General features: G+C 38.4%; 1 protein-coding gene across 1 annotated transcript; it reads right to left on the bottom strand.

Annotated features, from left to right (window-relative positions):
- Positions 1–687: 687 nt before the first annotated feature.
- On the bottom strand, positions 688–27339 carry LOC107829617 (uncharacterized). The gene is made up of 9 exons (XM_075239105.1): positions 27217–27339; positions 26853–27009; positions 25412–25528; positions 24948–25201; positions 2718–2775; positions 1559–1645; positions 1313–1438; positions 1031–1166; positions 688–916 (listed from the first exon to the last, which is right to left on the bottom strand). Exons 1-9 carry the CDS (start codon positions 27337–27339, stop codon positions 688–690), a joined length of 1287 nt encoding a protein of 428 aa, XP_075095206.1.
- Positions 27340–60948: the final 33609 nt, after the last annotated feature.

The raw sequence follows: 60948 nt of genomic DNA, 5'->3' as shown, positions 1-60948 counted from the left end.
CCTTCTGTCTTCATCTTGTGGTTGTAAAATAAGCTTTGAGGTGAGATGGTTCCTTCTGATCAGGAGTAGTAGGCCGTTGTGAGTAAATGCCAGAACAAGTTGGTCTCACTGAAATGTAGAACATGGTCTGGTCTTCTTCGACGCAATGGCCATTATAATTGTTTCACCAAGACACCAACACAAGCTCGAATTCCCTCTTCCAAGTTTAATTCAACGTATTAGGACAATCCAAATCGAGAGCTCTTCAATATCATTGGTGAGGCGACAAAAGCAGCAGAAGAATGAAAAAAGAAGATTACCAAGTACTCATTTTGATATGCTGACAGTGTAGGAAGGTTGGAGAGTGCGAGTCCATCCAAATGTTGGGTGATATATTGTTAAGGCATGATATTTCCTAAGTATTTTTTTTGTCTGACAAAGGAAATTGAGGTAGTAGAATTCAACAATTATTTCAAGCGTACTTTGGTCCTCAAGGTCAACAACAAAGAAATTACAGCCGTTCTATTTTTTTTTTTTTTGGGTGCCTAAAACCGGAACAAAATGTCAAAGGATACGACCTCAAAAACATATCTACTCGAAAATTGTTGATATCCAGAATACATTATCAAATTGTGAATTAGACCTACAGGTTTGAGAATGCTAAATATCTAAGGGATACAAATGCAGTGTATAGCAGCACGTTATCACTCAGCTTTTCTGCCGACCGACCAACAAACGGTTTTCTGGAGAGATATTTGACTGAACATACTTGACAAGCTCACATTCAAGTCCATGTTCCTTGAGCCACATAAACCTCCCAACATCTATAATATCCTTACACATCAACCCTACGACGGCTCTATCCACAGCCTTCATATCTTTCACCATGTCTCTGACTTCATATGTATTTAGATCAGATTCTACATGCTCATTTTCCCTGTGAACCACTTGTAGAGGAAATAACTTATAACAGAGTCATTTTAGGAGCAAGAGAAGAGAAAATGTGGTAAGTAAAGAAACCTCTGAGGTCTGAATAATAGAAAGACCATACCTGATCTGTAGATCAAAAGACCAATCAGTGCCACTAAGGTCTGAACCATGATCTGCATCGACGGCCCAGCTGGTAAACCATGTCATGGCATTGAAATCATCCTTGCTGATTCCCGAATTCAACATATATTGCTTATCTGCGGTAGGTATCATTCATGAATTTCGGTAAGTCACAAAGTTATGCTAATGAAAGAACATTTTCTAGGAGAAACTAGAACGGAGTCAAAACTGATATGTGCAACAGAAAGTAGCATGAGATGAGAGCGGGCAGAAGGCAGATTACTTATGTAATGCTTCCACTGACAAAGATGATGACAGCATGTAGCTATAGCTAGGCCGATCATGTGGCAAGTCGATTCAGAAGGAGAATCATCACATTGTTCCCCGATGCAACATCTTAAAGTCATATCTGCATCAAATTGCTTATTGTATTAGTTCATAAAGTAAAACTGGCCTGAAGAAGAATCAAATCCACTGTGTAAAGGCATGGTCTATGTTCTTTTTCTTATAGCAGAAAGAAAAGAAGTACCTGTAGCAGGCCCACAAAGATGTTTACCAATTGCCAGATAAGGAACTCCTTGTAAACTTTCAACATCATCCAATTTTAGGTCCTCAACTGCAAAAAGTTAAAACCCGTTAATTCAAAGTAATAGAGGAAGGTGTTCATCCAGTGAGTCAGGGCGACATGATTAATTTAAGTCTTTTTCATCCTTGTATGATGATAGCTATTTTACTTTCTTGTCAGATCCATGGCTTTCATGTGGGGTTCTGAAATCTATCACTACATATTCCATTGCATAGACATATGGGAATGACCTAGTGAAGCTGGCAAGATGAGTAAATGGGTGATAGACGAGTAGTTATCTATCTGCTGACCTTAATGCCCCCCCCCCCCAAACCCCCCACCCCCCCCACACACACACAAAGAAATATCGCAGCAGTCAATAATTTGACAGGAAGTTACATAAATTTATCCTATTAGAACACGAATTATCCAGTTAACTAGCATATGAAACTGCAACAAAAATGGTTTTCTAAAGAGAAATAATTCTGTGCATGTCATATATTTATCCTACGAAACCACCCCAACTCTAAACACAAGAACCGAAATCCTTGCAGAGGATCAAATGCACCAACAACTTGAAGCAAAAATGGCATAAATACTGCAAATATAAGCTACAATTTAGTGAACCAATGATACTACATACACATCACAGCTTGATGACAGCTGGACTCTTTGCTCAAGCCTAAGAACACCTCAGTGTTGCAAGTAAATCATACACATTAGTGACATTACATCATCTTGTATACCAAAGAACACCCACAATCATATGTATTTGTCTGTGAATCATCCAGCATAATGCAACATAACTTTTTTTTTTTATAAGGTAAATTGCAGTATAACAACACTCTTTCTAGTCTAATACCTAGTAATAATAATATACCAAATCTAAGAGCTAATGATAGATGCAATCATTGCAAAAGTGGAAAGGAAAAAAAAAAAACTCACGGCAACTTGACATCTAATCATATAGCATGGCCAGTGAATCAGAAGAAAACTAACATGACATCAAAATAGAGAATCCGGAGCCAAAAAAAAAAAAAAAAAAAAAAAAAAAAAACAGTTCAGAACGAAGAAAGGGTTAATTTTTTTATCAGATAAAGTAAAAGGTTAATAAGGCCCTTACAGTCAATTCTCAACCGCTCTAGTGTAACACTCTCTTTCTGTCGCAGACTCCGATCAGCCTATACATAATCTATATGTATTTAAGATTATCCAAGTTGCGGCTAAGTCGTTGAAGCTAGAACTTGTGAAATATATATCGAAAGGTTTGGTAGTAATGTTGTTGGTTAGTGGACTGTTTTGGGAGGCTCAATATGATTATTGTTGATGTTGTTTGGGATGTTTGGTGATTGTATTAACTTGTGGGAAGTCATATAAATAGGGTAGGTTCTGTCCGTTTCATCATAAAATAGGTTGCGGTCGATACATAATAGTTACGACGCTTAAACGCTAACGATAGTGTCATTTCTCTTATTATAGACTAAGGAGTCGTGACATTTTCATAGCTTGAGGTTGGGAAGTATATACAAGGTATGTGAGTCTATCCCCTTCATTCTTTTGCACGACTCCGATTGTACATAATGTAATGCACGAGCTTCCAAAGATACTCTACTCTTAGAAGCTAGAAGTAATTACATTGTTGCCCTTCTTATGGAACGATTGATGTTGATGTGACTTCTCTTATTCATATGTTATCAATATTGTTGGTCCATCCTGATACTTATAATATTCTTGATGAAGAGTTAATCCTAATGACATCTACGGAGGATACCGACCTTACGTCACTCCGAAAGGTTCAAAATGTGATTCCAATGAGTCCAGCACGCATCATATATATGTATCTATTTTACTCTACCAAGCCGCGCTATAGTCGGCCGGGTATGGTAACTATTGTGCAACCATTTATTAGTTGGGTTTTACCGAGCTCCACGTGGTCGAGTACGATTCTACTGAGCCTTATGATGGCCGGGTACATTTTACCGAACCTATTACGACCGGGTACGATATGATGATGATGATTCCCACATAGGCGTATGTTTTAAAAGTTTATGTATATATATGTATGTATCATGCATTTTATGTCAGTAGCCCTCAGAGGTACCCAGATGTCACAGGTTGTATATTCTTTATCCCTGTTTACATTACTGTTCTTACTTATGGTTTCTTGCCTTACATACTCAGTACTTTATTCGTACTGACGTCCTTTTTATTTGTGGACGCTGCATGTCATGCTGCAAGTCCTGATAAACGCGTAGACGCAGCTCCCCCACTACAGTAGGCTGCCCAGTTCAGCGGTTATTGGCGAGATGCCTTCTCCGGACTTGCTGTGGTCTTGGTATGCATTTTTGTTATAGACATTATGGGTATGTCGGGGCCCTGTTACGGCAATGTTGCATCACTTATATTCCTTTAGAGGCTCATAGATAGGTGTCGACTCATGTATGGTTTGGAATGCCTTGTCGGATCATTTTTGTTATATATTCTTTTATGGCAGTATGGTAGCTCGTACCTTATTTATAGTTTCTTGACTGTCTTGTCGTCCCATGTTATATATGTTCATGCCATTATCTTTCATTGTTGGATGTTCATGATCCATGTCTACCATTTATATTGATCTCGTTGGCCCTTAAAGATAATAAGGAAGTTTAGATAAAATGTACATTGGTGCTCGACAAGTATGGCCCGGGTGCTAGTCATAACCCTCCAGTTGGGTCATGACATATTTGACATGTAGGCATAGAGATGTATTATTTCTCATGCTAGCTGATAAATGAAATGTTCTTATCAGTGTTGGGCTTTAATTGTTATACTTGAAAGCATGTCTAAAATCCTGTAATGTGAACGACCTGATTATGATAATTCCTTTGAGTTACTTATTGTTACTGTCATTATTATATATGTGCTGTCATTAATATTGGTTTCTAATTGTCTTCTTCTGAGCCCGTCACTTCTTTAAGCCCAAGGTTAGTTCCGTTACTTATTGAGTACATGGGGTCGGGTGTACTCATACTACACTCTGCACTTCGTGTGCAGATCCATGTATATCTGGACGTGGTGATTGCTAGAGCCGCATTGGTACCAGTATTCGAGAGATTTCGAGGTAGATGTTATGTCGTCCACAGACCTTGATGGTATTAAGTTGCTTTGACTAGATTAGAGTCACTCAGAGGCCGATTCGCGAGGCAAGGATTTTTTGGAGTATTGACCTGCACGTTTTGAGGTAAGTAACATTTCTAAACTTGGAGTTGAGGGTACTTATCCCTGGGAACCATGTTGTTTTTGATGTGTTGGGGTGATACACATGCTATGTGTGGACGTGCACAAGTGTAATCATGATCCGGGTTGACTTTTGGAATATGTTACTATCATACCTTGTTTTATGTGTGTTTTCCATACTTGTTAGATTTATTGAGCTATGATTCATGCTAGAAATCATATTTAGGATATGTGATTATTTGTTTGAGACTTAATGAGGCTATTTCTGTTGTTTTGGATTATTTAACTTTACTAATTATACACTCAGTCATAATTATTCATTTGCATATCATGTCTCGGTCTGTGTTCATCATTCATTATTACATCGTATGTTATTATTGGTTTTCCATATGTGGTGTTGTTGGGATGCGTGATATGAGATTGTGAACTCTTGAGACTTGAGAGGTTGATAACTGAGGTGGGTCTTAAAGCCGTGTTAAGAGTGTTATATGGATCAGGTTGCATACCGCAGCATGCCATATTGGCTTTATTATTATTTGGATCGGGTTGCATGCCGCAACATGCCATATTAACTTTTGATTCGCGCTTGGGCAGGATCTGCCCCTTCAGAGTCTGACATACCAGCAGTGAGCGCAGACATAGTGGTATATGCACGTGCTTTGGTAAGGGGCATTGATGCTAGGCACCCGTACAGTGCTGAGTGATTGTGTATGTGTGATGGAGTGGGCATTTGAGACAGATAACTTAAGTATGTTGAGAGTAAGAGCACATGGGGATACCACCATGAAATCATTCATTTGACATGAATACTTGACATGTAGGCATAGAGATGTATCATTCCTCATGCTAGCTGGTAAGTGAAATGTTCTTATTAGTGTTGGGCTTTAATTGTTATACTTGAAAGCATGTCTAAATTCCTGTAATGTGAACGACCTGATTATGATAATTCATTTGAGTTACATATTGTTATTGTCATTATTATATCTGTGGTGTCATTAATATTGGTTTCTAATTGTCTTTTTCTGAGCTCGTCACTGCTTTCAGCCCAAGGTTAGTTCCATTACTTATTGAGTGCATGAGGTCGGTTGTACTCATACTATACTCTGCAATTCGTGTGCAGATCCATGTATATCTGGACGTGGTGATTGCTAGAGCCGTGTTGGTACCAGTATTCGGGAGACTTCGAGGTAGCTGCTATGTCCTCCGCAGACCTTGACTCCCTCTCCTTTATTTCCTATATTACTGTTCTATTGTCCAGACACTTGTATTGAGGATTTGGTTTGTATTTGGCAGTTAGTAGTACTCATGTACTCATTGATACCAGATTTTGGAATGGATGTAGCAATATTGTTATTATTTTCACTAGATAATTATGATATTTTCCGATGCTAAGTTTATTAAACTATGTTTAATCAAATGCATAGTTATTATATGGTTGTTGGCTTGCCTGGAAAGTAGTGTTAGGCACCACTGCGGTTTCGATAGGAGTTGGGTCGTGACACAGACACAATCACCACCTTAAGCATTTGGATACGATTATGGCTTTATATTTCTGGGAAGAGTAAATATCTTCCCATTTTAGCATATCTCTGATGATTTCTTTGTGATTGGGGTTTATGTGCGATTTGCCCTAAATTCGTCTCTGATTAGGTTTGCATGATTTTATTCTTTCCTTATTTGTTCATCTCCTATTGGTACTATATAAACCCCCTCCCTTTCTCCCTAGAGGCAGATCTAAGTCACTAATACTCTCATACACATAATTCACACATATTATTCTATGTTCTTTTGATTCTATTTGGTTCTACTGTTTGGTTGCTTTGTGGCTGGCTGAAAGCCAAGGCCACTAGATATTGTTTCTTTATACCTTTCCCAGCATAAGCACTGCTTGGGGATCCTAAGAGGTCCTTGTGAACTCTGACTTGCGGATTCGAGGTTCTGGAGATACTATTGGGGTTCTTTGTAATTTCTGTTACCTATGTTACCGTCTTGACAAGTTAGTCTCTTAGCTATTTAATTATACTGTTGCCTGTTTAATTATGAAATCTGCTGTTATTGGCTTTCCAATTGCGTTCTTGTCTTAGTATGCTTATAGGAAATCTTTGCCACTATCTCACACCATGGAGTTCAATTGTTGATGTTTCTGTTAGAATCCTGACAATGCTCAATATCTATTTACGCAATTAGGCCTAGCTAGTCGATTTGGTGAACATTATTTGAATTTGGTGTTTAGGTTGCCATTCTTTGTTGACTGTCCTTCTATAGTTTGTCAGTTTGCTATTAAAGGATGATTCAAATCGGTTGGAACTGATTGACTATCCTTCTTTGTTGACTGTCCTTCTCACTTACTGCTCATTGAGACTTGTTTCTTTCCTTGTTGATAGTGAAATTGTTTGTAAACCTTTGTAACTCGTGATTCATTATGGCCTGGATATCATGTTAAAAATAAATAACAAGCATAATAAGGTATAGTATACATGGCTTAACTTATCACTAGCGTTATCAGTATAAAATCCTTCTTCTTTTCACTATGTTGGCAGTTATCTTCTATGATAGAGACTAAGCACTAGCACTTAGAGAGTCTGCTTCTAGGGGTGTATATTCTGCCTCTCCTAGTTCCTTAACTTGGTAAGCACATGGTTTCGTAAGCCCTGCCATCGAGATCAGTCGAATAATACCTTCAATTGGGCTTCCTTTCGCTGCCACTAAGTTGTGGTGCAATTTATGGTCATTCGTGTTCGTGGAAGCTTTGAAGGCCCAGATGTACTTGGGCTCACAATAGTTAAAAGCGGGTTTGGGATAGTTTAATTCTTGCATAATTATAGACAACATGTCTATAGGTCCAAATAACCTTGCCTGCCACTTGTCAACCATGCTTTTTTGCATATTACTTATTACTAGCTATCATGCCCATAGGACCTCCATCTTTGTCTGTCTCGCTTAGAAATCATGAGCTTATGATCTCAAGAAAATAGTAATAAAACACTGCCTATGTGATTTGCAACGTTATTTGGAAACCATGTCTATAGGATCTACTCTATGCTAATTTGTTCAACTATCTGCGCTACTACACTTAGAAGCCATGCATATAGGACATTTATGTTAAATAACCTAACAATTTGTGTTACCATGTTATAAGATCTATGTTCCTAATGCCTTATACCTAGAAATCATGTTTATAAGATTGCAATCAGTGGCTTATATCACTTGACCATTGCATAATCTAATACTCAAACACTTAAATCACATAGAGATCCTGCCTATAAGATATAACAATGGAGTCTGCTTGCTATGATATCCAATTAGAAACTATGTTTATAGGCTTAACATCTAATTGGTTCATATTCCTTCACTATTATGAGTGGCCACTTACAGCTTCACCTAGAAATCATGTTCTAGGACCAAATCTATTAATTTGATGATACGGGCTAACTAGCAAACTGTCGGAAATGCCTCCATAATTAGAAATAATGTTCATAGGGAAATTCATTGATCTAACCTTTAATTCTACAACTTTCTTATAAACCATTGGATCAGTGGTAATTTGTCACTTATATGAATCAATCTGTGAAGGTAAATGTGAGTCCTTTATGATAATTGTGCTTTTGTGGAGTCCTATTTGTTTTTAACTATCTGGTGCCTAGTCTTTTAATTTTGAGCAGCCTTGGATGAGTCTAGAACCACCCTTATAGTTTTTCAATATCTCCTGGACAATAGACATGGGACGGATAGGCACATATAGGGTGCGACTTGGAATCAAGTCAGCGCACTTTAGGTAAGCAATTTAAATATAGCAATCAGATAGCTGGAGATGATAGTCGGTTCTCGCTGGATAATATGAGAAATCATTGCACTTAAGGTTGCAAGGTATTATTTTTGTTGCACAGGGTGATCTTTTAGGCTTAAAAATTTAGGGCCTCCCCCACTATGTCTAATCACTCATGTCTTAGCAATTAGTATTATTTGAGGAAATCTGGGATTTGTTTAAGTAGCTCTAAGGTTAAAAAAATATTTATAATCACAAGCTTTGTTAATTAAAATTAGTCAATGAATAAAGTACTATCTTCCAAATTATTCTCTTTACATTATTTCTGTACTACTTCTTCCCAATTGGTTAATTATCTTTCTCCACATAGAGTGGTTAATAACCAGCTCTAACCACTTACTCACTTAGTTTAACAATGAATTAGTTTTATACTCACTTAGGATAACTAAGTAATTTAATATCTCCACATAGCTTAAAATTCGGTCGAGAGCTACAGTTGTTGACCTTAAAGAGTGCCTAACACATTCTTTTCGAGGTAATTTGAGGCCATACCCGATCTTTGTTGACATAAACCTGTTAAAATAGAGTTATTTATAAATAGGTGCCCTAAAGAACTATCACGACCCAAAACTAATCCCTGTCGTGATGGCGCCTATCGCAGAACTAGGCAAGCCGACTCATTTCCAAAACAAACCGATATTTTTATTTTAAAGATAATTTCAAGGTTATTTAACATAAAAACCATGGTAAAGGAGTTCCAATCAAAATAAAAGTGCGGAAGGAAAAGCCCGACATCGGGGTGTCACTAGTCATGAGCATCTACTATAATCTATCTAATAATATCAAGGCTAACTCATCCTGGAAAATAGCTAAATACAACTAGAGGAAGATAAGAGAGAGAAGAGCAGGGGCTGCGATCGCCAAACAGCTACCTTGCTATCTCCAAGAAAATCTGCAACCAGAACACTCAATAACCGCTACCGTGACCAGCTACACCTGAATCTGCACACAAGGTGCAGGGAGTAACGTGAGTACGCCAACTCAGTAAGTAACAACAATAAATAAAGACTGAGCAGTAGTGACGAGCAATAAAGCATATAACATTCATATCGCAAAATCTCAGTAAAATACCACATGATTTTAAAAATCAGGATTTGAATCAAAACATCTCGTTTAACCTAGTTCCAGTAAAAAGCATTTAAAGATATTTTTCAACAGTTTTCAGACAGAGGAAAAATACAAAGGTGAGCAAAAATGATGAAATCATAAACAACCCCTCAGGCAAAACATCACTCATAAATATCCCCTCGGGCAAACCTCACAGTCACTCGTGCCACTCGGGCATACCTCACAATCACTCTTGCCACTCGGGCATACCTCACAATCACTCATTTCTCCCAGTCACTCAACACTCGGCACTCGCACTCAGTAGGTACCTGCGCTCATTGGGGGTGTGTACAGACTCCAGAGGGGCTCTTTCAGCCCAAGCGCTATAATCTGCACAGACAACTCACGTGCTGCACGGACAACTCATGTGCCATAATAATAAATTATGCTACAGGCGGGCAGCCCGATCCACACTCATCCTCACAAATTAGGCCCTCGGCCTCACTCAGTCATAAACCTCTCAAGCCACTCGGGCATTTCAGTAAAACAGGGCATTCAGCCCAAAACATTTATATGCATCAAAATAGAGTCATAAAACTGCGTTATGCGGTAAACAAGTATAAACATGACTGGGTATAGATTTTCAATCGAAAACAATGAGAGGATGGTAAGAAACAGCCCCTAAGGGTCCAAACAGCATTGGCGCAAGGCCCAAACATGGCATTCATCCCAATTTACAGAAATTCTTTCTAAAACATATAAGTATCATATGGTTTCAACAAAGTATGCAACTTTATAGTTGTTACGGGATAGACCAAGTCACAAATTCCCAACAGTGCACGCCCACACGCCCGTCACCTAACATGTGCATCACTAAAAATAGTAGAATGATACAAAATCCGGGGTTTCATACCCTCAGGACAAGATTTACAATCGTTACTTACCTCAAACCGGTCAAATCTCCACCCCGCAATGCTCTTGCCTCTGGACTCGGCCTCCAAATGCTCTAAATCTATTCACAATCAGTACAATACCATCAATATACGCTAATGGAATGAATTCCACAAGAAAAGTTTCAAAATTAGACCCAAACCCGAAATTGGCTCAAACCCGGCCCTCGTACCCACGTCTCGAAATCCGACAGAATTTACAAAACTAGAAAGCTCATTCACTCACGAGTCTAACCATACCAAATTCATCAAAATCGGACATCGTTTGGTCCTTCAAATCCTTAAATTACTTTCCAAAAATTCCAAGCCCTAATCCCTCATTTTCACTAATTACCATGATTAAATAACGGAAAATCACCATATATACATAGTATTAGGGCTCAATTAACTTACCTCAACGAAACCCCCTTGATTCCCTCTTCAAATCTCTCCCAAAAGCTCCAAAAACCGAATAGAAATGGTGAAGAATGCACCAAAATCGCGAAGGGTTCTATTTATGGTTTCTGCCCATGTTTTTCGCACCTGCGGCCATTTTCTCGCCCCCGCGCGACCGCACCTGCGGTCCAAGGAGCCGCACCTGTGCAACTCACTTAATACCCCAACTTCTGCACCTGCGGACACCTTTATCGCACCTACGGACTCGCATCTGCTGTCCCTGGTGCGCATCTACGAAACCAGCCCAAAATTCTCATCTCCGCATCTGCGCTCAAGGCCTCGCACTTGCGGGCTCGCAGATGCGGCCAATTCTTCGCACCTGCATTCCCAGCCTTGGCCCAGTGTTGCCCTCACCTGCGCACTCCCCACGCGCACCAGCAGCCTCACACCTGCGAGGTTTTCTTCCACAGGTGCGAAAATAGCAGTAGCAGCAGCTCCAGTTGCAAATTCCAACTTCGACAAATCCGTTAACCACCCGGAATCACCCTGAGGCCCTCGGGACCTTAACCAAAAATACCAACAAGTCATATATGAACATACAAACTTAGTTGAACCTTCTAATCACTCAAAACAACATCCAATCATCAAATTACCCTCGGATTCAAGCCTAAGAACTTCTAAATTTCCAAATTCATCAACCGATGCCGAAACAACCCAAACCACGTTAGAATGACCTCAAATTTTGCACACACATTACAAATGACACTATGAACCTACTCCAACTTCCGGAATTCCATTCCGACCCTGATATCAAAATTTTCACTGCCGACCGAAATTGCCAAATTTTCAATTTCGCCAATTCAAGCCTAATTCTACCACGGACCTCCAAATCACATTCCAGACGTACTCCTAAGTCCAAAATCACCTAACGGAGTTAACGGAACCATCAAAATTCAAATCCGAGATCGTTTACACATAGGTCAACATCCAGTTGACTTTTCCAACTTAAGTTTCTACTTAAGAGACTAAGTGTCTCAATTCACTCTGAAACCACTCTGGTCCCGAACCAACTAACCCGACATAGCATAATATAGCTGAATAATACAAAAAGAAGTAGAAATAGGGAAAACGAGGCTATAACTCTTGAAACGACTGGCCGGGTCGTTACAAAAACCTTAAAAATTATTAGGTGGTGACTTTTCTCTTTTAATACCCATTTTAAAGAGTTGTCACATGTCAAAACCCACATTTTCAAGAAAATGGGGCACGACAACTGTCATGACCCAAAATCCGTAATAGTTCACGATGGTGCCTAACGCCGCCGTTTGGCAAGCCCATAAGTGAACCTACAATTTAGTTATCCCCTTTTAACTTTTAAAACAGAAGTTTCCTTCTTAAAAGACCGAAATAAGTAAGATCCCGTGCAACCGTACATACTCTTTTCTCAAAAATATCAAGCGTGAGAAATACATAAACCATAGTGATAGTAATGATCAATACAACAGTACATAACTGCTAGAAGCCCCCGAAACCCGATGCCGCAAGTGCATGAGCAATCTAGAGAATATACAAAATTAATACAACTATTGTATGAAGGGTAATACATAGAAATAATAAACAATGTAGAGGGGGACTCCGGTGCTGTAGATCGAAGAAAAGCAAGCAGCTTACGAATAAGTCTCCATAGAAGTGCGACTACGCACCCTTGTGACAGTTGGTAGTACCTGTCTTAGTACATGCACATTCAGTGCAAAAGTGTAGCATGATTATGTAAAACAATACGTACCCAGTAAGTATTTAGTCTAACATCGAAGAAGTCATGACGAGAGGTCGACTTGATACTTACTAGTGGTCAAAAAGTAATAGAAGTACATAAAGTAAACATGCAGAATGTACAACAAGTAGCAACGAAACAGATAAAAACAATTACAGTAATTCCCCACATGAGTCTATATCAAATCACTAAACATGTTATAACCGGCCTTGAAGATGCTAACTCAACAGTTACCAAACCAAATTCAGTTTCCAGTATTAAGCACAAGGATGCCAAGGCGAACTGCCCGATCCCATAAGAACAATGGTACTCAATACTGCCGAGGCGAACGACCAAATCCCATAGGAATAGTGTTACCATACTGCCGAGGTGAACGACTCGATCCCATAAGAGTAATTTAATACACTGCCGATGCGAACTACCCGATTCCATAAGAGTAGAGAAATTTAACTCGCTCGCAAAAGTACATGCGAGTTGAGAAGACACTGATCCATATTTCATCAATATTTTCCCAATTTTTCCAAAGTAAGAGGATAAATCAGTATCTTTATTCTAGTCCTCAATCTCAGTCATAATCAAGGAAATCAGTACACAGGATAGATACAAATAGAACAATTAAGGCATGATGTGAATCTAAGTCTACCTAGACATAACATGAATATAGCTACGTACGGACTCTCATCATCTCATGTATACGTATCTCACCACAACAAGTAACATGTTACAACCCATGTTTTTGTACGTAAGAGTACGTCATAAGTCAATGATGTTAGCTCAGAAATGAGATCATCTTCGAAAAGTTTATAAAGTACGTTAATCATGTTACTATGGAGGTTACAACCCATCTCACCACAACAAGTAACATGTTACAACCCACGTTTTCGTACGTAAGAGTACGTCGTAAGTCAATTGATGTAAGCTCAAAAATGAGATCATCTTCGAAAAGTTTATAAAGTACATTAATCATATTACCATGGAGGTTAAAAATATTTAAGATCATGAATTCCAAGTACCAAGAGGTTTGGAAGGCTTAGAAGCTAAACGAATTGAAGAAAATAAGTTTTGTCGAAAGTCGACAACTTGGAAATATTATAAAATTTACTTTTGGGGTGAGACTAGGGTGCTTAAAATTATAAGAAGATTATGTTATGAGTTATTTTAGTCGTATAATAGTCGTGTGTTATGTTTTGAAGTCAAGCGAGCGTGGAACAAAAGTTGAAAAAGGTCATCACAAGTTACATTCATAAAAGTGCTGAAACTTAGGTCAAATATAGCTGAGCTTTTCTACCCATATATTTGGAATTATGGGGTGATATACCTAATAAACCGAAGATATACGAGTCTCGTTTCTAACATATTTAACCATTTGTCGATACGACAACGGAGTAGAGAGATATTCGCGTTTTCGCGAGACTGCACAAGTAGCTCCCAGGGGACCCACAAAGTCGGTGTAAAACTCCAGCTTGTATTAAATTCAATTTTAAATCATTTTCACACATTTTTCTCGTCCAAAACAGTTCTGAAACCCTCCTAAATACTCTCCAAGGGATCCTTCATGATTCTAGGGTGAAGAAATAAGATAAAAACATGAATCCAACGCTAGAAACCCCGTGGTGCTAGATCGTAGGTTTTCATCATGTGGCTATTTTGGATGGTTCTTCAAAGTGAAGTAACCTTAGTTTTCGTATTTTTCTTGTTCATTAAGATAATAATCAGTCCCTCCTTCATATATATTACATTTTCAAGGCTAACTACAAGTGTTTACACACCAACTTAAACACCAAATATTTATTCAAGAAGAGAATACAACACCTATAGAGTTGTGGTGTCATTGAGGATAATTGTGCATTGTGTTTGGATGAAATTTCAAGTTGATGCTACTGTCTAAGGTGAGTATAACAGCCTACTAATTGTTCTTAATTTTTCTTGTATGTTGGTTAAGTTGTTAGGATGATAAACTACACGATAATACTTGGATTAGCTTGAGATGTTGTTGTTCTACATGGATTGATTTGAAAGTTTCTCTTATGAACTTTACGTGGATGGAAATTATGGAAAATAAGTTGTCTATGATATTGTTAGTGTGATTATTTTGGTTTACTTGTCAATCTTGTTGAGAAAATTGGTAACTAGAAAAGGAAATGGCTATAAAACACGTGGAAGTTGTCGACAATGATATTATCTTGTGTTGGGCTATTTTGAGTAACTTTAAAATTGCGTACAAGGTTGTAAATCCTTTAAAAGGTATTTGTTATTATACTGAATATTACTAAGTTCAAGAATGGATGATAATGGGGTTGAAGGGTGCTAAAGGGATTCAATCCGAGCTAGCCGCTCGTCATGATATATTGATGACTTGTTAATGAAATATTTTGTACCCTATTGTTGATGTTGTTCTTATTGTATTGCTCTGTTTGTTTTTGTTGGTATATTGTATTGGAGGAGGCCCTTATTATAGAGGAGATGCTGCCTAAATTTTCATAAACAAGCTACTAGCTTAAGTTACGGGCTTAGTCTTTACTCATCATTGATTTTGAATCTACTTATGCTATGGTAGACTAAGTTGAGTTGTTTGAATAGTTGCTTGGAAGCTATTAAGGAATCAACGAGGTTAAGGTATGTTAAGGCTAAACCTTTCCTTCATTTTGGCATGATCTCGTAACTACATGTGTTTGATAAGGAAACATAGAGAGAAGTTCGTATTCCTGAATTTATTAACATTATCCTAGTCCCATAAGTTACATTATTCTCTCTTATTCGTAATTTCTATTCAGTTAAGTTTTGTCTTCTTTCAGTCAAGAGTGTAGAGGGTCTATATATATACAGTATTATAATATTTTCCCCACCACCGAGCTGTAATTGGTGGGCAGACCCCTATTGGACAACCTCCGATCAGATGGTAAGTTATATACCGAGCCTATTGTAGCAGAGCGCCTATGAGCGAGCCCAGAATGGCTGAGATACAGAGCCTAGTATGGACAAGTGCCTATGAGAGAGCCTACTATGGTAGAGCAGTTATACGTACTGAGCCTTATAGGGCCAGACAACTATTTAACTTACTATATTGAGAGAGTTGAGTCAGTATTAGCAGGTAAGTATATTTCCAGATCATCTTTGCCTCCTAGTTACTTTCAGTTATTATATTATCACTTCAGTTTCAACTTTCAGTTGTTCTGTTGCCTCTCATACTCGGTACATTATTTCGTACTGACGTCCCTTTTTTTGAGGACGCTTTATTTCATACCTGCAGGTCCTGATAGACAGCTGGATATACCCTCCCAGTAGACGAAGTCAAACATCAGATCGGTTGGTAAGCTCCACTTCCTCGGAATTACCAGGTCTAGACCTATATATATATATATATATATATATATATATATATATATATATATATATATATATATATATATATATATATATATATATATATATATATATATATATATATATATATATATATATATATATATATATATATAGAGTAGGTCGAGGCCTTGTCCCAACAATGATACAGTTCAGCTATCGCTAGAGGCTTGTAGACGAGTCTTGTATATTTTTTATATCAGTAGATGTTCATGGCGGCTTAATCGGCCTGCACAGTTATATATATATATATATATATATATATATATATATATATATATATATATATATATATATATATATATATATGTATATATGTATATGGGATATGCCTACACAGTTATATATATATATATATGAGCTTTTGGGTATGTTTACCCCTCAGATTAGAGAGACGATTTTTTCAGATGATTCAGAATATGGCCTCATCGTACTAAGTTGAGGGTTACTCCTCCAAAGTTCATAGTTAAAGAGTGGTACTCTCGGGCCAAATATTGCACTGGGTGTCGGCCACGCCTCCCCAGGTTTGGAGCGTGACAAACTTGGTATCAGAGAGCAGTTCTATCCTAGAGAGTCTATAAGTCGTGTCTAGTAGAGCCTTGTTTATAGACGTGTTGTGCATCATATTATATAAACAGGAAGCTACAAGGCATTTAGGAGTCTGTTACCCTTCTTTCAAATCCACATTGTGCTATAAAGATGAGTCATAAGAGTTCGAGCCAAGACTTATGGTTGCTAATGATATAGAGATGCTTTTAATTAGAAAAGTTACGGCTAGCTAAAGGGCTAATTCAACAACATGTAAGGGCACTAATAGAGAGAGAGAGAGAGAGAGAGAGAGAGAGAGAGAGAGAGAGAGAGAGAGAGAGAGAGAGAGTTCTTGACGGCGTGGCCTTATTTGAGGCCCTATCAGATTGTGCATACCAAATTTGCAAATTTCTAGATTAAGACCTTAAAATGGGAATATCAAACAAACCGTGAATATGAGGCCATGGGATTATTATAAGGTAGAAATATAAGTTTCAACAAGTAACAGAAGCAAGGTGAAGGAGGGTACGAGGTACCTAGTTAGTGGAGATTATCAGTATTTACAATTCAGGTAGAGAAATATAAGCATTCTGCGTTACCTTCAACATTAACATAGGTATTTACAATTTGCCACACCCATATCAGTTATGCCCTATGGGAGCTAGCAGATATAAATTACGAGAAGGATGGGATATCAAGATGCAGTTGGGGTTAGAGTAACCCAAAATGGTAGATGGATTGTTAGCGTTAGATGACATTTCCGAAGGATATTGTAAACGTGAAAATAGTTCTCCTTGTGAGACACTCAGGCGACGCACTCTGAATAGTACATAGAACGTTAAGAAATTTTAGAAGATAAGCACCGGAATCCTAGAAGGGATAAATATTTACCTTAGTATGGCTTCCGTTCCTAGTAAAAAGAGAATATTAGGTGACCGGAAGAGCCAGTGAGATGGAGCATGGGGAGATAAAAGTGAAAGAATATTTTGTTGATCTTTTCAGAATAAGGTAATAGACAGAGATATTATCAGGAGAATAGGAAGAGAGTAAATGAAGTATTACGAGTAAGATGTGATAAAAAGGTGATAACAGTAAATCATAATATGACATGATGACAAAGTCTATAGTCAAGTAAAGGAAAAGATAAGAGGTGACATGCTTTGAGACTATAAAAGAGTATAAGCCATAAAGTCATATCCGTATTTTGAGAAATGAGTTGGTGAATCCAACATGATTACTAGAAGGATAAGTTAGACCCCTTGAGTAATATAAATTATTATGGGCTAGTGAACAAAAAACAACAAACATGAATTAGGGACCAGCCGATTTGATAATAGTCGACATCATGAGAATTTCAGAGACCGTGTTTCAGCAAAATTAGAATGGACAATAGAAGAATAACATTTAAAGGTCATTCGAGAATATGCTTCCCTAAAGCAAGCATTCTGAGTAGAGTTAAGCTTAAAGGACTAAGTGTTCCAATTACACTAGGTGTCACCCTCGTGCGTAAGGAATTTAGTTATCCTTGGTACATAAGGGTTACCGCAAGGCGAGTAAGAGTCAGCGAAGATGTGAAAAGATGCCAAAGATGAAGAGGTACCTATGGAATAGTAAAGGAAGAATGTAGTAAAAAGAAGAAAGGGATGAGATTGCATTTATTCAGATCCTACAGATATGTATCTTCCTCTAGTACATTATGCAAGCACGATGGCGGGGAGATGCAGTAAGGGTTCCCTCCCAGGATATCATTGATAAATAAGTTCGAATGAACACTTGATACATAAGGAGCTAGTACGAGAGGTAAGTTAAGACAAAGAAAATAACCCAAGAGAGATTACGCGTAATATAGATATGAGAATGGACCAATGAGTAGTTAGTAGTTGATTCAGGAATAGTCTAGTTATGTCTAGACAAGCAGATACAGATAAATCAATAGATCGTGCAAGATAAACGCAGTGAAACCCAACATAGGGAATTCAGTCTCGCAGATATGATGATATCATGATCCTTGAGAAATATTTAGATAGGAGTTGGGGTAGTAAAAGGTACCGTATAAGTGTTATGGAAATAAAAGAGAGTGCCACGGGGGATACAATTAAAAAAAAATTGAATTTAGAAGTAACCCCATGAGAACAAGGTCACGAAGGTATGTAACTAGGGATGTTTATAGGTGAGTAAGAACATCAAACATTCTTTCGAGTATATGATGTAATAAGCTTGCAACTTTACAAGAGTCAAAGAGTCTTCCCTAAGTACTACAACAAAAGACTAGCTCAGGAAATAAGGAAGAAGGATTTAACATAAGCATAGTGACCTAAAGAAGAAATGATCTTGTAACAACACTCTTACTACAATATTGTTTGCACTGCATAAGAAAGTGGAACCTAACATGACTAATGAACGGGAAGTAAAATCCAAAGTAATATTTGAGATCATATGAGTTGTACAATATTCCAATATATGTGGGCACTAAGATAAGCCAATTATTCATGCAACAAGTGGCAGAATGACCAGAAAAAGTAATTGCTTACTTTTAACAAAAGTTGAGAAGGCACGAAAGGAATTATTTGATCTATGACCTAGAGTTAGATACGTTATGAACGCACTTAAGATTTCAGAGCGTTATCCATGTAGCATATATGTTGACATTGATACAGATATAGGAGACTCCAGTATAAGTTGAAAGAAAGAATTGAGTTCATGTCAGTGACAAAAGTTTGAATTGTTAAAAGGTTATATAATGGATGTTCCATAGCGTCCACGAAGGGCTAAAGTAATAACTAATACCCTGAGCCACAGATCTGAAGATAGCGTAAGCCTACTTAAAGGCTGAGATAGAAGAGGAAACTAAAGAGTTACATCAGCTAAGTGAATCAGGAGTCTGATTATTTGACCCCGATTATTATAGAAATCTCGATTCAGAATATTACAGAATCACTCTTAATATAAGAGGTACATGCGAGATAGTAAAATGACCATATTCTATTACGGCTCCACGATAAAGCCAGTTAGAAGAGTATCAGCCTCATAAGAAGTTAGTATGAAGCTCACGACGTATTATGTATGCCTCATAGGTGCAAGTATTATAATAGAGCTTTAAGGTATGGATGTGAAATCCACCTATGTGGAAGGGAGGTTATGAAAGTGACAGAAGATACGATGCGATATTTAAAGATAAGAAAGGTAAAGGTAAAGAAGGTACGAGACACGTAAGTACAGAAGGTTGTGAATAGTCCAGATTTTAGATAGAGGGCTAGAAGCGCCGTGATTCAGTATCCAAAAATGATAGTGGTGTCATCAGTTACATATCTTCTATTCTATGGTTTCCAGGTACCGTGAGGTCTAGTGAAGAGAGTTAAGAAGAGTTAGAGACGACGTGATGTCTCACTTGAGATTCTAGAATAACATAAGGAAATCTATGGTGCTAGCAAGTTAAAAGGGAGGTTGTAAGTAGTATAAATAGATATATGTAGGTCGCAAGGTAAAGTATGGTAGAGAGACAAGGTTTTAGGTAGACAGGAGTAAGAATAAGAAAAGCTGAGTGAGAAGGTGATGAGAATAGGTAAGTCATCGGGATGAAACCCATCAAACAAGAGAGTGGATGGTTTCCGTAATTTATAAAAAGCTCAGTATAGCCTAAATGAACTCAGAGGAGTTTGAGACTAGGAGCATTTAGAAGAGATGGAATGTTTCCCTAGTGGTAGAATAAGGGTGTAATTGCGATAGATAAGAGGATGACGTTTAGGCCTTTGATTGGGTAATGATTCAAAGAAAAGGGATTTCATGAATTGTACAGGATTAAAATACCCTCATAAGGTGAATCACGTTGGGATGCTATGAAATACAGTTATTTAAGTGTAGTATTGTCCCTAAGTGTGTCTGGCAAATAACTCCAGATGTTCCCCGATGAGGCGTGAGCTCTAGTGACAATATATTACATAAGAGGTTTTAAGTTATGAGTGGTAGATTATAGATCAACATTAAGGTGAATCAACAATGGATGGTTAAAAGTTACAAAGTATGAGAGGAGATTAGGTTGTCATTCTTAAGATGAAAAATAATGAGGAAGTATTAAAGGACTTAGATTTATACAAATAGTATAAGCAGCGAGAGAGTAACATGGAGTTGTGTAGCAGACCCCGGTACTAATAAACTAAAGTAAGTATTATGGTTTAGAATGACCTAACTAGATGTAGTAAAGCCATAATCATAGCTAACCGAGGCTATGAAACAAGATATAGAAAAAGTTGTAAGTTTGACAAGTACCGAGCGAAGAACTTCAGTACACCTAGAGATGCTTACAGGGACATCTTGTCTTAGTTCTGTATATGTTCACAAAGTGCAGCCTAGAGATTGGCTAAAAGATGGAGGACAAAGGAGAGAAGAGTCACATAGGCGCACATATAAGGACATAGTCGTACAGGCTGCATGACATAAGGTAGCAATATTTACAAGATTAGAAGAATTCCGACCACAAGTCGTGGTTTGAGAGAAAGGCCAAAAGGGTGGAATGCCCTGGCCTTTAGATTTATTCACAGAATAGATGCCTAGATGGAAAGGACAATAGTAAAGTATTTGTAAGATCTATAGGTTATGATACTGATAAGCGCATCAGTCAACATTCAAGGACGAATGTTCCAAAGGGGGGAATGATGTTACACCCCATGTTTTCGTACATAAGAGTACGTCGTAAGTCAATTGATGTATGCTCAGAAATGAGATCATCTTTGAAAAGTTTATAAAGTATGTTAATCATGTTACCATGGAGGCTGCAAATTTTTAAGATCACGAATGCCAAGTACCAAGAGGGTTGGAAGGCTTAGAAGTTAAACGAATTGAAGAAAATAAGTTTCGCCGAAAGTCGACAAGTTGGGAATGTTATAACATCTACTTTTAGGGTGAGACTAGGGTACTTAAAATTATAAAGAGATTATGTTATGAGTTATTTAAGTCTTATAATAGTCGTGTGTTATGTTTTGAAGTCAAGCGAGTGTGGACCAAAAGTTGGAAAAGATCATCACAAGTTACATTCATAAAAGTGCTGAAACTTAGGTCAAATGTAGCTGAGCTTTTCTACCCATATACTTAGAATTATGGGGTGATATACCTAGAAAATCGAAGATATACGAGTCTAGTTTCTAACACATTTAACCATTTGTCGATACGACAACGGAGTAGAGAGATATTCATGTTTTTGTGGGACTGCACAAGCAGGTCCCATGGATCCACAAAGTCGGTGTAAAACTCCAGCTTGTATTAAAGTCAATTCTAAATCATTTTCACACATTTTTCTCGTCCAAAATAGTTCCTAAACCCTCCTAAATGCTTTCCAAGGGTTCCTCCATGATCATAGGGTGAAAACCTAAGATAAAAACATGAATTCAACGCTAGAAACCCTGTGGTGTTAGATAATAGTTCTTTATCTTGTGGTTGTTTTGGATGGTTCTTCAAAGTGAAGTAACCTCAAGTTTTATATTTTTCTTGTTGATTAAGATAATAATCAGTACCTCCTTCATATATATATATATATATATATATATATATATATATATATATATATATATATATTTTTTTTTTTTTTTTTTTCAAGGCGAACTACAGGTGTTTACACACCAACTTGAACACCAAAATTTGATTCAAGGAGAGAATACAACACCTATAGTGTTATGGTGTCATTGAGGATAATTGTGGGTTGTGTTTGGGTGAAATTTTAAGTTGTTGCTACTGTCTAGGGTGAGTATAACAGACTAATAATTGTGCATAAGCTTGCTTGTATGTTGGTTAAGTTGTTTGTATGATAAACTACAAGATAATACTTGGATTAGCTTGAGATGTTGTTCTTGATGGATTGATTTGAAAGTTTGTCTTATGAACTTTAAGTGGCTGGAAATTATAGAAAATAAGTTGGCTATGATATTGTTAGTATGATTATGTTGGTTTACTTGTCAATCTTTTTAAGGAAATTGGTAACTAGAAAAGGAAATGGCTATAAAGCACTTGGAAGTTGTCGACAATGATATTATCTTGTGTTAGGCTATTTCGGGTAACTTTAAAATTAAGTACAAGGTTGAAAATCCTTTAAAAGGTATTGGTTATTATACTGAATATATTACTAAGTTCAAGAATGAATGATAATGGGGTTGAAGGGTGCTAAAAGAATTCAATCTGAGCTTGCCGCTCGTCGGGATATGTTGATGACTTGTTAATGAAATATTTTGTACCCTATTATTGATGTTGTTCTTATTGTATTGCTTTGGTTGTTGTTGTTGGTGATAACAACAAGGTCGAAAATCCAAACTAGAGTAAGAATTTGAGAAGTAAATACGAAAGCAATAACAATAAGGAATTGAACAACTAGAATTAAGGTGCAGAAAATAAAGGATATATGAAAATCGAGGAAAGAATTCCAAGACCTTCCAAAAACGCAAGTTCTATAGCCTTCCCAAGAACCAAGCAACAACATTTTGATTTATTGACGAAATCAAACTCCTTTACTTAAAAACAAATCAAAACAATAGATTCGCATCATGACCGCTTTACGAGTTACTTGAGACAACAATTAATAACTCGTATTAATCGCCTTCTAAGAATACCACAAAGTAATCAATGATATCATAATAAAGAAATTATCTTACTATCTTGAACTATGAACTAGTAAAGGCTGAAAGATAAATCTCAAAGAATAAGTAACAAAGGTTCAAAAGAACTCTCAAAGTATAATATTCTTAATCAATCATGAAGTGCCTCAATGAATGAGAAGAACTCCCTATTTATAGGGGTAAAAGCCCTTAAAATTAGGTAGGGTGGCTGCTAAGGCATAAAAAGTCATTAAAATTGGGTAGTGTAGCTGCTAAGGAATTAGAAAAGGAAAGAGGAGATGGAGCTGACCTCGCTGCTGACCTGGGAGCAGGCTTGCTAACCTTCGGCCATAGTGACTAGTGACGAGAGAAGTTGCTTAGGGACCTACGGAGCTAGTGACCAAAGCGGAGTCAATTCATATTAAAACCAGAAGAGGGAATTCAATGTCAATCGCCATCTCCTTGACTTTGTTCACATTCAGTAGCAGCTTGCTGGTGTCCTTTCAGGTCAGGAACTCCTGCAATAGGCAGCTAGCCTATTGGAAAAAGACTACTCTCATCCCTCTCCCGAGGTAGCTACTTTTTTTTTCGTGCTTCTTAAGTCGATGTTGACCTGTATATAAGTCAGATGTTGGAAAGGGAAGCCCCCATAATATAAGCACTCTTTCAGTCAAGTAATGCCTTTAGAGCCTATAGTATAGCTGAGTAGCTAAGAGCTTCTGGTAATTTAAAAACGTAGGAATCGACTTCTTTTGCGTTAATGGGGCTTTGAGGGACGTCTTCTCTTTCCCTTATCAAGCAAGTCACACCTAATCGCCCTTGATGCCATCTTGATAACTGGACTGAATGTCTCATCATAGTCTATACCAGGAAGGTCCAACTTGTAAGCATTATCTCCAATCCTTTCAAGGACTTGAAATGGACCATCTCCTCTAGGATGCAACTTTGACTTCCTTTTGGAAGGAAATTTCTCCTTTCTAAAGTGAACCCAAACTAAATCTCCAGGTTTAAAAATAACTTGTTTTCGACCCTTATTCTTTCTCAAGGAAGTTTGCTCATTTCTCTTCTCAATTGCAAGCCTTGTTTGCTCATGAATTATTTTCTTCATCTCGGCCTTTGTCCTACCATTAATATTAGCAATATTATTTGTAGGTAATGGTAATCAATCAAGGGGAGTAAAGGGATTAAAATCATAAACAACCTCAAAAGGAGACATACCTGTATAAGAATGGATTGTTCTATTGTGAGCAAATTCAATCATAGGTAAGTGATCTTCCCAAGAAGTTAATTTACCTTTCAAAACAGCCCTCAACATGTTTCCCAAGGTTTTATTAACTACTTCAGTTTGTTCATCAGTTTGTGGGTGACAAGAAGTAGAAAACAACCATTTAGTGCCTAACTTCCCCCAAAATACATGCCAAAAGTGGCTCAAAAACTTAGCATCCCTATCACTAATAATAGTTCTAGGTATACCATGCAATTTAACTTCTTTTACAAAAATATCAGCAACATGTGAAGCATCATTAGTCTTTAAACAAGGAATAAAATGAGCCATTTTGGAGAACCTATCTACCACAAACAATATACTATCCTTACCATATCTTGTTCTAGGCAAAACTAACACAAAATCAATAGAAATATCAATTCAAGGTAAAGTAGGAACATGTAATGGCGTGTAAAGACAATGTGGTAACACTTTAGATTTATCTTGTTTACATTCCAAACATTGTGCACACTTTCTTTCAACATCTTTTCTCATTCCAGGCCAAAAGAAATTTTCAGCAAGTATGTCTAGTATCTGTGGGACTCCAAAGTGACCCATAAGTCCTCCACAATGTGCTTCCCTTACAAATACTTCACGTAAAGGGCAATTAGGGATACACAACTTATTTTCCTTAAAGAGATACCCATCTTGGAGATTAAACCTCTCAAAAGGACCCAACTTACGATCTACAAAAATCTTGCCAAAATTAACATTATTAGCATAAAGTCCCTTGATTTGATCAAAACCCATCAATTTAGAAGTCAGAGTAGAAACTAAAACATACCTTCTTGAAAGTGCATCAACAACAACATTCTCTTTTCCTTGTTTTTAATAAATTACATAAGGAAATGTTTCAATGAATTCAACCCACTTAGCATGCCTCCTATTAAGCTTACCTTGACTCAAAGCATATAGCTCTTTGTCATTAGTTGAATAGTTCAATGTGGCTCCACTCAAATTCTCACTAAAGTAGGCTATAGGTTTAGAATCTTGTATCAAAACAACACTTATTCCTTTGCAGAAGCATCACATTAATGATTTCAAAAGATTTAGAAAAATTAGGCAATTGTAACAATGGAGCAGACCATAACTTTTCTTTCAACAATTTAAAAGCATCATCTTATTTTTTTCTCAATGTAAAAATATTATCCTTTTTAATAACTTCAGTTAAAGGAGAAGCAATGGTACTAAAGTCTCTCACAAACCTCCTATAAAAACTAGCAAGTCCATGAAAACTCCTAACTTCAATTACACTCTTAGGTTTAGGCCATTCTTTTATTTCTTTGATTTTCTCTTCATCAATGTCAACTCCTTTAGAACTAACCACAAAACCCAAGAAAATCACACGATCCACATAAAAAGTACTTTTTAAGATTAGCAAATAAAAGTTGCTTTCTAAGAACTTCAAAAACTTGTTTTAGGTGTTCTATATGATATTCTAAAGTGTTAGAAAAGATCAAGATATCATCAAAGTACACCACATCAAATTTTTCATGAAAATCCTTAAAGATATGATTCATTAATCTCATGAAAGTGCAAGATGCACTAGTCAAGCCAAAAGGCATAACTAACCACTCATAAAACCTGTATTTGATCTTAAAAGCAGTTTCCATTCATCTCCAGGATTCATTCAAATCTGATGGTAACCACATTTTAGATCAATTTTAGAAAATATTTTGGATCCATGTAATTGATCCAACATGTCATCAAGACGAAGAATAGGATGGCGATAATTTACCGTTATCTTGTTGATTGCTCTACAATCCACGTACATCCTCCAAGTTCCATCCTTTTTGGGTACTAATAGGATGGTAATAGAGCAAGGGCTCATGCTCTCTCTCATAAAGCCTTTCTCAAGCAACTCCTCAACTTGCCTTTGAAGCTCTTTTGTCTATTCTGGATCACTCCTATAAGTAGGCCTATTTGGAATTTGTGATCCAAGCACAAAATCAATTTGATGCTCAATTCCACGCAAAGGTGGCAATCCATTAGGAATATCTTAAGGGAAGAAATCTTCAAAATCCTGCAAAAGAGAAGAAATACTACTTGACAAAGAAGAAGTTAGTAACTCAGAATCAATCAAAACTTCTTTGTAAGTAAGTAGTATTATGGGAAACCCCTCTTATCTTGCATTTAAACACTCTTTGGCTTTTATATAGAAACTCTATTTTTTTCCTTTCCTTAGACTCTTTCCTCTCACCAAGGCATTCTATTATTTCATTCAAACTCCTTTTTATCTCTTCTCTCAAATTTCTGCCCTTTATCTCTTTCTCTCGGTCATCTCTGTTTTTTTTTCTAACTCTTGGCCTCCTTTCTTTTCTTTTTCCTCGCGCACACTTTTTATCCTTCCCCTTGGTTTTCCTATTGTTTCCCTTAATCTCTTTTGATCTTCAAACACTTGAGAAGGAGATAAAGGTATAAGAGTAAATTTTCTTCCATTTAACTCAAGAGAATATCTATTCTTCCTTCCATCATGAAAAACATTCCTATCATACTGCCAAGGATGACCCAGTGAGATATGGAAAGCTTGCATAGGGATTATGTCACAAAGAATATCATCATCATATCTACCAACATTGAATGAAATCATGCATTGCTTGTTTACCTTTAGTTCACAACTATCATTTAACCATTGGAGTCTATAGGGAGTAGGGTGTTTCATCCATGCAAGTTCCAATTTTCCCACAAAGTATGAACTCACCACATTAGCACAACTACCAATATCCATGATCATAGAACAAGTTTTCCTTTGTTTCATGCATGCAAGTTCCAATTTTTCCACAAAGTACAAACTCACCACATTAGCATAACTACCAATATCCATGATCATAGAACAAGTTTTCCCCTTTATCCCACACCTAGTATGGAATATATTCTCCCTTTGTTCTTCACTATTGCTTCCCAAATTGATAGTCATAATCCTCCTAACTATCCCAATCATGCCATCATTAGGTAGTTCTATATCATCTTCATCACTCACATCTCCCTCTTCTTCTCCCTCACTCTTTTCACCCCCATATCCTCCATCTTCTCTAAGAATGATGTTTCTTCTACTTGAACATTCATGCATCATATGTCCCCTTCCTTTACATTTATGACATTGAATAGAACTAGAAGATGTAAAAGGTTTAGGGTTAAAGGTTTTACCTCCCTCTTTGTTCTCAAATTTACCTTTATCCTTGCCTTCTTGAGGTCTAGAAGAACTCTTCATCTCTTGATTCAGCCCTGGCTTCTTGGAGATGGTGTTTGACCTACCTTTCCACGAGCTAGTTTGCTTTCTTTTATTTTGATTTTCTACCTTTATATACAAATCAACTAACTCATCTATTGTTACATATTGTTGTAATTCTACTGTATAAGCTATTTCCTTATTTAAACCATTTAAAAACCTAGCCATTATAGTCTCTTATTCCTCCATACAATTAACTTGCATCATAGCCATATCCATAGACTTAAAGTACTCATCCACAGACATGGACCCTTGCTTCAATGTTTGAAGACGTTGTTGTAGCTCCCTTTGAAAGTGTGATGGTATGAATCTCTTCCTCATCACCCTCTTCATCTCAACCCAAGTAGCAATTGGTGCTTGTCCTTCTTGCAATCTTCCCCTAGTAAGATTTTTCCATCAAATAGCAGCATAGTCAGAACACTCAACAATAACAAGTTTAACCTTCTTACCCTCAGAGTAGTTGTGACAGTCAAAGATGGCTCCAACCTTTCTCTCCCAATCAAGGTACAAGTCTGGATCCCTTGTTTCCTTGAAAGATGGCATCTTCATATTTATACTACTTATATTATCATCTTCTACTCTACCTCTTTGTCCCCTTCTATCTCTTCCCACCCTATCAAAATCAATATCATTAAAATCATCTATAGGGTTTTCTTGATTTATAATGGGAGCAAGGGGTACATTTCTCCTAGCTTAGGGCCTAACATTATTTTCCCTTCTAAGTTCAGCTATTGTATTATTTTTCTTAGTAATGGTGTCCCTCATCTCTTAGAGTTGCAAATTCCACCTTTCAAATTGTTGATGCATAGCTTGCAAGGTAAAATCATTTCTTGCTTTGATTTCGGCTACTTGAAGAACCCTTCGTTCATTATCACTACTTGTACGTGACATCTTAAATAATTAAACTGTATCAAACAAATTGACTTTTCTCTCAATTGTTCTCACACACACTTTGCCTTTTTTCCTCTCGAAATAACCTTTGAAATAAATTCTTTATAGATTTATAGTTAAACCCAACTCATATAAAGTTATTAGTTGTAAAATATAGATTTTTGGGGAACAAGTGAAAGAAAAACCAAATCTTAGAACTATTGGGCTCGGTTGAAACAAGACACGAACAAAAAGAAAAGGATTATATATTTAGATTAGAAAGAGTATGAAAAATTGAATTTTTTTCTTATCTTTGAAATATGGGACCCCCTCTTCTTGTTTTCCTTTAATAGATTTTGGAAACAAATTAGATACAAAAGAAAGTTTCTGGAAGAACGCAAATCTTTTTTTTAAAATTGATTTTCTTATGCTTTTTTTTAACTCATTTTTTTTGCTCTTAGTATTTAACAAATCCCCAAAATTATCAAGAACGAAATCTTGATAGAACCACTCTAATACCACTTGATAATAACAAGGCCGGGAATCCAAACTAGAGTAAGAATTTCAGAAGTAAATGCGGAAGCAATAACAATAAGGAATTGAACAACTAGAATTAAAGTTCAGAAAATAAAGGATATGGGAAAATTCAAGGAAATAATTCCAAGACCTTCCAGGAACGCAAGTTCTATAGCCTTGATAAGATTCAAGCAACAACATTTTGATTTATTGACGAAATCAAATGCCTTTACTTAAAAACAAATCAAAATAAAAGATTCGGATCTTGACCGCTTTACGAGTAACTTGAGACAATAATTAATAACTCGTATTAATCGCCTTCTAAGAATACCACAAAGTAATTGACGAGCGCAAATCACACACTTAAATATGCTCGCTAGTCAAATATAATATAATATCGTATCCACATTGATTGAAGTTAAACAATATTATCGTAGTTTGTAGCTAGATTGCTATCCATGATGATCAACAATTAGATTTATGTGATTAATACAAAAATTAACTAAGAATCTAGAGCAAATTGACTAATGACAATCGAAGCAAGGACTAAGTAAAGGAAAATATCAATGGGAGAAAATAGGGGTTTGATAGGATAGGTGCAAGATAATTGTCTGGGATTTAACTATAGATAATTCACTTCTAATGTTCAAGTGACTCTTTTGAATTCACTTAATTATCAGTACAATTATTTTGTAGAAACTCCTCTCAATTAAGTCTCAACCTCACAATATGAACCAATTTAAGCTCTATGAATATATGCAAGAATGCGTAATAGATTGGTCTTTAGGAGAACCTCTCTCGATTATCCTCCTAACTAGGTTCAATCAATGATTCAACTAGCCGCTTTTGATTATTAAGAAGATTTAATGAACTCAACCAATAAGATAATGCAAAGATATCATAAGTTATGCCTCTCTCTATTACATGAACGGGTGAATATAGATGCAATAATTAGATCATCCAAAAACGCTTCAATACATAAAAATAGAGTTGTAATCCATAAACAAATATCAATACACCAAATCCATCAAACCCTAAAGAGAACTACTCCATATATATAGAGCAATTCATCACAAATATGTTTAAAGTAAAAGAAAACATAAAACAATCCAAACTCGGGTCTTGAGTGAGGATTGAATGATGAACTCCTTGTGCTTTTGCTCTCCCACCGCTCCTTAGCTTCCTTAGGTCTAATATGTGTCCAAAGTCTTGAAAATAATATTTTTCCATGTATTTATACCAAGTAGAGTCTGGCCCAAACAAAATCACTTTTTCCTACGTGAAATAGGACAATTACTCTGTAAATTTTTCACAGGCGTGCCGCATGGGGCGACGCGCCATGCGGGGAATTAGTGGGGAAATCCAGAGAGTTAAAATCTGTCAGGCAGCAGAGAAATGCACAAGCGCGGCGCCTTACGCACCGCAGCTGTGGGCTTTTCTCAAAGTACGGAATTTTGCTCACTTTTTGATATCCAAACATGGTTCTCGACCCCTGAAGGCGATCCCGACTTAATCCCTTGGGCTTTTACTTAGAATTCAAAGCTCCAAATCACTCGAATTCATTCCATACATCTACATAGCTCAGAATCACTCCTACAAGGCATAAAACACACAATAAGTACAAAACACTATCCATTAAAGCTCAAACCCAATAAAAGTGCGGTAAATTAGAATGCCATAAGCGACTAAAATACGAGATTATAGCCTACCATCAATCATAAATTATATCATAATAAAGAAGTTATCTTACTACCTTGAACTATGAACTAGTAAAGGTTGAAAGATAAATCTCAAAGCATAAGTAACAAAGGTTCAAAAGAACTCCAAACCATAATATTCTTAACCAATAATGAAGTACCTCAATGAATGAGATGAACTCCTTATTTATAGGAGTAAAAGTCCTTAAAATTAGGTAGTGTAGCTGCTAAGGCATAAAGAGTCATTAAAATTAGGTAGGATGGTTGCTAAGGAATAAGAAAAGTCATTAAAATTAGGTAGGGTGGGCGGCCATATACCTTAGGGGTAGATTTGGACCTTAAAACTACTAGTTTGGACCATTGGTTTGGACTCCAATTGGGCTCCTTTTCAAACATCCCCTTTTGGACCTCTTTTAATCTCATTTTGAGCTCTTTTGGGTGCCCTTTTACTGGATTTCAAAGGCCGAGTTGAGGACCCAATATTCCTCCTCTTGGAGATCAATTTGGGCCTCCAAATAGTTAAAAACTTGTACAATTCATCTCCTTTAGGCTTGAGCTTGTCCTCTACAATTAAAAGCTTCTTTATTTGCCATTGAAGTCCAACAACCTTAGTCTATAACTCTTTAACTTGAGATCTATTAAATGGCCTTCTTGGATCTTCCAAAACTCTATCCTTGTCATTGATGCTATTATTTGGTATATGGTATTGGTGGAGGCCCTTGTTACAGGGGAGATGCTGCCCAAATTTACATAAACGAGCTACTAGCTTAAGTTACAGACTTAGCCTTTACTCAACACTGATTTTGAATCTCCTTATGCTATGGGAGACTGAGTTGAGTTATTTGAATAATTGCTTGGAAGCTATTAAGAACTCAACGAGGTTAAGATATGTTAAGGTTAAACCTTTCCTTCATTTGGGCATGATCTCGTAACTACATGTCTTTGATAAGGAGACATAAAGAGAAGTTCGTATTCATGAATTTATTAACATTATCCTAGTCTTATAAGTTGCAGTATTCTCCCTTATTCGGACTTTCTATTCAGATAAGTATTATCTTCTTTCAGTCAAGAGAGTAGAAGGTCTATATATATATACAGTATTACAGTATTTTCACAACTACCGAGCTATAATCGGTAGGCAGGCCCATATTGGGCAACCTCCAATCAGATAGTAAGTTATTTATTGAGCCTATAATGGCCGAGCGCCGATGAGCGACCCCAGAATGACTGAGATACAGATCCTAGTAAGGCCGAGCGCCTATGAGCGAGCCTAATACGGCGAAGCAGTTATACGTATTGAGCCTTATTGGGTCGGATAACTATTTTACTTACTATATTGAGAGAGTTGAGTCAGTATTAGCAAGTAAGCATATCTTCAGATCATCCTTGACTCCCAGTTACTTTCAGTTATTATATTATCAGTTCAGTTTCAGCTTTCAGTTATTATGTTGCCTTACATACTCGGTACATTATTTTGTACTGACATCCCTTTTGTCGGGGACGCTTCATTTCATGCCTGCTGGTCCTGATAGACAGTTGGATAGACCATCCCAGTAGACAAAGTCAAACATCAGCTCGGTTGGTAAGCTCCACTTTCTTGGAGTTACCAGGTCTAGACCTTAGAGTATATTTTATATATACATATTTTATGGGTAGGTCGAGGACCTCTCCCGACCAGGATACAGTTCAGTTATCGCTAGAGGCCTGTAGACGAGTCCTATATATTTTGTATATCAGTAGATTTTCATGGCGACTTCATCAGCCTATATGGTTATATATATATATATATATATATATATATATATATATATATATATATATATATATATATATATATGAGCTTTTGGGTATGCTTACCCCTCAGATGAGAGAGACGATATTTTCAGATGATTTATAATGTGGCCTCATCGGCCTAGGTTGAGGGTGATATGCTCGGGCCAAATATGTCACTGGGTGCCGGCCATGCCTCCCCAGGTTTGGGGCATGGCATAACACACACCAATTAATACAGATAAGGGGATAAATTCCCTCTTACAAGGTTAGGCAAGAGACTTACTTCGTTTTCAAGTCCACTATCCGACTCTTTAACCTCACTAGAACTCCTCAAATGAAGCTGAGCAATACGAAGCTAATCAAAAGTCGTATAAACTAATCAATAAGTGCTCAAAAGTTTATAATTAAACCTATAGAGTAATTACCCAACCCAATTTCGAAGGTTCCTAAAATTCACTCTGAAGCCTAAGTTCTTAGATTCTGAAAATTTTCATAAATAGATATTACCCGTAACCTCACTAATACAAATATATAATTTCTACTCAATTCCATATTCATTTTCATGGTCTAATCTCATTTTTATCAAAACCTAGGTTTTTCAACAAAATCCTAAAATCCCCACACTTTACATGTTAAAATCTACCTGTAATTTATGTATTGAACTCACATTGGGTAGGAATTACTTACCTTATCATGGTAGATGAAAACCCCCCCTCCAAGAGCTCCAAAATCAGCCAAGGGAAATGCAAATGAGAGAAAATGGCCTAAGTCCCATTTTTAATTAAGACATTGCCCAGTGAAACCTTCTTCGTGATCGCGGAAGGAGACTAGCGATCGCGAAGGAAATGCTTGCTCATGCCCAGAAAGGCTTCCCTAGCCTAAGCTTCGCGAACACGGTTGCGAAGAGCAAAGGCGACTGACCCCTCTCATGCCCTTTTCTTCTACCTGAATGTGTTACTGTCTTCGCGAACGTCTTTTAGATTATGCTGGACTGATAACTGTTGTTATAAGAAAACTCGGTCAAGTGCGAGAATCTATCCCACTCCCCTGTAAAGTCAATAACACATGCTTTGAGCATATCCTCCATAATCTAAAAGGCTGTGTTGAGCTCTACTCGGGTACCCAACTCACTTTGTACTACTCTCTAGAAATACAAAGTGAACTGAGGGCCTCTATCTAAAATGATGGAAACAGGCACACCATGCAACCAGACCATTTCATGAATGTAAATCTAGGCCAGCCTCTCTGAAGATTAAGTAGTAACAACCGAAATAAAGTGTGCCGACTTGGTAAGTCTGTCGACAATGACCCAAACTACATTAAACTTCCTCATCGTTTGCGGCAACCGAACTACGAAGTCAATAGTGATGCGCTCCCACTTCCACTATGGTATAATCATCTGATGGAGTAAGCCACCTGGCCTCTGATACTCATACTTAACCTGCTAGCAATTTAGACATCTCACTACATACTAGACTATGTCCTTCTTCATCCGCCGCCACCAATAATGTTGCCTCAAGTCGCGATACATCTTCGTAGCACCTGGATGAATAGAATATCGTGATCTGTGTGACTCCTCTTGAATCTTCTCCCTAAAGCCATCAACATTAGGAACACATAGGCAACCCTGGAGTCGCAAAACACTATCCTCATTGATAGTAACCTCCTTGGCACCACCCTGTAGTACCGTCTCTCTAAGAACCCACTCCAACCACTTACTCACTTAGTTTAACATTGAATTAGTTTTCGTATACTCACTTAGGATAACTAAGTAATTTGATATCCCCACATAGCCTGAAATTCGGTCGGCAACCACTGTTGTTGTCACGACCCAAAATTCAACTAGTCGTGATGACACCTAACCCAACCCGCTTGGTAAGCCAATTAACAACTATCCAATTCCAATAATACTAATAAGACAATTATTCAAAAGAAATTATATTAAACTAATACATTTCCCCAAGAGCTGGTAGTACAAATCATGAGCTTCTAAAAATAGAATTTACAAAGCTAAAATGAAATAAATACATTGTCTGTTTGAAAAGTACATAAATAGAGTTTTATAGATCTAAAGCTACCACGAATAACCGGCAGCTACAACCGGGACGCAGGTACATCTTCAATCCAGCTCCCATCAAACACAGCAACATCAACAACCAACATCTGCACGCAAGGTGCAGAAGTGTAGTATGAGTACAACCGACCTTATGTACTTAGTAAGTAATTAACATAATCTCAGGTTGAAAGTAGTGACGAGCTAACACAAGGTCGGGTCCAATACCAATATCCCACAACAGTTCATAACAGCGTAATGCAAGTAATAAAAGATGTATATCAGAAGTAAAATGCTCATCTCGTTCACAGTCCGAGAAAATAGTCATGCTTTTCAAGTAACTTAGTGAAAATCCAAATCTTTTACTGAAAATGTCAAAAATACGAGTAAATTTGAAAACTGTAATTTTTCCAAATATCCTTTCCACAATAAATAAGATGTTTCATTTACTTTCCAGATAGCAATTGTGAAATACCTCTCTATGCTCACATATCAATGTGTATAAAAAGTCATGAATGACGTGATACCATACAACATGAGGAAATATGCATCTCTATGCATGTATGTCATATGTTCATGCCAATGCCATGTATCTCAGAGATGAATCATGTACTCACACTCTCAGAATACTCAATCTCACTATCTCACAATTTTCACTCATCATGCCCAACCACTCGGTACTGTATGTGGCCCACACGGCCCAGGGAAGATCCATCCCGGAATATATACATCACTGACCATCAGACACTCAGTACCGAGGAAGGCCAATCCGACCCCATGGAGAAGATCCATCTCCAGGTATATAAATGCTTCGGACAAGATCCATGTCCAGGGAAGATCCATCCCTCAATATAATCAACCGCGCTCACTGGGGGTGTGTACAGACTCCAGAGGGCCTCCTACAGCCCAAGCGCTATCATAAGACAGATCTAGGCATAAATCAATATAGCATGCTGCGGCGTACAACCCGATCCCATAATTATCACTCATAATCAGGCTCTCGACCTCACTCAGTCATCAATCTCTCCAGTCTCACTCACGGGCTCATAATGTCATGATACTAGCCCGACAACAATGATATGATGTATCAATAAATAACAACTGAGACTGAGATATGATATGAATGTATTAATATGACTGAGTACGAAATATCAATGAAATCAGTGAGATGACAGCAACAAAAGACCACTATGGGTCCGAACAGTATCGACATAAATCCTAAACAAGATATGTAGCATGATTGATAACTCAATTACTTCATCACATAGTGAAAATACGGATATCAACAAAACTAGGGCCACTATACAGTGCCATGGAAACAACGGAGTCCCAATTCACATGTGCACGCCCATACGCCCGTCACCTAGCATGTGCGTCACCTCAATACCAATAACATAACACGTATTACGTGGTTTCATACCCTCAACACTAAGTTAGAAGAGTTACTTAACTCGAACAAGCCAATTCCAACACCGAGCAAGCCAAACGATGCTCCAAAATACCACCCCGCGCGTTTTGACCTCCAAACGGCTCGAAACTAACCAAAACAACTCAAGTACATCAAACAATGCTAAAGGAACCAATCCCAATCGAAAAAGATCAAATCTTGAATCAAAAGCCCAAAACCGGCCAAAAGCCCAACCCGGGCCTGCACCTCGGAACCTGACAAAATTTACAAAATCCAAAAACCAATTCAATTACGAGTCCAACCATATTAGTTTCACTCAAATCTGACTCCAATTCGATGTTCAAAACTAAAAATTCATATTATGAAACTTTAGGCCAAAACCCCCAATTTCCTCTACAAAATTCACAATCCAAATACCAAAAACGAAGGTAGATTTGTGATATAAGATAAAAAATGAATAGAGAACACTTACCCCAAGTTGTGTGGAAACTCTCCTCTCCAAAGTAACCCAATTCGAGCTCCAAAATCCTAAAATGAAGATAGAAACCAAAGACCTCGAATTATAGGTTCTGCACAACGATTTCCGCATTTGCGGATAATTCATCGCACCTGCGACTACCGCTTCTACGGAAAAACATCGCATCTGCAAAAAATGGCCTTGCCCATCAACCCCTGCACCTGCGGTATCAAACTCCGCATCTGCGAAGACACTCTTACCTGCGCTTCCACTCGACGCACCTGCGCATCCGCACCTATACCCTTTTTTCTGCTTCTACGGGCCTCCTCATCCAGCTCTTATCTCGCATCTGCGACGCCTTTGTCGCTTCTGCGGCCATCGCACCTGCGCAAACCAACCGTAGGTGCGATCATACCAGAACCAACAGCCTTCAACAATGCAACATGAAGTGAAAATGATCCGAACCTTGTAAAAAACTAATTTGAGCCACTCGGGACCCCGTCCGAATATACCAAAATGTTCCATAACGCAATACGGACCTACTCGAGGCCTCAAAACACACATAACAACATAAAAATGACGAATCATACCTCAAATCGAAATCTATGAACTTTGAACTTTCAAATTTAATAACTCATGCCGAAACATAGCAAATCAATCCGGAATGACTTCAAATTTTTCGCACAAGTTCCAAATAACATAACGAAGCTACTCCGATTCCCGGAATCACAAATTCGAGTCCGATATAAAAAAGTCCACTCCTGTTCAAAATTTCCAAAACAAAACTTATTTTGCCATTTCAAGGCAAATTCCACTACGGACCTCCGAATCACAATTCGGACGAGCTCCTAAGTCAAAATCACCCAACGGAGGTTACAGAACCAACAAAACTCCGTTCCGAGTTCAAATTCACAAAAATTAAAACTTGATCAACTCCCCCAATTTAAAGCTTCAACAATGAAATCCATTCTTCCAATTTGATTTCGAATAGTTAAAAATCAAAACCGACGGTTTACATAAGTCATAATGTATCATAAAGAGCTACTCATGCTCGTAAACTATCGAGCGAAGTGCAAATGCTCAAAACGACCAGTTGGGTCGTTACATTCTCCCCCACTTAAACATATGTTCGTCCTCGAACGTGCCAAGAGTTGTTCCCAAAGCCATTAAACCGCCGTATAACCTTACCATGCATGTACCCGGGGGTGATCCCACGTCACCCTATCCCATACATGTCCGATAACACAACATAACTGAAATTTCACAATTCAACTTAGCCCACAAGCCTTAGAATCCCATTTCCAACATCCAAAATTTCTTAGAATATCTGAATCTCGCATCTACATACTGTATAAGTCTGAACAAGCTGTACCAAATGCCGTAACCATAAGTCAAATATTCAAAACTCAAATACCACATAGCTTAAATGCTCGAAGTAATGATTTCTAATTACAGTAGCTGCTCAAATCAACCCAATACCGGTAACAACCTCATATCAAATAAAGCCTTGTTCTAAAGTCATGGTACTCCATCTCCTTCGATAAGAACTATAGCAAATTTCTAAGCCGACTTTGGATATTATCCTTCCAACCATGCCGTAATCAATTCCGATAGTATCCATTCTAGGTACAATGACCTCATCTCATCCAACACGACCACTCTAGTGACATGACATACCCATATAATATAAAGCCACAACCCGTGCAATCCGTGCACCAATAAGCAACATTCCAAATATACTCAATCATGGAAAAATGACTCAGACAAGAGAACTGCCTCGCAAGCTTAACAAGTATCGCCACGACGAAAAGCTAAAAATCCATCACATACCACAGAACCATAAGACAAGAATCTAATACAAGGGATCATATCTCAACACAACTCCACTGCAATGCGTGACCCTATCCAAACACTGATCCATATGAAATACCTTAGCCACCATGCTCAAAATCAATAACCACGCGCAATCCGACATCAAGTACTCAAAGTGCATTACCATAACCATGGATAAGCAAATGACACAATTCCACACAAACCAAATACCTAATGCGCAATCAATCATGCATCACCCAAATACCCATCTCGCGCAAATTCCACTATAAATCCCAAATAGAACCGCACCAGGTGTGCTTATAACCAACGAATCACAATTCCTCGTAGCATAGAAGAGTAACTCACAGATCATTTCAAAACACGAATAAGCTCAAAAAAAATCGAATGGCACATCGCTCAAAAATAGCAGTATGGAGCCAACCAATCCGGCTCGATGAAGAATACCCATCCTAGTTAGGCCTACCAATGGACCCCAAATCAACTCTGGTCACCCACAAATAGATAAATAACCCTCCAAAAGTCCACAATGATTGATTCATAATACATATTATCATCTTCTAGCTCCGGTCACGACTTCATAGTCCACAACCATGAAACAATATGTTCCTGAGAACTCCCAGTCTCCAACTCCGTAGGACACACAAATCACCATATTTGATCCCAACTCCACCACCAGAATGTCTAACACATCTCTCATACACGGTCATCCCACGAGGAATACTTCTAAAATTCTTCGGTGCCACATAGCAAAATTTGAATATGAACAGTCGATCAACCAGGAGAGTGTCGCAATACCAGTGAAGTATCCATAAATCAAAACATATTGCCCCTTCTGAAATGTATACTCTCATCAGTCCATACCGATTAGTAATATTATTTACCTAGTTATCTGCAACTATCCATGCTGCCTATGAGTTTATGTCCTTCCCTTCAAAACTGAACTGTGACCTTGCACATGCAAATCTCAATCGCACCCAACACACCGCATCTACCATTCCATCATGTGAAGAGTACAAAAATCTCATAATCAACTCTGAGTCACAAGCAGAATACATACCCGATCAGTCAGAAACCTTCCATTTGATCTCATCACGGAGAAAATCCCAATACGCAACATATTCCTCACGAAGATAAGAAATATACTCCTCAAACCGTGGTAAAAACCATTGAGAACTCTTTGAAACCCATTTGCACACCACCAAGCTATCAGAACCGAATCTCTCTAATTCAACCCAGCCACGCAGGTCGCCAAAACCCAAGAGCATTGCCACGAAACACCTGTGGAGGCTAGCCAGATCATAAGTACCCAAAGAACCGATTATATCCGTTACTGTGCTAATCCAACCTACTACCACACTGTCCTATTTGCTGGAACACTATGATCCTTAACCAAAATTTACCACACAAGAGACCCTAGTATAAAACCACAACGCCCTAAGGCCCATAAGCCGCTGACTTCCCTCTCAAGCACCCCTAAGGCACCACAACCGAGACACCCACTCTAAAGAGACCTTGTGTGAACCTAAAACTATTTCATTCACCTTTTTGATACTGAAATGCACAATCCACAATGATATAAAAATTTAACAAGTCTCGACACCATCCAACGCAACTCCCAGTTTCTAGCCATATACAAATCTTGAAAATTCCAAATCGCTAGATAAAAATCTTCAATCCATTAGAACCATTCTCGAGAGTCATCCACTCTACTCAAATCTCAATTAAACCGACCAAACGGACCGAACGATCTGTGACCCATTAGCACACCAACACCCAAGGGAGTAACCTCTACTCCTAAGCAACCGGGCAAATTCCTACTCCATGTACACTACATCCTTCGCGAATAACCCCTCAATTATTTTATGATACCTATATACCCATAGAGTGTAATACAACCTGTATCCAGAGATTCATTTACCCGAGTCATCCTCTATCTCGACCTCTGCAAGTTATAACGGATTCACCAGTATACCCTGAGTCGAAACCAATACAACATATAACCGTGCAATCAACTCGTCAATAGCAGACTCCCCCACTTGGTTCAAATCCTTAGAATAAAACATCTGACTACTTACAATTACCATACCACATTACTACCATAATACCACAGTGAGATTCCATTAAATCCTTCATCCTCTCATGCAACACAAACCATCTAGTACATCAAGTCATATGCAAATCTCGCATTCATCCTCGTGAGGGTTAAGCAAACTTCCACAAGCGATCCAAACTCAAATTGCAACATATATCATTCACTGGTAAAAGAGAACTCTCTATAAAACATTATAGGGATCACACAACCTCAGGATACCTCGCAGGAGATAACCCACCTTCTTTGCCTCAAACTAACATCTCTCTACACCCTTCCACAGTCACGAGTACTACGCAATCACTTAATCTTCTTGATTCTGAACTCATAAACATAACATGAGAATCTACTTCACTCCACAAATAAACAACATGAGATATCCCTCAACACACCCATAAATCGAAACCATACGCCAAATCAAGATAGAAATCAAACACCCCATAGTCCTTGCTGTATGTTACGTAAACTCTTCTCGTCACATCCGAACAATCTAAACACATCTCGCAGTCTCATCATACTCACCACATAGTCATCCAATCACAAATTCTACTAATAGGGACACCAACGGTCCTATAAGTCCCAAAAGCATGTGCTCACACAATCGAAATCTCCGTGCTCAAGCTACCGTCAAAACCTGACCTCAAGTCCTCTAGACTGGCCCATCATCAGCACGCCAAAACCACATCTCGCATCTCAACCATAGAATCACAAGCCACTGGCGCACAGCGGATACCGAGTGTTCATATGCACATACGAATGCGTGGAAGGAATTCAAAGAGATACGCTTCAAGCTGAATCAATGTCGCACGATAAGGAAAGAAAGATGGAAAGTATATCCTAAATGTCTTGTAGCCTCTCGAAGACAGGAATGGACGTCATCATACCAATCCGCAAGACTCTACTAGACACTTGCTCATGACTTGTAGAACCTATGCCTAGAGCTATGATACCACCTTATCACGACCCAAAATCCAACTTGTCGTGATGGCACCTAACCCAACCTGCTAGGTACGCCAATTAACAGCTATCCAATTCCAACAATATTAATAAGACAATTATTCAACAGAAATTATATGAAACTAATACATTTCCCCAAGAACTGGTAGTACAAATCATGAGCTTCTAAGAATATAATTTACAAAGATGAAATGAAATAAATACATCTTCTGTTTGAAAAGTACATAAACAGAGTTTTATAGATCTAAAGCTACCACGAACAAGGGGCAGCTACAACCGGGACGCAGGTACATCTTCAATCCATCTCCCATCGAACACAACAACATCAACAACCAACATCTGCACACAAGGTGCAGAAGTGTAGTATGAGTACAACCAACCCCATGTACTCAGTAAGTAACAAACCTAACATCAAGTTGAAAGTAGTAACGAGCTAACACAAGGTCGGGTAAAATATCAATATCCCACAACAGTTCATAACAACGTAATACAAGTAATAAAAGATGTATCTCAGAAGTAAAATGCGCAACTTATTTACAGTACCAGAAAATAATCATGCTTTTCAAGTATCTTAGTAAAAACCCAAATCTTTTACCTAAAATGTCAAAAATATGAGTAAGTTTGAAAACTGTAATTTTTCCAAATATCTTTTCCACAATAAATAAGATGTTTCATTTTCTTTCCAGATAGCAAGTGTGAAATACCTCTCTATACCCACATATCAATGTGTGTAAAAAGTCACGAATGACGTGATACTATACAACATGAGGAAAAATGCATCTCTATGCATGTATGTCATGTGTGCATGCCAATGCCATGTATCTCAGAGATGAATCATGTACTCACACTCTCAGAGTACTCAATCTCACTGTCTCACACTTTTCACTCATCATGCTCAACCACTCGGTACTGTATATGGCCCATACGGCCTAGGGAAGATCCATCCTGGAATACATACATCACAGAACATCAGTCACTCAGTACCGAGGAAGGCCAATCCGGCCCCATGGAGAAGATCCATCTCCAGGTATATAATGCTTCGGACAAGATTTATGTCCAGGGAAGATTCATCCCTCAATATAATCAACCGCGCTCACTGGGGGTGTGTGCAGACTCCGGAGGGACTCCTACAGCCCAAGCTCTATCATAAAGCAGATCCATGCATAAATCAATATAGCATGCTGCAGCGTACAACCCGATCCCATAACTATCACTCATAATCAAGCTCTCGGCCTAACTCAGTTATCAATCTCTCCAGTCTCACTCACGGGCTCATAATGTCATGAAACTAGCCCAACAACAATGATATGATGTATCAATAAATAACAATTGAGACTGAGATATGATATGAATGCATGAATATGACTGAGTACGAAATATCAATGAAATTAGTGAGATGACAGCAAGAAATGACCACTATGGGACCCAACAGTATCGGCATAAAGCCTAAACATGATATCTAGCATGATTGACACCTTAATTAATTTATCACATGGTGAAAACATGGATATCAACAAAAATAGGGCCACTATACAGTGCCATAGAAATAATAGAGTCCCAATTCACATGGTGCACGCCCACACGCTCGTCACCTAGCATATGCATCACCTTAATACCAACCACATAACACGTATTACAGTGTTTCATACCCTCAACACTAAGTTTAGAAGAGTTACTTACATCGAACAAGCCAATTTCAACACCGAGCAAGTCAAGATGCTCCAAAATGTCATCACGTGCGTTCCGACCTCCAAATGGCTCGAAACTAACCAAAACCAACTCAAATACATCAAACAATACTAAAGGAACCAATCCTGATCGAAAAAGATCAAATCTTGAATCAAAAGCCCAAAACCGACCAAAATCCCAACCTGGGCCCGCACCTCGTAACCTGACAAAATTTGCAAAATCCAATAACCCATTCAATTATGAGTCCAACCGTACTAGTTTTACTCAAATCCGACTCTAACTCGATGTTCAACACTCATAAATTTATATTATGAAACTTTAGGCCAAAACCCCCAATTTCCTCTACAACATTCACAATCCAATTACCAAAAATGAAGGTAGATTCGTGATATAAGATAAAAAATGAGTAAAGAACACTTACCCCAAGTTATGTGAAAAATCTCCTCTCCAAAGTCGCCCACTCCGAGCTCCAATATCCGAAAATGAAGATAGAAACTAAATACCTCAAAATATAGGTTTTGCCCAGCGATTTCCGCATTTGTGGACAATTCGTCGCACCTGCGACCATTGCTTTTGTGGAAAAATATTGCATTTGCAAGAAATGGCCTTGCCCATCCACCCCCGCACCTGCGGTATCAAACTCCGCATCTGCGAAGACACTCGCACCTGCGCTTTCACTCGACGCACCTGTGCATCCGCACCTGCACCCTTTTCTCCGCTTCTGTGGGCCTCCTCATCCAGCTCTCATCTCGCATATGCGATGCCTTTGTCACTTTTCCGGCCATTGCACCTGCGCAAACCAACCGCAGGTACGATCATACCAGAACCAGCAGCCTTCAGCAATGCAACATGAAGTGAAAATGATCTGAACCTTGTCCAAAACTCATCTGAGCCACTCGGGACCCCGTCCGAAGATATCAACAAGTTTCATAACGCAATACGGACCTACTCGAGGCCTCAAAACACACATAACAACATAAAAACGATGAATCACACCTCAAATCAAAATTTATGAACTTCGAACTTTCAAATTCAATAACTCATGCCGAAATATAGCAAATCAATCCGGAATGACTTCAAATTTTGCGCACAAGTCCCAAATAACATAACAAAGCTATTACAGTTCCCGGAATCACACATCCAAATCCGATTTCAAAAAGTCCACTCCCGGTCAAACTTTCCAAAAAAATCATATTTTGCCATTTCAATTCAAATTTCACTACGGACCTCCGAATCACATTCCTGACACGCTCCTAAGTCTAAAATCACTAAACGGAGCTAACGGAACCGTCAAAACTCCATTCCAGGTTCAAATTCACAAAAAGTCAAACTTAATCAACTCCCCCAATTTAAAGCTTCAATAATGAAATCCATTCTTCCAATTCGATTCCGAATAACCTAAACTTCAAAACCGACGATTCATATAAGTCATAATGCATCATAAGGAGCTACTCATGCCCGTAAACTACCAAGTGAAGTGCAAATGCTAAAAATGACCGGTTGGGTCGTTACGGTTGTGGACCTAGAAAAATGCCTAACACCTTCTTTTCGAGGTAATTTGAGCCCTTACCAGATCTTTTGTGACGTAAACCAGTTAAAATAGTGTTATTTGAAAATAGGTACCCTAAAGCACCTTAAATATTATTAGGTGGCGATTTTTCTCTTTTTATACCCATTTAAAAGAGTTGTCTCATGTCAAAAGCTGCTTTCACGAGAAAATAGGGCACTGCAACTATCACGACCCAAAATCCATAACAGGCCACGATGGTGCCTAACGCCGCTGTTAGGCAAGCTCACAATTGAACCTCCAATCTAGTTATTCCCTTTTAACTTTTAAAACATAAGTTTCCTTTTAAAAGACCGAAATAAGTAAGATCTCGTGCAACCGTAGGTACTATTTTCTCAAAAATATCAAGCGTGCGAAATATATAAACTATAGTGACAATAATGATAAGTACAACATTACATAACTGCTAAAATCCCTCAAAACCCGGTGCCACAAGTGCATAAGCAATCTAGAGAATATACAAAACTAATATAACTACTGTTTGAAAGTGAAAGACAGAAATAATAAACAAGGTAGAGGGGGACTCCAGTGTTACAGATCGTAGCAAGGCAAGCAACTCACCACTAAGTCTCCGTAGAAGTGCGGCTACGCACCCCTGTGACCACTAGTAGTACCTGTCTCAATACCTGCATATTCAGTGTAGAAGTGTTGCGTGAGTACGTAAAATAACGCATACCCAATAAGTATCAAGTCTAACCTCAAAAAAGTAGTGACGAGGGGTTGCCTTGATACTTATTAGTGGTCAAACAGTAAAAGAAATACATAAAGTAGACCAAGTAGCAACGAAGCAGATAAAAATAATTACTGTTGATATCCAATTTCACCCTCATATTTTATAAAGAATTCTATATACTTTTAGAATATCATTTTGCACTATTACCTAATTTACAAGAGTCATATAAGTATTTTCTATAATTTTCTATAATTCTTAAAGCCTTAAAATCGATTTTCTTGTTCAAATATTTATAAATTATCCCACTAAATTATTTTTATGGTGATATATAAATTTTATAATATTTTATCTCTTTTTTACATAATTATATTTGTATGTTTTCTATGTTTTCTACATTTGTTACAATAGTGGCCTATATTCTTTAAATAATTGTGTTTATTATATTATTTATGCCACAATAGCATTTTTATATTTTTATAATATTAAGCTATTAATTTTAAGCATTTTACTGAATAAATAATATTTTTTATTAATTATTACTCATTTTCTATAATTTATATTTTAATGAATTTTGTGTATTTAAATTGTAGCCCAATTTTGAGCTAATTTCGGACAACAATTTAGGCCGAAACACCTAACCTATCTCACTTTACCCTTCAACAGCCCAAACCAAACAACCCCTTAAACTTAACCCGGTCGCCACCCATTACACCCTACCCCAATACCCCTTAAATCCCAATTGTTGATCTTAAATGATCAACGACCCAAATAAAGCCTACCCATTTCCTCATATCCCTCCCCATTAAACCCTAGAGACCATTTCCCGTCTCTGCCGCCCTCAAACACTCCCAATCCTTCTTCTCCCCTGAGAAACCCTAGCCACATCATCTCTAATCCCTATCCAATTTTGGCTGGACAATGGAATCTTCTTGTGATTCATCTTCCTTATTCGTGTTACCACATCATTATGTACACGACAATGGTGTTATAAAGTACTTGCCTAAACTTGGCAAGTACCATCTGTCAAAATCGGGTCCATTCAACTTCAATCTCCAAGATCTCGATAATATCCCGTCCATATACACAGAAAATGGTTAGTTTCTCACACCAACAGGCGAATTTCCAAACGTTTAACACTAATTAGGGTCTGGAATTCGATTTCTCCCTTTACCGGCTACTTTACTAATTTGCATGCGATATTTTCTTTCCTTGTTTATATATGTGTGATTTCTTTCCTTGTCTGTTCGCCTGATTGAACGTTATATAACCCCTCCCCAGTTTCCTATTTAGGTAGACCTTAACTACTGTATTACTCTCTCACTCTTACTCGTTCTACTATTCAAAATTGAGACCTTGGCCGGCTGAAAGCCAAGGCAACCGGAATTTGATTGTTTCTCTTTCTCAGTGCGAGCACTGCTCGGGGTTCACTTGAAACCCTTGTGAACTCTGACGCACTGGATTTTGGGAGTGCTGTTGTTCTTTCTCTACTACTGCTAACTGAACTACTATTGGCACTTGATTTTCTCCTTTACCTACTTGTTGATCTGCAAACTGGTGTGTACCTTAACTCTTACAATCCTATTTCTTCTTTTGCTTGTGTTCAGTACTCTGTATGTTCATGTTGTATGATCTTTGTGAACCAATATGACTTCAATATTGTGAAATTTTCGTTTTCCATCCTACTTTCTTTGAAGCTATTCTGCAGTTCTGAATTTCCTAGTGTCCCAACATGCCTAGGTTCTAAACTTCAATATATATTCATTATGTTCAGCTGATGATCTTGTAGCCTGCTCTGTTGTTCTGATCACCTATTGTTTGTTATGAGTCTTTTCCCATGACTTGCCTGAGATCCTTGTATTGAAGCCCTTAAGGGATTAATTCCTTCCCAGAACTTGCTCTAAGACATTTCTTTTGATGCATCTTTTATGCATGCTCTACTGTTTTCCCTACTTCATGATTATATGAACATTATGTTCCAATTACTGTCTCAATGTTTTAGTCAAACATGTTGCTATGTTGTTGAGAACTCTATTGTGGAGATTATTCAAACTTGCATTCTTTAGTGTCTTCCTAAAACTTCTAATTGAACTTCAATATACTTAGCTTTTTCTATTGTGCATGGTCAACTGCCATAAGCCTTGGAGTCTGCCTTTTCCATTAACTTTAGGTCAATATGTCTTTGTACCATGAGTTCTTTAGATTCTGGAATCTTTGTGTATACTCAGCATGTTAAGTTGTTTGTTGACTATTGTGGATCATGCCTACTATCCTGTTGTTATGTGCAAATTGATGTTCCCCTGACTATGACTTTGTTAGATTGTCATGATTAAGACTCCTAGGTCTAAAGTTCCTTCAGATTAATTCTAGATCATGCTTTAGCCTAAAACTTGTTTTTCTAGGGAACTTAGTATGTTCATTATGTGTGTGTCTGGTATGCTTGCCCTATTAAACCAAGTAACATGCCACCTCAACTCTCCTAATGTTGTGTTTATATTCAGCATGCTACAATCTTTCACATGTTTAATAATTGCTAAATCATGAACCTATGTTGTTAGCCCATCATGTTGAAACTGGGCTTTGCTGGTTCTCCTAGTTGTCATGTTCAACCCTTCTTGTTTGGCCAATCTTGTCAACCTAGCTTCTAAAATGCAAGTGCCAATATGTTAATCCTATCCTTGTGAGGTATTGTTATTATTAGGCTTCAGATCTGTCAATCGGTTGCCATGAGTAGTTTGTTAACTTATGTGATTAAGTGGTTAATCTGTAATTGCCAAGTAAGTGGGTCCTCCATCCGGGCATGGTATGAATCCATGTGTGGTCTTGAGCTATACAATTGATACACTCTCATGTTTGAGGTGTGTTTGCTATCCGTGTGAAGAGAGAGCATGTTGAAGGTCCAGGAAGTGATGGGTTATTTTCCTTTAGGCATGCTCTTTTTTTATCAGGTCGATAGTCTTTTAGTTTGTAATATTTGAATCTGTATTCTTTATTTTGGGCTTGTAATAATTTGTAAACAAACGGCGGGGGAATTAGTGAAATGGGGAATGGGTATATTCTATTTTTGTACAAAGGGGTTGAAAACATGCTTATAGGATCTATATATTTTAATTGCTACTTTGTTTGACATGCTCTATAGAAAGCATGCCTATAGGAACCTAAGCACTTCACTTGCTTTACATATCCTATTCCTATACATTGCTAGAAAAGCATGCCTATAAGAATATAAGTGTTTCACTTGTTTACATACTTCACTTCTACACGATATATGATAGCATGCCTATAGGATTCAAACATCATTGATTACTAACTTAACTTATGCTATTGCTGTGTGATTGTTAGATAACATGACTATAGGATTGCATTAAGTAATTAAGATCTGTTCATCTAGATACAATGTCTATAGGGCCTTAATTGATTAATTAAATCGCTATTGTTGTTCTTATCACACTGCTCGCCTGGAAAACATGCCTATAAGAATAAGCATGATGAATTCGTGTTCAACTACGAATGGTTTAGAAAACATGCCTATATGATATCACTACTCGCTTAGAAAGCATGCCTATAGGATCAAAATCAATAATTCCGAGTTTTTCAACAGCTTCACTACCTAAGTGCGAATCACCGAAAGATCATGTCTGTAGGCTTTTAATAATAATTATAATCTGCAACTTCGATAATCTGAATTGCATTACTGCCGATTAGATTTTATTACACCATGCAGTCATGTAGAATCCATGTCTATAGGTTTGAACGACTTTAATGCGTCTCAATTTTAAAACTTCCTATAACCCCTTATTACATAATCTGGGACGGTTTTGAGTTCATGTTTTGCTTATATGTGGAGGCTAACTTGAGCTTTTCATAATGATTATAATCTGCAGCTTCGATAATCTAAATAGCATTACTACCGATGAGATTTTATTACACCATGCAATCATGTAGAATCCATGTCTATAGGTTTGAACGACTTTAATGTGTCTCAATTTTAAAATTGCCTATAACCCCTTACTGCATAATCTGAGACTGTTTTGCGTGCATGTTTTGCTTATATGTGGAGGCTAACTTGAGCTTTTCATTGCTATTATGTGCAGTCCTACCTGTTTTGAATGTGCGCCTAGTTTTATTATTTTGAGCGCCCTATGTAAAGTCTAGAACCACCCAAATAGTAGGTCCAAATCCTCCTGGACCATAGGCCTGGGACGATTAATGTATACATAGGATGCGGTTTAGAATTGAACTAGAGCACTTTAGGTAAACAACTTTAACATAGTAATTGGGTAGCAACAGATAATAGTCTGTGCCCGCTGAATAGCATGAGCACCTCTATCTTAAGGGAGTTGTGAAGTATTATTTATGTTGCACGGGGTGATCCTTTAGGCTAAAAAACTTAGGACCGCCATACGTTTGTTACTCGCACCTTTATTTCTTCGGACTTGGTACAAATTAGGTTTTACCTTGTAATCTCCAAGGCCTTGTACTAATCATCTATTAATGTATAGTCTAATTCCTTCATATGTGCAATCTTCTTTACACTTGTTTTACATTGTAGTTGAATATTTAAATTCACTATCTTCCTTTAACTTACATGATCACATAGGATATTTATAATCCAATGATCCCACATAGCCTAAAGTTCGGATGGGACCCATAGTTGTGGACCATGAAGAGTGCCTAATACCTTCTCTTCGAAGTAATTTGAGCCCTTACCCGATCTTTGTTGATACATACTAGTTAAAACAAAGTTATTTGCAAATAGGTGCCCTAACGCACCCTAAACTCATTAGGTGATGACTCTTCTCTTCTTAATACCCATTTAAAAGAGTTGTTACATGTCGAAATCCACTTTCACGAGAAAATGGGGTGTGGCAACATGGTGACTCTGCTGGGGATATACTTAGGCTCTTACCAAAATGAAGTTTTTGCTTATGTGGATTAACAGATTATTTGACATCATGTACATCCCCTCCATATTCCCTTATTTGCTTAAGATTGCTATGTCATGTACATCCCCTCTGTATTTCCCTTATTTGCTTAAAATTACTATATCACATGTCTCTTGTCCCTATCTCCCCTATTTGCTTCATTTAATTGCATTCTCGCATTTTTTCATGAGTTATGCTAACTTCTCTCCTTTGTTTTTACGTACTTTCATCATGAAAATATCTGGCAATGTGTTATTATTTTTGCATAAAGCATGCTTTCAACATCATACTTTCAACATCATACTCCACTCGCGCCAATTATCAACATAACGACGCTTGATGAGCGTCCACACTTTCCTACAAAACACCCCTTTTAAACTGGAAAGGCTTATTAGTAGTAGACTATTCGATCGGCAGTGCAGTCGACGGTCCTGTGCCTTTCCCTCTCAAGTCATCCACTTGAGAGTACCAATCTAGACCCTTCTAGAAACCACGCTCTGATTTGAAATGTACATGCATCATGCTTAACCTAGTATGGATTGAAACGTCATTGATGCATCAACCCACTTAGATAAACCTTGTCCAAATTCCAAAGGGATTTCCTAATCCCAAAGGACACCATCATATTATGTGCATAGCTTGGAGAAAATGGGCCAACATGTTGACCATTATTGCATAAATAGTCGTATTTGGAGGGGGAAAGGCTAACCTTTACTTGCTTGTAGAAAATGAAGCACAAAATTCCCAGGTTTGGCATGGTATAGAATATTCCGCCTCTGTTAATTGACTGGTGGAATGACCTTGCACCATGTGACAAAATTCACGAGAGGAGAGTACTGGGTAACTTACCATCTTTGCTGAATATTCGACCCAACAGGGAATTAATTGAGGCAACCACCATGTTCTAGGATGAAAAGAGGGATGTTTTCCGATTTGGCAATATAGAAATGACTCCTCTTCTGGAAGAGATAGAGGACTTCGCCAAGTTACCATTCGATAGTCCGGGTCTACTAGTGCCAAAAAATCGTGCACCCCACGCCGTATTCTGAAAATGCTAGTAATTAAGAAGAATGTCGAACTAGTTTGCCTGAATAAATCCTACATCCCCGTCGAGTTTCTCTATGAGTGATATGGGCATAGAAAATCGTATCGGTTGCATCACGAATTGCTAGCCATTACCTCTTTTGGATGGGTACACCGCCGGGTTTATGTCTTCATAGTTTGTTTCTTGGGTTTGTTGATCTTTTTGATGCAAGGAGGGAGAATTCACACTCGCTTAGCCATGGTTACCAAGACTGTTATGGAGGGTATCGAGGGTCAGAAATACACCATCATCCCTATGATCCTAGCTGAGATGTACCGTGCTCTGGATCGGTGCAAGAATGGGTTTAGGCATTTTGAGGGTTGAATACTCCTACAACAGGTTTGGCTGCCGAAACACTTTCAGAGGGGAAATTACCGCCAAGAGATCTTGTGTAGGCCATTGAATGACTACATAACAAGTAATCATCCAACGAATAATACATTCGGTCCAGATAGGTTTGCAAAGCCTGGGAATGTTGTAGGCTGGGTGCGTTTCTTCAGTAATCTAACAAATGAGAAAGTGCATTGGATGTTCGAGTGGTTTCCTAGCAGCGAGGTCATCATCAGGTGTAAAGGAACCACTCACTTGGTACTGACTGGGCTGCGAGGCATCTACCCTTACGCTCCAATAAGGGTAATGAGCCAAGCTGGGAGGAAGCAAGTCATATCTCGGGTTTCCTACATGGTTCAGTACAAAGCAGACTTCAAAGGAGATGTTATCCCATTCAAATTTGAGGCCCAACATATGTGGAACCAAAAGATCATCGTGGATGGGGAGACTATTGAACCAAACAAGTATCACGCCGGTCATATGTACTACTACCTCTCTGGTTGAAAGACGACATAAACGGGGACGTAAAACGGGGGGTCAATCTGAAAGACAGAATCATAGATGAGGTGGTTGAGGCATAGGTAAAGTACAGGAAGCTACAGAAAAGAGTGTTTGAATCTTAAGCTAAGCATCTAGATCAGTATACGATGGATATGGAAGCGATCAAAGAATGGAATGAAATTGCAAATAAGTCGACAAATAGGTTGGACCACCTAGAGCAAGGATTGATGGATCTAGAGGGGAAGATGAGAATGAGGCTTTGGGATTGTCAAGGTATGGGCTATGATGAAGGAGGGAAGCTGGCAATGGCTTACTTGCTACTCGACATGCGCGACCTAGGAAGTGTGATTGATGGAGTCAAAAGAGCCAAGCATGGAGAAGGTCCTTCTAGGACTAAATAGACTAGAAGATAATGTTCTTTATCGCTTTCTAGATTAGATTTCGTTAGCTTTCCATGTAATTAGGCTTCGTGCCATTAGTGACTTCATATTATTATTTCGATTTAGTAAAGATTGATTTGATTCATTTTTGCATTAATGCAATGAGTTTACATTGGCATGAATTTTCTCCAAGTCCATATGTCGTTTAGGCCTACCTCGGGAACAATGAGGTCCCCAAATTAGGACGTGAATTGTTGCATGACCTTACATGATACTTGCTTAAATATTGCAAACACTCTTTTACTTCATCTTAGATACTTGGTTACCTTTTGTTTTTCCTTCTTTTGATTATTTCCATTCCCAAAGGTCGGTTCGTGCATTTTGGCATCATCAACATATCATACCATATCTAGAGGTCCTCCACCCCTCCTCCACCTAGCAACCCCAAAAGCAAAAGCAAAGGCAAAGGCAAAGGGAAGATGGATGATTTAAGCAGTAATCCAAAGGACAACGCTACCATGGTAGAAAATGTTGAAACTTCAGACGGAAGGAGTACACCAGGACAAAATGAGTTGTTCCTACGGTTGGAACATAAGATCTTGGAATTACAGGGTGAGCTTGAGTAGGTCCGAAATCTAGCAAACCTTTCCCTTACTCTGAATGTCCTTGACATCAACCATCAGAACACTACCACCCAGAATCAAATACCACCCCAAAACACACAAGCTCAAAATCCGCCACCTATAGCTTCACAAAATCCTCCCATAATGCACTAATATCAAAACCCTGCACCCCCTCAAAACCTTAACCCTCCGCCAGTACAAACCCCTCAATAACACCACCATCACCCGACCCATAATTCGTAAACCACTACTTATAATACCTCTCAAAATGCACCACAACCTACCCCCGATCCCCTTCAAACCTCAATCAATGATCACCCATATACCCAAGTCCCAGGAACACACCAAGGTAACCCGATATACATGGAGACCTTACAAAATACCCCACAACAAACCCTATACATACACGAACCGATCGAGAAGGACTTGCTCATCTAGAATATAGCCGGGGAGCTAAAGAAACTGACTGGAAGAGTTCAGAGTATTGAGGGCGGGACAAGTGTTAAAGGTTTGAATTATGAAGACGTGTGTATCCAGCCAGATGTGGAACTGCCGGAGGGTTACAAACCACCTATGTTTGAAATGTTTGATGGCACCGGCGATCCTAAGGTACATTTAAGAACCTACTATGACAAGCTTGTAGTAGTGGGGAAGAATGAGCAAATCCATAAGAAGCTGTTCATGTTAAGTCTTACAGGTGATGCCTTATCTTGGTATATTAGCTAGAATCCGAAGACGTGGGCAAACTGGGTAAGCATGATATCCGATTTCATGGATAGATTCAGGTTTAACACAGAAAACACGCCAGACATTTTCTATGTCCAAAACCTCAAGAAGAATCAAACTGAGACCTTCTGTGAATATGCTACTCGCTGGAGATCAGAGGCCGCCATGGTAAGGCCGCCGCTTGAACAAGAGAAAATGCATAAGTTCTTTGTCAGAGGTCAAGATCCACTGTATTATGAAAGATTGATGGTTATAGAGAATCACAAGTTCTCCGACATCATCAAGTTGGGATAAATGATAGAAGAATGAATCAAGAGCGGTATGGTGACCAATTTTAAGGCTCTGCAAGCCACCAACAAAGCCTTACAGTTCGAAGATATTTCGAAGAGAAAGGAAGTGGGTGTTGTGATGGTAGCCTAAGGCCCTAAGTCTCCCCTTTCCTATCAGATACCTCCACCGACATATCAACCCTCACCTTGAAAATACCAATACCTTACCACTAATGACCAAACCTATAACACCCAAATTGCATATTACCATTCACCTCCTCTCGCCCGCTAAAACTACCCAAAGCCATGACCGAACTTTGTCCGTAGAACTCCTAGACAATACACCCCTATCGCTGAACCCATAGCCCAATTATATGAGAGACTGAAGGACGCTAGTTCTGTCACTCCCATTCATGTTGTTGCTATTGAAAATCCTTCCTAGTGGGTTAACCCCAACAAGACTTGTGCCTACCACTCAGGCATGAAGGGTCATACTACCGAGGAATGCTGCTTGTTGAAAAATAAGATTCATACACTGATTGACACCAAAGTTATATAAGCAAAAAAGTCCACGCCGAATGTCCACAATAACCCTCTTCCTAATCACAAGGGCGAGAGAGTGAATGTGATAGAACTTAATGAAGAATGGGATCAGGAAGGATCTATTAGGCTTATCCGAGAGGGTAACACTCCCAAAATATCTGATGTCACCCTCTTGCCGATTATGGTGCAAACCCAGGTACCATTCGAGGTCGAGGTAGATATGCCCTTCACTGTTATGGTACCTCCAACACCATCTTATAAGGCTGATGCTGTCCCATGGGATTATGTGGTAGAGGCAAGGAGAAAAGGAAAAGCCAAAATGGAAGAGATAGGCACGACACAAGGAATGACCAGAATTGGTAGGGTTTACAGACATGAGAATATTGGAGGAACGAGTAAAGAAACTGCACATAAACCACCTGTTGTGGAGACATGCACTGATGATCCTTAGACGATGGTACATGCAAGGGAATATTCTGTCGTTGATCACTTAAATAAAATCCTTCCAAATATCTATCTTGTCACTGTTGCAAAACTCAGATGCGCACAAGAATGCCTTGATGAAGGTGTTAAGTGAAACTTATGTACCTACCGGTATCACTATTGGAGAAATGGCAAACATGGTGGGATAGATACTGGAGAGTCATAAGATAACTTTCTACGAAGATGAGTTGCCGCCAGAAGGATTAAGTCATAACAAAGCACTGCGCATCACTATGCAATATGAAGACAAGTTCATTGCTAGAGTTCTAATAGAGGGTTCAAGTCTGAACATATGACCACTGACTACTTTGAAAAGATTGGGTATAGTCATGTATGAGATACGGATGGGGATTATAAACGTGAAAGCATTTGATGGGTCCCAGAGAGCCACCATTGGAGAGATCAACCTGGATCTGAAGATGGGCCCGACATGGTTCGGCGTTGATTTCCAGATGCCACTATCGGCTACTTATAGCTTTTTACTGCGATGGCCATGGATACACATAGCTAGGGCGGGTCGCTTCTACTCTGCACCAAGATGTGAAGTTCTAGTGGAATCATTAAGAGGTAATCTTTCACGGAGATGGAAATAACCCTATCTACACCAACCAGACTGTGCCAACTACTGAGAATGGGAGGAAATTGGGAGGAGAAATATTCCACAGCATTGAGCGAATAAACGCATCGAGAAAGGGCGATGGTGGAGCAACAAGATACAGAGCATACTGATGTGGTTAGGGTATGAACCGGGCAAGGGTCTTGGTCCTAAGATTCAAGGGATCATAGAACTAATACGACCATAATAACATGACATAACCTTTGGTCTTAGATATGAATACACCATGCAAGAATATAATGATTGGATACCGCCATGGAATGACTTCTACTATCCGTTGGAACAACCCACACCACTGCTGCACGAGACATTCCGCTAGACTTATGTGATTTGGGGATTCGAGGAAGATGAGGTTTTGGCCGGAATGAGGAAGCTATTTCTAGACGAGGAAACTATGGACTGCATTGCAATCTTTGAGGAGGAGCATGAAAACCCTACTATTTAGATAGTTGGAGATGGAGCTATTCTCATGAACTGGACTGCTGCACCATCCCCGGCTCGCCGAGCACCTGGGTAGCCTTGGCAGAACTAGCATGATTCATTTTAAAATTCTTTTTGGCATTTAAGACAATTTCAATGTTTTGTTTTGAAATAATTACTCGAGACATCGAGTCGTGCTTGTTTGACAATTTTAAGTTCTACTTTATGCATCATTGCGTTTCGTTTAATTATATTATTTTCTTTCTACATTCATTTTCAACATAATTATTACATATCATGATGAACCTATGACTGTGACATATAATGAGACAACGCAACATAAAGAAAGTGATTTGGAAGATGGGGAAGATGATATAATACCTGAAGAAATTGTCAAAGAAGTAGAGAATTTTGAGAATAAACCAAAGTCAAATCTGGAAGAAACTGAGGCGGTTAACTTAGGTGATTCTGAAACAATCAAGGAAACTCGCATTAGCATTCATCTATCGTCATCAGAGAAGGAAGAATACATCATATTTTTAAAGGAATATGTAGATATTTTTGTATGGTCCTATGACAACATGACTAGGTTAAGCACATCCATAGTGGCTCACAAGCTACCTACCAACCCTATGTGTCCGCTGGTAAAGCAGAAGCTCAGGAAATTCAAGCCAAATATGATTCTAAAGATAAATGAAGAGGTTACCAAGCAAATCAAAGCCAAGGTCCTTCGGGTGGTCGAGTACCCAACTTGGCTAGCCAATATTGTACCGGTTCCAAAGAAGGATGGAAAGTTGGGGTGAGTGTTGATTATCAAGATATAGAAAAAGCAAGTCCTAAGGATGATTTCCCGTTGCCCAACATACACATAATGAACCCCAATACTTTGTGGATTACTTTGCAGGATATCACCATATTTGGATGGACGAAGAGGATGCCGAAAAGATAGCCTTCATCACACCATGAGAATATACAGCTACAAAATGATGTCGTTTAGTTTAAAGAACATCGCGGTGACCTACATGAGGGCCATGACTACTCTTTTCCACGATATGATACACAAAGAAATAGAGGTACATGTAGATTACATCATCATCAAGTCTAAGAAGAGTTCGGATCACATAGCAGACCCGAGGAAGTTTTTCAACCGACTTCGAAAGTACAATCTGAAGTTAAATCCTACAAAATGTGCTTTCAGAGTCCCTGTTGAAAAGTTGATGGGTTTCATCGTCAGTCATTGCGATATCGAGTTATACCCATCAGAAATCAATGCTATTCAGAACCTGCCACTGCCAAAGAGCAAGAAGGATGTGATGAGTTTTCTAGGATGCCTCAACTATATCATCCATTTTATAGCATAGTCAACGGTAATATGTGAGCCAATCTTCAAGATGTTGAGGAAATATGCTGCGATGAGTTGGACTGAAGAATGCCAAAAGGCTTTAGATAAAATCAAGTAGTACTTGTCCAAGACACCAGTGTTTGTCCCACCAGAGCCCGAGAGACCTGTACTACTATACATATCTGTGTTGGATGGAGCCTTTGGTTGCGTCTTGGGCGACATGATGAAACCGGGAGAAAGGAGTAGGCGATATACTATTTGAGTAAGAACTTCACACATTACGAAACCCGGTACTCTTTGTTGGAATGCACCTATCATGCCTTGACATGGATAACCTAGAAATTGAGACACTACTTCTGCACATACACCATATATCTCATATCAAGGATGGATCTACTGAAATACATCTTTCAGAAAACCATGCCTACGGGTAAGCTAGCAAAGTGGCAAATATTACTAAGTGAGTTCGACATCATCTATGTGATTCGAAAAGCGGTCAAGGGGTAAGCATTGCCAATTACCTGGCAGAGAATCCCGTAGATGGAGAATACGAACCATTGAATACGTATTTTCCCGAAGAGAAAGTGTCATTTATAGGGTAAGATATTACCGAAGCATATGATGGTTGGAGGATGTCTTTCGACAGAGCCGCAAACTTCAAAGGAGTAAGTATCAGAGTTGTCCTATTATCGAAAATCGGTAAACATTACCCAGTATCCTCCAAGCTCGGGTTCCCATGCACCAACAACATGGCATAATACGAGGCTTGCATCTTGGGACTTAGGTTGGCCATCAACATGGATATTCAAGAATTGTTGGTGATTGGAGATTCAGATCTACTAGTACATCAAGTACTCGGATAATAGGCCACCAAGAACACTAAGATATTGACATACCTGCACTTCGTGCAAGACTTAATCAAGAGATTCACGAAGATAGAATTCAAACATGTGCCAAGAACTCAGAATGCGTTCGCCGATGCGCTGGCTACCTTGTCTTCCATGATACAACATCCAGAAAAGAACTTTATTGGTCCCATACCAATAGAAATCTGTAAGGAGCCAAATTATGCTCATGTTGAAGAAGAGTTCGATGGAAACCCATGGTTCCACAATATTAAGGAGTATCTAGAGAAATGAAAATACCCAGAAAATGCTACACACCCTTAGAAGTATATGCTTCGAAGATTGGCCAACCATTTCTTTCATAGTAAAGGATTATGTATAGAAGGACTCCTGACTTGGTACTGTTGCGATGTGTCGATGCCAAGGAGGCATCTAGGTTGCTCGAAGAGATACATGTCGGAACCTGCGGACCTCACATGACTGGTTTCGTTATAGCAAAGAAGATATTAAGGGCAGGGGATCTCTAGGTGACTATGGAGACAGACTGCATCAAATATGTGCAAAAGTGCTACCAATGCCAGGTACATGCTTATATGATACGGGTACCACCCAACAAACTTAATGCAACAAGTTCACTCTAGCCTTTCTCTGCCTGGGGCATGGACGTCATCAGACCAATTGAACCTGCTGCTTTCAACGAACACAGATTTATCTAAGTGTCCATAGATTACTTCATGAAGTGGGTCGAATCCGCTTCCTATAAAGTTGTGACTAAGAGGGTTGTAGCAGACTTCGTCCGAGATCGTATTATTTTCCTATTCATAGTACTTGAGTCAATCATTACCGGCAATTCTACCAACCTTAAGGTTGCAAATGAATGGAGTCGTGGAAGCCGCCAACAAGAATATCAAGAAGATATTAAGGAAGATGGTGGATAACTACAGGAACTGGCATGAGAAGCTACCATTTTCTTTGCTCAGATACCACACCATAGTCTGCACGTCAACTGGGCCAACCACTTATCTACTGGTCTATGGTACTGAAGTTGTTATACCCACCGAGGTGGAGATTCCTTCCATAAGAATCATACAAGAGGACGAGCTCAACGATGCGGAATGGATACAGAACCAGTATGAGCAACTGGATCTCATTGATGGTAAAAGGATGAACACAGTTTGTCACAGTCAACTCTACTAGAATAAAATGGCAAGAGCTTTCAACAAGAAGGTTAAACTGAGAATTCATGCCCGGGCAATTAGTGTTGAAGCGAATCTTCCCGCATCAGGACGTAGCAAAGGGAAAATTCACACCTAACTGGCAAGGCCCTTACATGGTTCACCGAATACTGACAGGAGAAGCACTCATACTCGTAGAGATAGATGGAGAAATATGGCCAAAACCTATCAATTGGGACGCCGCCAAGAGGTATTATGTTTGAGATTATATTTGCACTTTCTTTTGATGTAATATGAACTACTCTTGACCTGGTTCCAATTTTAGCGGGGATATGTAGGCAGCCCTGTGGGTTCGGTCACATCATAATAAAATCTTCATTCCCCTCTATGGTCTGGAACCGGGGCAAGATTTTGAGTTTTTGTCAATCTCATTAGATTAAGGATCGCCAAGGAATGTATTGCCAGAAGTATACATTAAACTGGGCAGAATATTGAGGGGGTTCTCAAAATTCCGAGTTAAGAAGGCTGCAATGTTTCAAAGCATGTCACGGTCCATGATTCGACCAAATTGTTTACTTTTGTTCATTATCTTTAAAGCAATTGCACTACTTACAAATAATTTACCATAGATGCATATTTTTGAAAACCACATTTTCTGTACCAGCCAGATGTTACCCAGGGTGACTCGAACAAAATGTCAAGACATGACCAAAAGCGAAATGAGGAATCAAGAGCACGAACGACCTTTCCCCTCAGAACTCATCATTTTTCTTTGGATGCAGAAATAATGAACATAACAAGCACGTCCACAACAAACATATATACAACAAGACCTATATCCTCATACCGACGGAAGACGCGAAGCACAAACGCGTCAAGCTAAGGACCACTTTTCTTTCTCATATTTAATCATTGCTCTTCCTGCATAGGGTTTAACACTGCCCTCATTACATTGGATTTGCTTAAGCACTATCCACATCATTGCATAGACCTAAGAACTACCCTCATGAGGCTAAGCACTCCATTATTGCATAAGGATAAAAACTTTCTTCCTTTGCATGAGACTAAACACTGTCTCCACTACAATGCTTGAGGCTAAGCACTGTCTCCATTATTGCATAAGGCTAAACGCTGCCTTTCTTTGCATAGGGCTAAGCACTGCCCTTGTGAGGCTAAGCATTGCCTCTATTACTGCATAAGGTTAAACACTGCCTTTCTCTGCATGAGACTAAACATTTTCTCCATTACATTGCATTAGGCTAAGCGCTACCTCCATTATTGCATAAGGCTAAACACGACCTTTATCTGCATGAGACTAAACATTGTCTCCATTACATAGCATGAGGCTAAGCACTGCCTCCAT

This window comes from Nicotiana tabacum, chromosome 19 (assembly GCF_000715075.1).
Source record: "Nicotiana tabacum cultivar K326 chromosome 19, ASM71507v2, whole genome shotgun sequence".
Taxonomy (NCBI): Eukaryota; Viridiplantae; Streptophyta; class Magnoliopsida; order Solanales; family Solanaceae; genus Nicotiana; species Nicotiana tabacum.
Note: the sequence above shows the minus strand (reverse complement) of the source record. Positions and strands in the feature narration are given on the sequence as shown.

Coding starts and splice junctions, on each gene's coding strand:
- LOC107829617 (XM_075239105.1), bottom strand. CDS start 27,339: ATGGATATTGGTAGTTATGCTAATGTGGTGAGTTTGTACTTTGTGGAA. Junction 25,529..26,852: donor ACCAAGGGGAAGGATAAAAA/GTGTGCGCGAGG, acceptor GCTTCTGCAAAG/GAATAAGTGTTGTTTTGATA. Junction 2,776..24,947: donor GTAAACAAGATAAATCTAAA/GTGTTACCACAT, acceptor GATTATGTATAG/GCTGATCGGAGTCTGCGACA.